Below are 72,089 nucleotides of genomic sequence, written 5' to 3'. Positions count from 1 at the left end.
GTTCTAAGATAACCCCTCTGAGGATTCGCTATGGATGCTTTAGAACATTGATCTGTGTGCATTTCTGACCCAATCTGCTCTGCACTTTTTGGACTAAAACGTGTGGGCTATATCTATCTATAAACTGTGCCCTTCTCCAAATGTTGTGATGCTGTTCTCAACTCCAAAAGACAAAAACATCAAAATGTGTTTAGAAGGAATACAATTTTGAAGCAACTACATGGATAAAAATGTATCTTGAAATTATGTTTATAGTTATTTATCTAATTACATATTTCAATGAGAAAACTATGCAATTCTTTTAAAGAAAATTAACACAAAAAGGGGATAGAAGAAACTGATGGATGAGCATCTGTAGAAGAGCTAAAACTGGGAAAAGGCTAATGCAGCCATTCCTTGGTCCCACTGAGGGACCTGTAAAGTGTGCTTCAGAGTGTGCTTCAAGGCAAACACATTGTTGCTGGCATCTGACTGTCTTGAGAGACAATCAAGTGCACCTCCAGAGGTGAAGTCAAACCACTATGTTATCAGCAATGATAACCTCCTCAGGCAACAAGCCTGGGCAGTGTGTCTGGGCTACTGTCCAGATACCAAGACCGCCTCTTGGCCTCGTTGATGTGGTCCAAAGGAAAGTAGACTACTGTGATGGAAAAGTTTGTTTTTGCTGGGCAGGTTGGGTCAACAATAATCGTTACGATTGGCATGCGTATTTAGCTTATGAAAAGGGGAAAGTACACAGGGGATTTATGAATCATGTCATAAGGAAATAATTATATAAAACATGGACAAAATATAAGGATCTCCTAGAACCGAAAACACCATGGCGGGCATCACCTCTAGAAGCAATTACAATAAAAAAGAAAAAAAATATGGAATTAGAATGGGCCACATATAAAGATCTGATTAGGGGAAAAGACAATAAATTGGTAATTAAAGATTATGAGGAAATTAAAGAACACCTTACAGGTTGGATCCAATACCATCAATTGCATGAAGTGTTCAGGACCGATAAGAAAAAAGGTTCCTCAAACGATCCTTCATTATTAGAAAAAGTGTTATTACAAAACAAAACCAAGGTAATATAAAAAATGAATGATACATTATTGGAGTGGGAGGTCAAAGACGAACAAGTCAAGGAGGTAATGATCAAGTGAGCTTTAGATATTGGGGAAACCATTAACTTAACAGCATGGGAAGAACTATGGAGAAAGAACTGGAAATTTACAGCCTATGAAGTATTGAGGGAAAACCTAATGGTACTTAACACCTACCAAAATAGCTAAAATGTATAAGACAAAAACAAATATGTGCTGGAGGTGTGGTAAAACAGAGGGGACACTTACGGTATACATGTTTGGTGGACCTGTGAAAAAATCAAAAGCTTCTGGAACACAGTGTTTGATGAGCTTAAAAAAAATGTTTAAGTACAACTTTATGAAAAATACAGAAGCTTTTCTACTAGGGATAACGGACACAGGTATAGCAAGAGATGATCAGTAAATATTCCTCTATGCCACAGGGATCCTAATAGCTAAAAACTGGAAAAAAGAAACTGTGCCAACAAAAAAAGGAATGGCAAGATAAACTGTTAGAGCAGGGGTCAGCAACCTTTTTCAGCCGTGGGCTGGTGCACCGTCTTTCAGACCCGGGGGGGGGGGCGGCGGACTATATATATATATATATATATATATATATATATATATATATGGAATGAACGAATTCCTATGCCCCACAAATAAGCCAGAGATGCAATTTAAATAAAAGCACACATTCTACTCACGCAAAAACACTAGGCAGGCCCCACAAATAACCCAGAGATGTATTTTAAATAAAAGGACACATTCTACTCATGTAAAAACACGCTGATTCCCGAACCGTCCGCAGGCCGGATTGAGAAGGTGATTGGGCCGGATCTGGCCCACGGGCCTTAGGTTGCCTGTCCCTGTGTTAGAGTATATTGAACTGGCTAGATTAACAGAGGCAATTAGAGATCACACTAGACAAGAGTTTCAAAAAGCATGGGGAAAATGCAGAGAATACATCACAAAAAGTTGCCCTAAAATACATACCTGGATTTGTTTCGATAAATGTCTGCAGTAGACTTTGTGGATATTTCAGTTGTAATTAGAAAAATCTTAATTATTATTCATAAAGGAAACAGTTTATAAGAAGTAAATAAGGAGGCCAAATTATCCTGTATCTGGCCTCCTTATTTACTTATATTTTATTTGGTTGTTTGTACTGTATGTTATCTCCTTCATGGATCACTGCCTTGTCGTGGTGAAGGGGCTTGAATAACTCCAAGAAGCTATGAGCTATGCCATGCAGGGCCACTCAAGACGGACAGGTCGTAGCTGAGAGTTTAGACTAAATGTGATCCACCTGGAGAAGGAACTGGCAAACCACTCCAGTATTTTGCCAAGAAAACTCCATGGACAAAGACAACAGGCATACTCTACCAACATGAGTTTGACCAAACAGCAGGAGGCAGTGGAAGACAGGAGTGCCTGGTGTGCTCTGGTCCATGGGGTCACGAAGAGTCGTACACGACTAAACGACTAAACAACAACAACAACAAGTGTATGTTATGCTCACTGTATGTTATGTTCACGTTTAATGAGGGTGGATTTGTGTATTGGGGGAGGGGGGGTGTTATGTTGTAAATAAAATTCCAATAAACAAGTGCTTTCTTTTTCTTTTTCCCTGCCAGCAAATGGTTAACGAACGGCAGCTAATGATTGGATGGGGTTCCAGGAGGGGAGTTGAAAAGGAGAGTATTTGGAGAAACAGGTTTTTTTAGGTTGGGATAGAGGCTGGGACAATAGGTTGGGAGATAGGGAAAGAGATAGGGAATGAGAGGAGAGAGAGTTGGTTCTGGGTAGAAACATTCGCTCTGAAGAATATATCACAAGCTAGAGAAAGGAGTGTGAAGGGTGGTGTGTGGTGTCCTGTAAGAGTAATAGGCCAGGAATTAACTGGGAGGCTGAGCCAGGAGAAGTAGAAGCTGTGAGAATACAGTCTACTTAGGACTCATTCCAGTCAGGAGGGGAGAGATTCTTCTACAAAAAGAGAAGACTCCCAAACCAGGTAAGAGGGGTGTGTTGGGTCTGTACTTGGAGTACCTTGGGAGTAGGGTTGTCTAAGGGGTGTGTAACTGACAGGAAGTACCACCTTGTTTAAGAACCAAAGAATTAAGCAGTAACAGCTGTGCAACAACTGAGAAAGTACTGAAGTGAAATAACATTATTATCAGTGAAGACGACAGGTCAGACTAAAAGACAGCAGCACTCTGCAGTTTAATTTCCATCGTTAAAATGAAAAGTCAGCTATACAGGGCATCACAAATGAGGCACCAATAAAGCCATTCTGCCAAACAACATCCTTTTAACTGTCACACATCCTAAAGAAACATAATCGTTCACATTTCTTTGATGTAAGTGTGGGAGTCTATTAATACCTCATTTTTCATAGCTATTTCTCCGCAAGTATAACTGTACATATTTCAGAAAGGGAAAAAAAACAACCATATTGGCAATATTACAGTACCTTACACAGCTTCTAATGGAGGAGCAAGTGTCCATCCAAAAGGTGGAGCAGCTCCAGCTGGGTCTGCAAATGACATCACCCTATCACACACCATGTTCATCGCAAGCAAAGCTAGTTCATAATAACCAATCTGTTTGGCACCTGAGACGTGAGACCCCCAAAGGGCCTCTCCCTGGGAGTAAACTATATATTTGTTCATTTAGAAAAGTACTTGTGTACCACCATATCATAAAATATTAGAGCAGCTTACCATGCTCAACTGCAAAACACTGTTTAATAATGCAAATAGAAATTGTTGTTGTTTAGTCGTTTAGTCGTGTCTGACTCTTCGTGACTCCATGGACCAGAGCATGTCAGGCACTCCTGTCTTCCACTGCCTCCCACAACTTGGTCAGACTCGTGTTGGTGGCTTCGAGAACACTGTCCAACCATCTCGTCCTGGAAAGGACTTAACAGAAGCAGAAGACATCAAGAAGAGGTGGCAAGAATACACAGAGGAATTATACCAGAAAGATATGGAGAGAAACAGAAATTGACAAATTTGCCCATCTCTACAGCAGCAAATCTGGGCGACGGAGATGTTTTTTATATTTAAAGCACTATTATATCACTTTTTCCATCATGGCTTCGTCCAAAGAGTCCCTTCTTTGGAGAACAACATTTTCCAGAGTGGTTTAATAATCTCACTTTCATGGAACTGGTCAAAGACAGAATTGTGTATTAGTGGTTTTCAACCAGTGTGCTGTGGCACCCTGGTGTGCCTTGAATGATGGTCAGAGGTGTTGCAGGCAACACTGGCCTCTGTCCCTCTTTCCTTCCCTCTCTCCTCTGATGCCATCCCATGTCTCTGCCTCCCAAAGGCTTGCACACCTGTTTATTGCAGCAGCCCTGGCTATAAGCTCTGCAGGCAAATGGTGCCTCTGGGAAGGACCTCTTTTGGGGGAGGTTGTGGGGGGCAGCTCAGAGACCAGGGCGGCAGGAGCAGCTGCCTGAAGGACTCCTAAGGAGAGAGAAGAGGAGGCTGAGGGAACACTCCACAAGGGGATGGTCTTCGAAGAAGGGTGAGAGGCTGCCAGCTCTGCAGGCAAGGGGTGACATAACTGGGCTCCTGAGCATCACAGGGGTGTCACAGAAAAAATGTAGTTGGTTAAGGGAACTGTGGACTCAAAAAAGGTTGAAAACCTCTGGTCTGCATGATATGCATAACAGACTACATTATATTATTTCATTTAACGGTCATTTAGAATTATTTTCACATTCTTCCTTGACAAGTATCCGACAACCCAAGTCACATAGGAGGTATTATTTAATACCTACTAACTTTTTAGTCAAGGGAGTTCTGTTCATAGAGAGATAAAGCATACAGAACAGTACTGTCAATAACAGAATATAAGCTTGCATCCTAACATATTTTAATTCAATATCACAAAAACCACTCCTGTACACTTGTACAGTTTCTCATTTTCCTCTATGTTTCTTGTTGACTAGACCAATAAACTTTGGTTTTCTCCCTCTCTGACAAGTTTTCAAACAAAGAAATCTCTAAGGAGAGTCACAAGTAATTCCAAATACTGTTTCAGTTTTATTTCAGAGCAAACTTAGATTGTGGTTTTCCTTTAGGTCACGCATGAAAGATTCAGACAAAGAGAGCTCTTGAGCCTCTTGTAGCATTATTGAAACCAAGGGTTATTCTCCAAAGTCTGCCATGAATTTGATAGGTCACCTTGGGCAGATCACTGTCTCTCAGCCTGATATCCTGATCTGCTGATGTGCAACACAGGGCTATTAAGACTGACCTACCTTTTAGGGTTGCTATAAGGATAATAAAAATAACAATAACTTAATTTAATTAATAATAGTTTAATTTGTACCCCACCCATCTGACTGAATGTGATGTGTGTGCACATTATTGCATTTCTGTTCACTTCTTTTTTTAAATTTTAAATACCAGCTTTTCTGAGGCCCCCCTTTTTTGAACATAAGGTGATATTCAATGCTAGTCATACCCAGAATAGATCCATAGAAATCATGTAATTTAAATCCATCACTTTCACTGGGTCTGAAAGGACATAATTGGTTATCATCCTTAGCAAATATTAGTCACATTTATGGTACATTATGAGCATGATATTAAGAAATAAAGCACTATCAAAACAAATTGATGTCAGGGAGGGGGTTAAACATGTACTTACAGATCTCTGACTGAACACATTGAGACTTAACAATGTTTACTTGTGGCTGGATTGGGCCCTAATTTATTTATTTGGATTGTAACCCATAAATCCACTCCATAGCATTGCCAGAATAATGTGTAATTAAAGAAATACATTTACATGTGTATCTTTAAACATATTGTCTCCCAATGTTCCTAATTTTAAAATTGAATTTTAACATTGTATTTAATCTGCATTTTAATTTATTTATTTTTAAATGCTTGCTTTGATATCCTTGTTGTTAGCCGCCCTGAGCCCGGTCTTAATAATAATAATAATAATAATAATAATAATAATGTGAACATATCTGAATTATTTTCCCTCCCCCTCTAAATAGTACTTTATAAACCTATTCTAATACTTTTTTTTTTTCAAAAAAGGAATAACTGCATCAGAATGTTCAGGAAATACATTTCTGCTTATAAAAAAAGTCTCACTGAATGCAATGGAAAATTTCATAGATTTCTGCTGCTCCGTCTGGTGTCACAGTGTTATAACACATTTGTAACATTTTATTTTTATTAATGTAGCTAAGTCACAGGATGAGCGACTGCATAGACCTGATTGAGCCAGCTCAGCCAGAGATCTGCTTATGCCAAATGTTGTTCATTCCAGTGGATCTTGGGTTTGGATTGCTCCATTCGTTTTGTCCTTGTTTTTCCTTCTTAAAAGTAATTTAAATATTTCACATATAGGATGTTGACAATCATTCCATGCCATGAAATATATTTCATATGAAATCTTAAGGGGAGGTGACGGTGGGGCTCCAATCCAAAAGTTATTTGTACAGATATATTTTAAATTGCTGGTTTAAAATCTACATTTTCTTCCATAGTATATTTTGAAACTTCCAGTACCAAATGGCGGAGCATATTCTTTTTTATTTGTTCTTGTGTATTTTTACTGATAATGTATGAAATGCCTGTGGCATTTTCTCTTACACTGAAAAAGAAAACAACATGGCTGTTTGTGTTCATTAATACTGGTACATACAGCCGTGAGCAAGTTAGACAGATCATGCTTTATCTATTACATATGGAGGACAAATAATGCTTCAGAATGTGCTGTCCTTTCTTAAAAGGGGGCAATGGTGCAAACTGTGCATTTTAACGAAATAGTTCTGAGACTTGTCACGAGCAACAGCTTGCGGTGGGTAGGCAAAGATGTTGCGAATTGGCTCATTTATTCACATCCTAACTGCACTCCAAAATAATAGGGAGGGAGAGAAGTATGGGTATTTTAGAAACAAGTACTGAAGAACCTCTTACCAACTGTATAAATATTATTCATGCATTTTATTCTTTCACCCAAAGGCCATAACAACAAGAACTGAAAACAAACAGAACCATTTGCAAACCCCATAGAGCCGGTGCTCATTTTGGGCTGCATCTAACTAAAGCACATTCAGAGAAATCCATCGAAATCAATAGCCTTAGGTTAGTTAAACCAAGGAAGAAATTGGGTAGCAGAGCTGGTGCAATGAATGGGCCCAGATCACATGAGGGCAGTGGGAGCAGTTTGAGATCCAACGGACCCTGTCCCAGCTAAGCCATGTAATTCCCTGCCCCTGGAACCCTATACAGTGGAACCTCGGTTTATGAACACCTCGGTTTATGAATTTTCGGTTTACGAACGCCGTGGACCCATCTGGAACGGATTAATTCACTTTCCATTACTTTCAATGGGAAAGTTCGCTTCAGTTTATGAACGCTTCAGTTTATGAACAGACTTCCGGAACCAATTACACCCATGCTTCGGGTTAAGTACGCCTCGGGTTGAGTACTCTGCGGACCCATCTGGAATGGATTAATCCACTTTCCATTACTTTCAATTGGAAAGTTCACTTCAGTTTATGAACGCTTCAGTTTAAGTACTCCGCGGATCGTCTGGAACAGATTAATCCACTTTCCATTACTTTCAATGGGAAAGTTTGCTTCAGTTTATGAACGCTTCAGTTTATGAACAGACTTCCAAAACCAATTGTGTGCATAAACCGAGGTACCACTGTATAACTGATTCATATATTTGTGTGTGAAGACCCCCCAAGACCTCCCAAAGAAAGACACAGTTGACACCAATATTAGTTTAAGGTTATTGGCATAATTTTGGCCACAACATTATTGATTACAGAATGTGAGTGGTTTGCTTAGGCATTGGTTCGACTAGCTGCACCTACACCTCCGGCAGAGCAGCACTGTCAACTGGACACTGGCAGAAGTCAGTAAGGGTAAACATACTGGGGGGAGCATTGGTCCTACCACAGACGCAACCTCACCCCAAAATGCTCCCATGTGCTCTGGCATGGCCCTAACCCCTGGAGGGGATCAGACAAAAGCATGGCAAGCCGAGCACCTGGATTCCTTTAATGGAATAACCTATCACACACTGGGAGGGGCAGGTGTGACAACCTCCCCTCCACCACACCTTGAACCAATGCCTAACCGCCAAACCTTACAAAGTTGCGACGATTTGCTACGTGGCAGACGAAACCCAAGTGGCACCAGCCAATCAGCCAAATGGGAAAATTCCTTCCGGACCCCTGCCCCAACAGCAGATGATCCACGACAGCATAGCAAGGTCATAACAAGACCCTAAATATGGGTGGGTGATCCGATGCACAAGGCGCTAAGAGGAAGCTCGACACAATGTGCAGCGGCATAAATAGGTCCCCCGACTGCAAATTCTCTCAACCCCATTGGCCAAAATTACCCCAGCAACCGAGGGACCCAATCGGGTTGTTGTGGCTATCCAAACGATCCCACCCACACAAACGGGGAAGTCAGTCTTAGTGATCTCACCGTAACACGTGCCCTCCGTGATGAGGACACAATTTGGCAGGTGGGCTCTGCACCAGTGACACAACGGTCAACAAGAGGGCAGCAGGGCTGGGCAGAGAGATATCTCTGCTGAATTAAATCCCCCCTCAAGTCTGCCATAAAGGGGTATGAAATGTTCTGTTAATACATTCACATTCCTGCTTTCTTCCACAGAACTCAACGTCACATGCATTGGTTTCCAGGCAGACAATGCTATTTTTTTCTAGAAAAAAGGTGCTGGAACTCATCATGAATGCCTCCCTTGTTCTCTTAGAATGGCAATGGCATCCACCTGAGAGGTGCAGGAATTGAGTTCCAGTGAGTTCTGGCTGGGCAGAAAAGACCTCCCTAGCTTTTCTCTTGTGCCATCAGACCATGCCTTCAGACCATATACTCGGATACGAATGGACATCTAACGAAATGGATTAGGACTGGGAAGCCTAATCAAAAAGGAATTCAAAGGAGAAATGCTCAAATACTTGAAGACATGAAACCATCACTATGACAACACACAGCATTCGTTTTGACAACCTTGTATGTGGTATTATCCCTATCACAGCAAATCCGGCCACTGATGATTATGGACAACGGAGGGAATGATTTCACATTTTAATGCACACCTACAAAATGATTTGCACCTCTACAAGTCACAGGGTTCCTGAAAATTTGCTGATACCTCCCTCTCATGTATAGTGTTGTGCTGTTTGGGCTATATACCAAGGTAGCTCTAACAAAGGAATGAGGAAAATGATAATGTAAAATTACTACAGAAACTCAAATGATACAACTAAGGAAGTAGTAGGACATACATTGACAACATCCTGAGAAAACAAAAGAGATTCCTCCCCCAATAGAAAACTGGACATTTGCCAGTATCAGAGATTAATTATAGGGACTGGATAAAAGTAATTAGGAAGTATAATTAGAAATAACTCTCAAGTGTTAATTAAATGATACACTAAAAGGCTTCTAGTGACTTTATTTAAATGGAAAACAGAATCAAAACATTGGCGTCTCAAACCCCATTCGGCATAACTAGCTGCAATATCACCGAGAAATGCTGATTATGAAACAATTCTGTTATTTAAAAGAAGTTCCCACTCAGATTCATGACCACAAAGTAAGGACACTTCTTGGAAACTAAGTAACTTGTTCCATCAACACAAGGATTCAAGCCTGTGGAATAGGACATTCCTCCCTCTTTTCCCACTCTGCACCCCCTTAATCTGTTCTGGGGGTTCCCCAAACCTTGCAGAACAGATTTGGGGAGTATGTGGGCTGTGTATAAAGGAAATTTCATCATTCAAGCGTAAGTCCTTGTGCTGACAGAACATGTTAGTTGGATACTGCCCTTACTTTTGCATGGCCCGTTACTGAACAGCACTGTAAAGTATATTGTTACAAAAGCTGGACGCCCACCTCTCTGCCAAGTGGTAGCAAGAGTCCATGGGGTTCCTCACCCAGGGTCTGTGTTCCTTTGGAGAATTGAGATGTAGCAGAGACTGCTGTAGCTTTAAGAAATATGATTTATTCACCTGCTTATACCTTCAGTCTGCAGGGAGGGAGTCCAGATCTTACAGCAGTCATTCCCAAACTTTGGCCCTCCAGATGTTTTGAACTACAATCCCCATCATTCCTGACCAGTGGCCCTCTTAGGTAGAGATCATGGGAGTTGTAGGCAAAAACATCTGGAGGGCCGGAGTTTGGGGATGCCTGTCTTACAGCATGGTCATTTCAAGAGGAGCTTGTCCCCTATAGCAGTGCCAAAGCAAATACAATACCTTGTTATGCAGATGCAATAGTTACAACATATAGAGCGCAACAGGCTGAGTGGTAATGTTAGTAACAAATTTATTTACTAGTTACTTCCTAGAATCAAGTCCAGGATGTATACCATAAACAATCAACCCTTAAGCAAGGTATATAGCCTATTTAATTAAATCCAAGGCAGATATATTCCTTCCTTTCTTCATTCATTCATTCATTCATTCTTGTTTTAGTTCATATATTACACAGTCCTCGAATGTGGTTAAGGAAAGGTCCCCGGAATATCATGGACAATACAGCTGATGAGGAAACCTTGTTCTACCCTCTACCCTACACAGCTGCTTGAGCCAGCCTGCCTGTGTCTGCTACCTATGCTAGCCAACCTCATCAGCTGTATTATCCATGACATTCCGAGGACCTTTCCTTAACCACATTCGAGGACTGTGTAATATATAAACTAAAACAAGAATGTATGAAGAAAGGAAGAAATATATCTGCATTGGATTTAATTAAATAGGTTTGTATACCTTGCTTAAGGATTCTTTATGGTGTACATCCTGGACTTGATTCGTATGATAGGAAGTAACCAGTAAATAAATTTGTTACTAACATTACCACTCAGCCCGTTGCACCCCATGGCAGTGCGGCAAAGCCTTCATCTAGCCTGCCCAAAATGTTTCCCACTCATTCTTCCCAGAACACCTTGCTCATAAACTCTCATTTCCTGTCATCTCAAAACCAAATGCCAGCACCTTGGCAACATCCTTCTCCCCAGACCAAAGGATCCCTCTCCAATGGTCCATCAACACCTTTTGTCATGTTAACAGATTTACCAGGCATCCCCCAACTTCGGCCCTCCAGATGTTTTGGACTACAATTCCCATCTTCCTCGACCACTGGGTCCTGTTAGCTAGGGATCATGGGAGTTGTAGGCCAAAACATCTGGAAGGCCGCAGTTTGGGGATGCCTGAGATTTACTCTTCACTAAGCCAGCCCAGGGATTCCCTGTCTGGCACAGCTCTGCGGCTTGTACTTTCATCCATTTCCCAATCAACCAAAATCCTACCACTTATTAATTTTTATGCTGGTTTGTTTTGGGGGGGGGGGCTTCCATACGTCCACGATTCCAAGAACGGATTTAATGTCCAGGGGCAATTTGGATTGTCTGGGAAGTTGTTGAGCCCCAAAACTTTCTGTGTCCAGATTTTTACTTCTTGAAATGCGGCAACCCTACTTGATTGAGCCTTTGTTCCTGCCACTGCAAGCTTTGCTCATTGTGATAGATTCTGCACTACTGGGGGTCATGCCATATCCTGCTTACAGACTCATCTGTCACGGGTTTTATTAGCTGGTGTCCATATGATGTCTCTCTCTTTATGGCTGTCAAAGTTCTGCAGGTCAAAAATTTACTGTCTACTTCAAGGGGACTTGATTTATTAATCACAGAACAGTTAAGGCTGTGCTGCCTTCATCTCTTCAGTCTTTACAGATGCCTGCAGATGTACCACAGAGGTGAAATGTTGCTGCTCGCTCAAGTAGGTCCAATGAATTTAGTTGAAGCGTGTTATCGGTAGCCTGAAACACTTGGCTGTTGCACAGCAAACATTATGGAAAAGCTGTTCCTTGGGTAGAAACAGATCTAAGGATGAAGATGGTTCAGGGTGTCCAAAACAAATGTATTAGCAGTAGGAATGCTTGAGAAATGTGATCTTTGCCAATTCTGATAAACTGACTTGATCCGCACCTCCCAAATTAATTATATGTACATGTTAATTTATTTATGTTTACTCAGTTTTACCCTTTCCAGATGTTCCAATACATATCTTCACTTAAAACTCTACTAAAAATGCATGTTTTGAGATATTTAGAAATGTGTATTTGATTAACGCAGAAACCAGATGGATCAAACTTCTGGGTGGACATGTAAGAGGCCAAAATAGACTGATTCACCCATCCTTAGTCTTGCTACTTGATGATGGTGATGATGATGATGATGATGATGATGATGATGATAATAATAATAATAATCATAATAATTTATTATTTGTACCCTGCCCGTCTGACTGGGTTTCCCCAGCCACTCTAGGCAGCTTCCAACAGAATATTAAAATAATCTATTAAATATTAAAAGCTTCCCTAAACAGGGCTGCCTTCAGATGAGATAAAGACTGGCAAATAATGAAGAAGCTTCCTGAAGAGTTTCCCAGAATCAGCTTGCATCCAATAAACTATGAGTGGAAGAAGAGAAAGTGTTAGCCTTGCCATTACAGCAAGTCATTTTAGGGGGTGAAAATTAATTTTTGCAAATTTCTTCAGTGAGGGGTCTTAAAAATATGTTTTGGGGTGTGAGGATAATAAAATAATACTGATATATATTATAACTGCAAGTTCTTGGCAATCATTTTTTAATAATTTTAATGCAAATTTACTCACATTTTTTATCAAGACAAGTTTAAAATTATTGGAAATTCCACAAAATGGGCATTTTTAAAGTGCAGTTATTTACCAAGTAAAACTAAATTATATTGATTTAACAAAAAATATCGTTTGAATCCCTAAGTCATGATACAACTTGCTAGCCCCACTCATTGAAATTCAAAAGCCGGAAAATTAAACACACCCAACTATATCCTTGCTTAGTTGTTAGAGCATGAGATGCTTAATCTCAGGGTTCGAGGACCATGTTGGGCAAAAGATTCCTCCACTGCAGGGGCTGGACTAGATTACCCTCAGGGACCCTTCTGAATCTATGATTCTATGCTTCCCTTGGCAGGTACCTTCCAGGTGTTGCTGGATTACAACAAATATCACCCAGCAACATCTACAGGGCACCAGCCTGGGGAAAGCTGTGCTATCAGGGGTCAGCAAACTTTTTCAGCAGGGGGCCGGTCTACTGTCCCTCAGACCTTGTGGGGGGGCAGACTATATTTTGGAAAAAAATGAATGAATTCCTATGCCCCACAAATAACCCAGAGATGCATTTTAAATAACAGGACACATTCTACTCATGTAAAAAACATGCTGATTCCCGAACCGTCCGTGGGCCGGATTTAGAAAGCGATTGGGCCGCATCCGGCCCCCGGGCCTTAGTTTGGGAACCCCTGTGCTATACTGTACTGTGCACTCTTGTGAGAGCCATCAGAAAAGCAGTGTCACAATGTATTAGGAAATACATTTCAGCTTAATAAAAAGTGAATATGGGTCTTCTAATCTCCATCTCCCACCTAAAGAAGCTTTTTGGGGGGGAGAAATGCTCTTACATAAACAATAATAATTGCAGTTGCGTTGCAAACATGAAATGATTGTTTTCTCCTGCTCTGGCTTCAAGTTACCAGAAAGGAGATTCCAACAAAACATCAGGAAGAACTTTCTGATAGTTAAAGCTGTCCGACAGTGGAAGGGTCTCCCTTGAGAGGTGGTGGACTCTCCTTCCTTAGAAGTTTGTAAGCAGAGGTTGGACAACCATCTGTCATGGATGCTTTAGCTGAGATTCCTGCATTGAAGGGGGTTGGACTCAATGACCCTTGGGGTCCCTTCCAACTCTACAATTCTATGATTCTGATATATAAGACACTTTCTGCACTATACATTTATTTATTTATTTTTATAATAAATTTTTATTATTTTTCACAAATTTCTTTACATCAACATGAAAGTTTTACCTTTGTACATTATACAGCTCTAACAAGCTTTGACTTCCCTCCTCCCTTAAGTAGGTACCATAATTCACTTTACTCGCGCATTTTAGAATTTTATCATTTCCCAAAAATAAGTGAGAACTCAGTAACAGGGATTATATCTATATTACATCAACATTGTAGGGTCTAGTTTATACCCGCCAGAGTCTTTAAATTCTTATAATTCTCATAGTCCAAAAATCTACTCCATTCTTCTCTGAATTTTGTGTCCTCCTGGTCTCGAATTCTGCATGTCAGCTCTAAATATTCCAGCATCTTCACTCGCCATTCCACAATTGTAGGTAGTTCCGTCGCTTTCCATCTCTGGGCTATTAATACTCTCGCTGCCACTGTGGCATACATGAACAGTCTTTCATCTGCTTTTCAGATTTCATTTCCCATCAGCCCTAGCAAAAAGGCCTCAGGTTTTTTTTGGGAACGTATACTTAAATAGTTTTTTTTTTAGTTCATTGTAAAGTAGTTCCCAAAAACTTTTGACTTTGTCACACGTCCACCACATGTGGTAGAAATCGCCACCTGCTACCTTACATTTCCAGTACGCTTTGTCCTTCTTTCTATACATTCTCGCCAGTTTTACTGGCGTCATATACCAGCGATATGTCATCTTCATTACGTTCTCTTTTTAGGACTGTGCATGCTGTGAATTTAAGGTTTTCCTTCCATAATTTTGTCCGGTCTTCAAACTCAATATTGTCTGCACTATATATTTAAAGCAGTATCATGCCACTTGAAGCAGTCATGGTTTTCCCCAAAGAACCCTGAGAATTGTAGTTTGTTATTGGTTCTGAGAGTCGTTTGGAATCTCCTATTCCCCTCACAGAGCTACAGTTCAGAGAGTTCCCTGGGAAGAAGGTGCTCTGGCCCTCTTATTCCCACCAGGCCTAGTCAGAATGGCCAGGTGCCACTGATGATGGGAGCTGTAACCCAACCACTTGGGACCCTCGTACCTGCAGGACCGCCTCTCCTGGTATGCTCCGCGGAGGACCTTAAGGTCCACAAACAACAATATTCTGGAGATCCCGAGCCATAAGGTGGCTAGATTGGCCTCTCCTAGGGCCAGGGCCTTTTCAGTATTGGCCCCAACTCGGTGGAACGCTCTTTCACAGGAGACCAGGGCCCTGCGGAATTTGTCATCTTTCCGCAGGGCCTGCAAGACAGAGCTGTTCTGCCTGGCCTTTGGGTCAGACTTAGTCTGACTCCTGTGTTTTCCTCCCTCATTTATGGACTACTTAAAATGAGGCTGCATTTTAAATTTTAATATTGTATTTTAATCTGTATTTTAATTAATTGTTTTTTTATGTTTTATTGTAATTTTATTGGTGTTAGCCGCCCTGAGCCCAGTTTTGACTGGGGAGGGTGGGGTATAAATAAAAATTTATTATTATTATTATTATTATTATTTATTAACATCTTGAGAGCCACCGATTCCCTGCTTCTGCTCCTGTAAGTACAATGCAAAGGGTTCCCAATTCCATGAGGTGACATTTTTCGAACTCTACCATTTTTCAAATGGTAGGCACACAGTATGTTAAAATATTTGCTGGAGGAATTAAATAATAGGGAACGTGCCTGGCATGCAGCCAGGGTATTCTTGTAAGGTATCAACATTATCACTCAAACCAAGGTGTTACTTTTGTGTTTTTGATCTTTTCAAGTACTTGGCACCAGCAGCAGCGTTGATTGCAAAAATGAACTGGCTGGCACAGCCAACCTATAACTGTGTTCTCTTTTCATTTGACAGAAAAGGCACTTAGAATGTTTATCCTGTGCTGTACAGGATGCAGAAAAATTGATGGGTTTCTTTTTTTCAAAAAAGAAAAGAAAAAAGAACTTGATTTCATGCCAGAAAAGTAGGGAATCAGAATTTACACTGCTGCTCTGAAGGGAAGAAGAGAGGCTAGAGCACTGTACATTCCTTATCACAGATGGAATAGAAATGCATACTGTATTCCCAGAAAAGAAAAGACAAAAATAATAGGGCGTTTTTTGCCTGAAATCATGTCTACTCTAAATACTGTGAATTAAACATGCTGCTGCAGTACAATGGTTAAGAGCACGAGTTATGATCCGCCAAGTTCTTTCTTCACAGCTCAGCTTAGCTGTCAGCTTGCTCAGCTTTTAGGGTTGCCAGCCATCTGGCCAGTTTTTTAGTGGCCTGCCAAGATTTTCTCATTCCCCACTGGCTCATGGTCCTAGCAATACAAAAGCCGGTTAAAGGACACCCCTTTCCACCCCACTGACAGATTGTGAATGCCTGAAGAACACTGTCCATTAGACTGCAAAAATCAGTATCCAGACAGTGCTTTCTGAGTGCTAATCATGTGTTACGCAGGGTGGGAGGGGACCTGGGCAACATCCAAACATTCCGGTTTGATGATGAGAAGAGGAATCATATGGACATGAGTCTGAGAAAAGGCAGACAGAGAGACAGAGGGAGGTGATTTTGCAAGTCTCACCAATCTTGGTTTTGCTTCCATTCTACCAGAACATTTACCTTGAAATTTCAGCCGAGGTGAAATCAGTGTCCGTCTCAAACCCGATGTCCCTCCAAGGGATGCTGACTCTCTGGACAAGATGCTGTTTCCATGTTGAAAGCTGGTTATATTTCATTTCACTTTTAATTTGTATACCACTTTTCTATATTTCTATATACAAGGCAGTTTACAGCAGCAGCAACAACAACAAAAACATATACCTTATAATAATCTGATAATAATCTGATCCAATAAAAAGCATCATAATAAAACATAACTTTAAAATAATCATCTTATATTAAATAAAGTAATATTCAATAATCTATTATAATAGAATAGTACACAATGCAATTAACTCGCAAGACACCAGCAAATAATAATTAAACAGAAATTCACTCTTAACAATTGCAATAAATAATGACTAACTATGATCAATAAAAATAGCTGCAAGTCACAATTAGAAGAGGGGATCCAGTCATGGAATAGTGAAGCCAAGGAGAGCTCTTCAAGAATTGATATTCCTCGTAATATACACTCAGAACTACAGCCTGATTCATAGTAATGTTTTGTGACATGGGTGCTGCCAAGGAGTTAGGGCCACATTACACATCTAGCATGCACAAAAGCTGCTCATCTAGATCTCATAAGTCCATTTAAATCCATGTCTTCCACTATTGCCAATCAACAACCACAATGAAGGGTTAGAGCCGGCATGAGAATTGACATAGGAATAATTATGACATTACTCACATACATTCTCATAGTGATGCTGGCCTAGGGTAGGATATGAAGGCACAGGTGGCCTCTGCCTTGCTGAAACTCAGCAGGTCTATATTTTGTCCATGCCTGGATCAGTAAAAGAGAGGTCATACTTACCAGCTACTCATTTTCAAGGTGTCACATTCTTAACACGCAAAATCACTCAGCTTCAGTCTCTGATACCAGCTTCTTGGGCGCATATGGAACTCATGGTAGCATATGTAGTTTCACACACTCCCAATTTATCCCCACCACCCTATCAAGTAAGGTAAAGCTAAAGGACCCCTGGACGGTTATGTCCAGTCAAAGGCAACTATGGGGTAGTGGGGCTCATTTCACTTTCAGGCCGAAGGAGCCGGCATTTGTCCACAGACAGCTTTCCGGGTCAAGTGGGCAGCATGACTTAACCACTTATGGCGCAATGGAACACTGTGATGGAAACCAGAGCACACAGGAACACTGTTTACCTTCCCACCACAGAGGTACCTATTTATCTACTTGCACTGGTATGCTTTCAAACTGCTAGGTTGGCAGAAGCTGAAACAGAGTAACGGGAGCTCACTGTGTCATGGGGATTTGAACCGCTGACCTTCCAATAGGCAAGCCCAAGAGGCTCAGTGATACAGACCACAGCACCATCTGCTCCCCTTTCATGTAGGGTAGGCTGAGGAAAAGTGACCAGTTTAGGCATCAGCAGGCTGGTAGGGCAATGTGGGTGAGCTTGTTTGCCCTCCTGGTTTCCCAAGCCTTTCACTGGTGCTCACTGGAGAGAAAGATAAGAGGGGCAAGGTGTGGAAAGCTCGACGAATGCAGACCCTTCAAGTGTCTCTGGTTTCCCGTAACATTCAGAGATTTATAAAAGCCATCCCCGTTTCTGATTTCACCCTGGAATGTCCTGCTTTTCCTTAGGACATCTCTATTTTCATTGGAGAAATGTTGAAGTTTCTGTTCCAGTTTCTGATTTGATTCCAAAATCTCCCACTTTTCCTTGGGACGTCCTTATTTCCACTGGAGAAATTTTCATTGGAGGGTATGGAGTTATGTGTCCCCTGAGCCAAGGAGATAAGTAACTATACAATTTTTAGAAGAGACCCAAAAGCAGCCCTGTATAGGGAAGGGAGATTATATATATATATATATATATATATATATATATATATATATATATATATATATATATATGTTTAATGTTTTATATATGTTGGAAGCCACCCAGAGTGGCTGGGGCAACCCAGTCAGATGGACTGGGTATAAATAATAAATTTATTATTACTCTTATTATTGAACAGGACACCCCCTATTTTCCAAGTGAAATCTTGGAGGTTATGCACAGTTTCCCCATCCCTGTGACAGATATTCCTGGCCCAAATATACAACTAACTAACTAGGCTTGACCCAGCGTTGGTTCCTGGAAGGCGATGTAATGACTCAGCTGGGTGCTTCATCCCACACCACCTGACAGAGAGCAAGTATTCTGATATTGCTCCCCCGGGCTATAATTAGAGGGCTGAAAATACACAATGGATGTTCAGTGATTTGTCAGCAGTGCCTCAAGGCTTCTTTGCAGCCTCTGGACAAAACCCATGGCAAACACATTAGGGAGAGACAATTAAAAATACAAAAGACAGTGATCTACTTACAGGCTGAAAGAACAAGACGCTGTAACTGCTTTGCTGAATCCAGACCTCCAGCTCTTCATTATCCTTCTGTAAAATGCAGGCCTGTATGAAATATCCGCTGACTGATGAGTCTTCCCCTGACAGCCTCAGCACCTGAAGCTCTCTTTGAAGTAAGAGGCAATGAAGTTGCTGAAGGCCAACCAGGATTTAGATTTGAACATTCTCTTGAAGCAGCAAAGGTTCCACAAAATATACATAAATTCCTCCGAATTCTTTGCTCTTTACTGCGGCACACTGCAATAAAACTATTCAGCGATAAAACTATTCAGCAGTTTTTGAAACTGTTGGTTAGGGGAACGGAAATCCAGTAAACAATATCACCTTCAGAACAATGTGGATCATTTGGCATGTTAGACCTTGAATGTTTTCAAAAAATGAAATAGGTAAATGCTTCCTGAGACAGTTTTGAAATGTCTTATTAACTCTGGTGCTTGTAAATGGAATAGTGCAGTAGTTTGCTAAAAATGAAAAAAATCTTCAGCTTCCTATGAAGTAAAGCATACTAGAACTTCCATCTGCTAAAAGGGCAGATGATATAGTAGTAACATTATTTGAAATGCAAAATGTATTTGATGCATCCGAACAAACACATGTTAGAGGTGCATAGTTTATTCTGTGTGGGTTTCTTTCTTTTTTTCTTTCTTTCTTTCCTTCTTTCAACAACAGAAAAAAATATCGCAAGAGATTAAAGTTGAAATATAAGAAAAATAGAAAGCTAAGATGATGTCAGTATCTGACCAAATCTTCACTGGCTGAAGGAATGAGTTGGCTGAGTATTGAAAAGTCTGTTTTTGCGACAACATATATTTCTTGCAAAAGAATTTTCCGATATGGTTTTGAAAAGTTTCTATTTCAGACTCCTAATATTCTGTAAGCTCGATTCAATTAGTGTACCATAAAGATGCATATTCAAGTTTAAGAAAGAAATTCATTTACTCCCTCCTGTGTTCTTTTAAATGAAAGGGTTATAAAGTTGCACTGCCTTTTTCTGTTGCAGTTTTTTTATGATATTCCTTAACATTTCTCATGCGGAAATTATTAACAAAAGGCATACTTGTGCTACAATTAGGCTCAAAGAATGTAAATTTTATCCTGATTTTCTGCTGTCAGCTGCAAAGCAGGCACTCTGGCAGTTTTATCTGGACCAACTTCGAGCTACAGGCAGGGAATGTGAGCGTTTGAAGCCCTCTAAGACGCCTCTTTATATAGGAAAAACCTCCTTTTCTCTTTTGTTCATGCTTCTCCCCATCCCCCCAAAATAAAATCTCACATTTCAAAATAGCTTTTTCAGCTTCTGTTTCTGGGAACAGTGCTTTCTCTATACATTAGCTGTGAAGTGTAGAAGTAACACAAGTTTCTACATAGGCTAGAGGGCACTGATAAATGAATTGGCTTTGTCCTTGTGATTTCCCAGAATAGGACATATTTCTTTTTCCTTTTTTCCTGAGGGGGTGGGGTTTCAGATTGTACTAACAGATTGGTCTGCACATTCAGCTGATTTCCTAATTACTTGCATGAAATCACTGTAAAAAAAATAAATTAAAAATCAGGCTCCAAAACCACCTACTATGTGAAGATTACATGATGCTGATCTCTTTTCCTTTGTGGCATTAGAACTGCTTTGATGTGGTCCGGTGCCGTTCCAGAAATGCAGTACGAGTATTTGCATGGCCAGGGAGAATGAGGTCATTAATTTCTCCAGTACTGCCAGCAATGTCATGTAGCATGGGAGTAGACCACAACAAACAGGCCCCAGGCTGCAAATAACATATTTGAACTGGCTATTTCCAATTGGATAACAGCCTTTACCAAAGGTGTCATGGGCTTTGAAGATGCTTGAACTCAGGGCAAAAGGGAGAAACGTGGTATGAGGAAGGCATGCTTGGCAAACCCTCACCGTGATCAACTCCCACCTCGAAACCTATGTCCCAACTGTGGAAGGACGTGTACATACAGAATTGGCCTCCACAGTCAATTGCGGACTCACTGTTAAGACCGTGTTCACGGAAGACAATCTTACTCAGCTACGAGTGATAGGAAGAGGAGGAGGAGGAGGAGGTGTGAACTGGCCTCCAGAAGAATGATAGGCTCAAGATCTCATGACAAGAATCAGCAGAACCTCCTGTCATTCAGAAATCACTCCTCTAGTTTCCATTTTGTAAAGGTTCTTGGAAGGTTAGAGCCAGAGAAGACCGAGTGGCCTCAGGTGAGTTCTCACTCTTGCCTTGGAATACAGATTTACCTGATGTCACTACTCAGCTTCCCTGCTTCCAGCCTATTGTTGTTCAGTCGTTTAGTCGTGTCCGACTCTTCGTGACCCCATGGACCATAGCACGCCAGGCACTCCTGTCTTCCACTGCCTCAGCAGCTTTGTCAAACTCATGTTCGTAGCTTCAAGAACACTGTCCAACCATCTCGTCCTCTGCCGTCCCCTTCAACTAGTGCCCTCAATCTTTCACAACATCAGGGTCTTTTCCAGGGAGTCTTCTCTTCTCATGAGGTGGCCAAAGTATTGTAGCCTCAGCTTCAGGATCTGTCCTTCCAGTGAGCACTCAGGGCTGATTTCCTTAAGAATAGATAGGTTTGATCTTCTTGCAGTCCATGGGACTCTCAAGAGTCTCCTCCAGCACCATAATTCAAAAGCATCAATTCTTCGGCGATCAGCCTTCTTTATGGTCCAGCTCTCACTTCCATACATCACTACTGGGAAAACCATAGCTTTAACTATACGGACCTTTGTCAGCAAGGTGATGTCTCTGCTTTTTAAGATGCTGTTTGGGCTTGTCATTGCTTTTCTCCAAAGAAGCAGGCGTCTTTTAATTTCGTGACTGCTGTCACCATCTGCAGTGATCATGGAGCCCAAGAAAGTAAAATCTCTGACTGCCTCCATTTCTTCCCCTTCTATTTGCCAGGAGGTGATGGGACCAGTGGCCATGATCTTAGTTTTTTTGATGTTGAGCTTCAGACCATATTTTGTGCTCTCCTCTTTCACCCTAATTAAAAGCCTATTAATGGTCTTTATAAGAAGAAAACTGGAAGGTGTTGTTCATCAGCTCTCATTAGATGTCTCTGGCTGTGTCACAACCCTGCTGGTCTTTCTGCTGCTCCTTGCTTTGTTCTGCTTTAGCCCTCCCTGAACCTACAACTATCCTGTGTACAACCTCTTCCAGTTCTCTGCATGTTTACCGGTTGCTTCCTCCTTTATCTCGGCAAGGTGCTGGCATCCGGCTTTGCTCCGGACATAGACATAAGGCTTTGCAGTGCATGCCAGAGTTCACAGTTACAGCTACCAAGATTAAAGGATTGCTGGAATAATAAACGACTGTATGTGTTTCAGACATCTCCCCCTGAACTCCCAGAGACCTGGCTGTGTAGTAGGCATTTGGAGTGATCTCTCACTGTGCGTTCTGAGAGTGGAATTGTGACAGCAGCCATTATTTGTTGTGGAGGAAAAACCAGAGGTATTAATTACTGCTGCTCCTGCACACGATGAAGTCTAAGTGGGTTTGTTAGGGATTTGCTTCGGAGAGGGCCAGGAATTTGGGAATGAAATTGGTTGGCGTTTAATGTAATTGGAAGAGACAGTTTCCAGGCTAAACATACCCTGCTCCTTCAACTGTTCCCCATAAGACTTGGCTTCTAGACCCTTGATCATCTTAGTTGCCCTCCTCTGCGCATGTTTTTTTTTTAAAAAATAATAATAATTCTGGTGCATTCCCATGGGTTGAATCCAACAAAGTTATTCCATGAGTGGAGCAGTTTCATGACCATGCAATGGAATTTCACTCCCTCTTGCCCCTGCACAATCCCCATATCATCTCCAAATCTGGAACAACCAGAGCAGCTTTGGAAATTTGTATGGGATTGGAAGTGGGAGGAGAGCAAGAGTAAGCTCTGTTACATGACCAGACTTGGCTTCCCTGGCTTCCCTGAAAAATCTCCAGATGTTTCATTGCTGGTAGAACCTCTTAATTCACTTTGGACATCACTTTAGTTGAAATCCAGTAATCACCTTAGCATTTGTGCAAGACAATGTTCCAAACTGATAGGTGTGTGTGTGTGTGAAATATTTACTAGTTTTGTTTTAAGCTTTCTGATTTTAGCACAGATTGCTTTACATTTTCCGATTCCCGAATGCCAAACAAACATTTATCATTAAACAGATATGTGTCCTTTTACAGAGCAGTACAAATGTCTGACTTCTTTGATTACTTGGCAAGATTCCACTGTCATTTCTCAGGTCACATACTGTATGAATAACAGCAAAATAAGTTTCCACTCACTGTTTTGCTTGTTAGAGATGCAAAATGTTTCCTTCTTTGCATAAGTCTTGTTTACAGACAAAAGAATTATGTTTCTCGCTGCCCTGAAATTATTGGGTTTTAAGCAGGTAATGAATTCTCTCAAACCACTTTTTGCAGGTAATTAACAAGCTGGATAATCTGCCAGAAACAGGCTTTAGTACCTCTGGGTGCCAGTAAATAGCAGGCATTTCTAATCCTGTGCTACAACTGCAAATAATGAATACAAAAATTAGTATGCAGATCTCACCACTATGCATTTAATGATTTGCGAACAACAAGTCACTATACAAGGGCAAAGGATTATGCATTACTTATAGGCAAAATGGAGTTTTAAGAGGTGGTGATGGAAACACAATAAGAGATAATCTATCTTTCAATATCTTTCGAAACTAGATAACTTTGGGTGGGTGGGCTAAGATGGATCAAATCAGCAGGTCACTAGACACACATGCCCTATCCAGAGATGAATAGGTACATCAAAGCGTGCAAGCAGTTCCCACATGAGGATATTTTCCAAACCATCGTCTCTTCTCCCAATCAGTCTCCTCCAAATGCAGTAGTAGTTTTTTTTTAACTTTTAGAAGAAGAAAGCACATATTTTGGACTCCATGATCTCTTGAGGGTCATGTGACTTGCACAGGAGCACAGGTGGGAAGATGCGCATCCCAGTTGTGGAACTCAAGACGACACATTTCAGCAATAACAACTATGAGGAAGGGCAAGAATTGTAACTGGAAAAAGGGTAGAGGATTGTACAGCTTGAACCAGGAACCCCACAGTTTGAGGCAAGTTTCCCCAGCCACTCTGGGCGGCTTCCAACAAAATATTAAAATACAATAACCTGTTAAACATTAAAAGCTTCCCTACTCAGGGATGCCTTCAGATGTCTTCTAAAAGTCTGGTATTTGTTTTTCTCTTTGACATCCACAGGGCGGGTGCCACTACTGAGAAGGCCCTCTGCCTGGTTCCCTGTAACTTGGCTTCTCACAGCGAGGGAACTGCTAGAAGGCCCTTGGCGCTGGACCTCAGTGTCCGGGCAGAACTATGGGGGTGGAGACGCTCCTTCAGGTATACTGGACCGAGGCCGTTTAGGGCGTTAAAGGTCAGCACCAACACTTTGAATTGTGCTCAGAAACGTACTAGGAGCCAATGTAGATCTTTCAAGACCAGTGTTATGTGGTCTCGGCGGCTGCTCCCAGTCACCAGTCTAGCTGCCGCATTCTGGATTCTCTACTATTCTGGATACTATAGAGCTGAAGCATTATATGTTTTTATTGCTGTGACATTTTTCGTTATACGCAAATAAATCAACAAATAACATTTAGGAAAGGGACTATATAGATAGCAAGGACTATGTTCATTTTCATGGGGAGCCTCTCATGCTGATATATAAAAATGCAAAGGAAAATACTATTAAAAACTCAAAGGTGTAAACTTGGGCTGGATCTACACGGACCTTTTAGATGTTATTAGAATGTCAAATCAGGAAATGTTCTATTTTGCTTTCTCCCCACTTTCTCCCCGGTTTCTGGTTGCTCTGCAGCACCCTCTGATGTCACATTTTAATAACATTGAGAGCAGAACGCCATGTGGCTATACGGTTATCAGAACCATTCCTTAACTCTTTCTTAGCGTTAAAAACCATGAGTGTAGATCCGGACCCGGAGAAGGGTGGAGAAACTGGATCAGCTGCAGTACAATTGGGCAGCACCTGCAGAAGGTGCGGTGCTAAGCCAAATATCCCCTCTTCATTTTTGTGGGGCCATTGGTTCCCCGCAAACATGTGTGGGAAGCAGTTCTGCAACTTTCAGGGAAAGGCAAATTCTAAGGATTTTTTGTGGGCGCTTAACAATAAAGACAAGGCAGCAGAGTTTTGTCTTTTTATAAAGTGTAAACTGAGGCCACTATTCTTCCTAATACCCAGTGGGAATGACACCCAGGGTGGGGGGGAGGAAAGGTTGCCCGCTTTGCCCAGTGGAGGCAGCCATTATTTTCCCCAAGAATATCCCAAGGAATCACACTGTCATGAATTAGGGTAATTCCTTCTCTTCACAAAACAACAATGGAAACATTTGGGATGGCACTAATAGTTATATCGCTTCCTTCTAGATACTGCATACAATTTGAATGCATGGAAGCATAAAGATGGGTAGAGAGACACTTCCTTCCACTGTATAAAAAGATTTGATAAAACAGTTTTCTCAGTTTGAATATGTGTAGCTTCCAGATCCAAATTCGTAAAACATTGGATTCTGGAAAGTCCATCCCATGTTGTGAAATCGAATCCTAGGCACATCGAAATCATTTGCCAAATGATTCTGGTAAGTTTTCAGCTCAATCTCTAGGAATTCATCAAAATTTTGTTATCACTAGATTTTGGCAGCCCCTCTTCAAAAAGATGAGATTTTAAAACAGCAATTGTGGTGATTTAATATGCAACATCAGTCTTTCTTACCTGATAGCACTTAATTACCCTTGCATGATTATCTGTCCTCTTCTTTTTAATTATCACACTCTCACAAACACTGCTGTGTTATTTTCCCTCTAATTAGTTTTATTTGAAAAAAGCTAATGACGTGCTCCTTGTTTTCTTACTCTGAGCATGCAATTACTACTGATCCACAGAGAACTGAGACAGATACTAGAGTGGCTAATGATCATGTCAGAAAAATATCTGGTCTGTGGATTCTAAATGATCATGCAAATTATTGGGTGGCCTGCCATTGAGTTTCTTTTGCAAGTCTTTGACTATAATGAAACCGACACCCCTCAGACCTTTGTGGAGTCTTTAAGCCATAAGCTCAGGGGTGATTTAGCAAAATAGCCCTTTTCTTGTTCGCTCTGCTTCCTTTCTCTTCATTTGTGTATCTCATCATGATATCATTCCTTTGGGCTGCCCTGCTATAATTAGAACCGGAACAAGTTTCAATTAACCCTTTAACTACATGACACGTTTATTCTTCATTATCATTGTGCCCAAACTCTCAAATGGCTTTCCATTTTATTACGGTATGCACTATGTCTAAATATCTAAAATGAACCAAATCAAGATGTCACTTCATACAGGCATAAATCTATATGAAATGCTGGTAGCAAATGGACTCCCCTCTCATGTGCAATTCATAAAAAAGCCTATTAAAGGTAAAGGGACCCCTGACCATTAGGTCCAGTCATGACCGACTCTGGGGTTGTGGCACTCATCTCGCATTATTGGCCAAGGGAGCCGGCATACAGCTTCCAGGTCATGTGGCCAGCATGACTAAGCCACTTCTGGCAAACCAAAGCAGCGCATGGAAATGCCATTTACCTTCCTGCTTTGGAGCGGTACCTATTTATCTACTTGAACTTTGACGTGCTTTCGAACTGCTAGGTGGGCAGGAGCTGGGACCGAACAGTGGGAGCTCACCCTGATCCGGGGATTTGAACTGCTGACCTTCCGATCGGCAAGCCCTAGGCTCAGTGGTTTAGACCACAGTGCCACCCGCGTCCCTTTCTTAAACTTTAACTTTCTTAAACACCCACGACCTTCTGATCAGCAAGCCTTTTAACACATGCCTAATAGGCAGGTGGCACTGTGGGTTAAACCACAGAGCCCAGGGCTTGCTGTGGCTTAAACCACAGAGGCTAGGGCTTGCTGATCAGAAGGTCAGCAGTTTGAATCCCCACGATGGGGTGAGCTTCCGTTGCTCGGTCCCAGCTCCTACCAACATAGCAGTTTGAAAGCACGTCGAAATGCAAGTAGATAAATAGGTACCACTACAAAGCAGGAAGGTAAACGGTGTTTCCATGTGTTGCTCTGGTTCTCCAGAAGCGGCTTTGTCATGGTGGCCACATGACCTGGAAGCTGTACTCCGGCTCCCTCGGCCTATAGTGTGACATGAGCGCCACAACCCCAGAGTCGGTCATGACTGGACCTAATGGTCAGCGGTCCCTTTACCCATATGTGTGTGTGTGCAGCGGTCCCTTTACCTATGTGTGTGTGTGTGTGTGTGTGTGTGTGTGTGTGTGTGTGTGTGTGTGTATATATATATATATATATATATATATATATATATATATATGCGCTAATCTATTCAGGAGCATCCTGGAAATAGTTTTAAGCATGGCAGGAAAAGGAATGAAAGCACTGAGGATGTAGTGAGTGTGGAAAGTGGTAGCAGAAAGTAAGGATTGATCCACCTATGCAAAAACTCCAAAGCAAATTGTTTGCAACCCTGAATATATCTCTATATAAGGTAAACCCAAATTCACATTAAGAATGGCATTTGAAGGGAATATAATGTGGACTCTGCAAATCAAATGGGTATGCAAAAAACTGCAAACACACAGTAAATGACACATCTATACATAGTGCAAATAATCTATTCCTAAAATTAATTTTTGTTACATTTCCCCATTTATTTCCTGCAGAGTGAGAGGATTCAAGAGTGAGTGTGTGATCATCTCTGCAGACACATTAGCCATCTATACATAATGCAAGAAATCCCTTCTAAACTTTAATTTTCTTTCTTTCTTTTTGAAAACTCAGGACACTGATTGACTGACTGATACACTCTTAATTTCCATATAAAAATCTGAGACTTTGATGGATACTTTCATTATACAGCCGAAAAGAGAGCTTGCTTGCTTGCTGATGTAGCACAACCAGTGCTGTAATTTGCAAAAAAAATAAAATAGGATGTCAAGGCATCATGGTTGGGAGGGAGATATTTCCAGGTAGATTCTGCCATTTATTCCAATCCACTATCTATATGCAAATGGGGGGAAAGTATATTAAACAACCAGATAGATCACAAATAAATTGTGATCCAGTCTGAACATTTACCAGAGTGTAATTGAATTCCTGGGGTAGATGGGACCCCAGTGTGGTGTAGTGGTTAAGAGCAGTAGACTCGTAATCTAGTGAACCGGGTTTGTGTCTCCGCTCCTCCACATGCAGCTGCTGGCTGACCTTGAGCTAGTCACACTTCTTTGAAGTCTCAGCCCCACTCACCTCACAGAGTGTTTGTTGTGGGGGAGGAAGGGAAAGGAGAATGTTAGCTGCTTTGGGACTCTTTCGGGGAGTGTAAAGCGGGATATCAAATCCAAACTCCTCCTCCTCCTCCTCCTCCTCCTCCTCCTCCTCCTCCTCCTCCAGGAACTGGCACTCTAATGGTATCAACATGTTGTAACCATCCAGCACCCAATAGAACTCACCTTTTCATGGTGGCCAAAGTTATCAGAAGCTGGTCAAGGTCCAACAGACCAATGACACACTGCCCCATCTAGTTTTCCAATCAGAGTTGTTTATGTCCATGAAGAAAGGACTGCCAATGAATGTCATCTAAACCATTTTAGTGTTTACAGGGCTGGCTCATGACATTTTTCTTCCTGAGACAAAGAAAACAAGATGCCCCCCCCTCCCATGATAGGTACAAAATTATGAGGGGTGTAAAATTTCAACACCTGGTATTATTTCAGTATCTGTCAGGGACTGGGCAGAGGAGATATGGTGGAGACCGTTTCCCCATCCTGACCCCTCCAGGGAGGAGGAAGAGGAAGACAGTATAGATTGACAATAGTGGTTTGAGGAAGATCACAGCTTAGACTTAGAGGCAGATGAGGGGGAAAGTAAAGTTGGGAAATAATGGGAGAGAAGGAGGCCAGACTGGAATGGCAGCTGACTGACACAGTGTCTTTAGAAAGTATTCCAGACCCTCCATCTCTCAGAACCCGGTGGGCCTTAAAAGTAGGAGAGCAAAGATCTCAAAGGCAGAGGGCACGTAACAGGACCTGTAGAAGTGACGGGTGAGGAAGTGAGAGAGACAGGAGGTAGAGATTCACTTGGGACGCCATTATCAAAGAGGCTGGATTCTATGGCTACTCTTTGTAATATTCAAATAAAAAAAGGGCCGTAAGAAACTTTTCCTTGTCTTTATTCTTTTCTGGGCAGCCAGACTGGAGCTGCTGACAGCACCCTGACAGTACTGCTGTGCATTTCCATTGCTGGACTCCACTGAAAACAGCTTCTCTATGTGAACCAGGAAGTGACAACAGAATGACTCTTCTTTTCTTATCTCTGCAGCTGTGATCTTCTGGGTGGTGAGGATACCATTAGGCAGTTGAATGCACATGTGTAATCCATCCATTTCCCTCCCACACACCCCTCTGCCTTGCACTAGGGTTGCCAGACTCAATAGAGGACAGGACTTCTGCGCCTTTAATTGCCATGCTCTCTTTTGAGTCTGGAAACCTTAAAGAGAAACCAGCAGACCCTTTGTTTAATTTCCAAGCAAAGGGTCTGCTGGTTTCTCTTTAAGGTTTCCAGACTCAAAAGAGAGCAGGGCAATTAAAGGCACAGAAGCCCTGTCCTCTATTGAGTCTGGCAACCCTAACTCACGCTGATGCTGCACCATTGCTGCAACTATCCTTGAAGTAGCTGCCTCAATCTGCTTGCTTTTATTTCTTTCCTTCCTATTTGACGCAGATCACATTCATTCCCTTACCAGCTTCTGTTTAGCACACACAGATTTAAGCTAATCACCCAGTATGAGTGAGGCAGAAAGGAGGCTCACTTTTCAAGTTAAAAGCATGAATGACTTTTTTTTAAAGAAAAAAGAAAAAAAGTTAACAGCTGTTAACTAAGGACCTGTTTTGGCTTCAACAAAATACATTGAATAACCTTCGTCTACTCTGCAAGTCACTTTGGAACTGCAGGTGCAAGAGACAAAGCAGCCGAATCTGGGGTGAATTCAACAGCTGGGTCCCATCAAAAGCAGCCAGTATCACCTTTTCCATTCAAATATTTCTAGCCAAGAAGTTACACCTGGCTAGCTACATCCCTGTTTGCTTCCAGCTGAGTACTAGCAGTGAAAGAGGGTGGGAAAGAGGTTTCTTGAGCCCTGGGGCTATCGTCTCCTTTGGCACATACACAGCTGTGTATGTGGGAGGATACATCATGCACAATGACAGCTCATCTTCAGACATATTTCATCATGAGCCAGAGAAATTGATTTTAATGGCCTCTAGGAAGCCTGTGTGTGTGTGTGTGTGTGTGTGTGTGTGTGTGTGATGACAAAGTACTTCTGTTTACTGCCTTTGTAATGTCCGTGTTATTTGGGGGAGGGAAGTGCATTTGCCGTTCTGAAAGATTCAAGATGTTCCGATTACTTGAATTTTTGTGTGTGCTAGTAATTAGGAAGCAATTTCCCTCTGAAAAGTGTTTTCTGTTAATCCAAGTAGCAGCAGGTAGTGCATAAATTGGGACCGTAGTGCAGCTTTACTCATACAAAGCCATACTGGGACAGCAGTTGAGGGATATAGAAAAGAAGAGGAAACACACTGATATTACTATTGAACATCCCTCCCCGTTTATCCATTATTTTTCTTTTCTTAAAAAAATAGAATAAATATGTTGCTATTGCTGTACTACCCACAAGCATTTTTTTTTTTAAAAGCTATATATGCTTCATTGGCTCATGTCTTCTCATATAACACACTGATTTTTTCTCCAATATACCCATGAAAGCAAATTCTCCAAAGTTGCTAACTTTAATGGAATCGCTCAGAAGAGAAGCTGCAGGGAAGTGGATCAAACGATTTTGGGATGAATTTTGCTGTTGTGGAAGATTCTTACTAGCTTTATGTTACTTTGGCTGAATGTATTTTTTAAACAAACAAACGAATAAAAATTAAGCAATGAGCCAACGAAATATAAGCAGCTTAGTTGAATTGCTCCCATAGACATAAATATACCAAAAGATGTCCAGATACGTATGAAATTAAGTAAGAACATGACAGATGAATCTGCATTATTATGTTGATAATGCTAAATAAAGGCCAAGTCTCAATAAAGTTGTTTTTTTGTCTACTTTAATACACATGTGTCCAACAGAGTCTTGACTCCTGACCACTTTCTGTGTCACTCACACTGTGGTGGGGTTTTGCCATACATGCCAAAATCTACACTTTCGACATGGGTTGCCATACATTCAGACACTGTTTCTGACTGCTGAATCCCAGCAATATCTGGGAAATTTCGGACATATGGCAACGCTACACATATCCCTAGAAAGTCCTCTGTTTCTGATCTGCCACAAGTTTCTTGGGCTTTGTGCACAGAGAGGTTGATACGAGTCCTCTTGCTTGCATTTTTTCAGCCAGTTCTCCCCACATTTACCAGAATTAAGTCCTGAGTTCCGATGAAGTTTGTGTAGGATTGCAGCTGTACTCATTGCTGCTGCATTCCATATTCTTGGCAATGACAATTACATGCATTCGGCATTGATCTCCTTCCCCCACACCCCAGCAGTCCACAGTACTTCATTTATCAGAGATGTAAGAACGGAACAATATTCTGTCCAGTATTTCTCATACTTTTCATCAAGATAATCTGATTATTCATATTATTTTAGAATAATGGTTACAGGTAGGTAGCCGTGTTGGTCTGGGTCGAAGTAAAATAAAAAAATTCCTTCAGTAGCACCTTAAAGACCAACTAAGTTTTTATTTTGGTATGAGCTTTCGTGTGCATGCACACTTCTTCAGATACAGTGAAATAGGAGTCCCCAGGCACTTATGTAGAGAAGGGGTGGGGAGGGGTGGGGATGGGGAGGGGAGGGGGGATCACTCAGAAGGGTGGTGGAAGTGGGTGATTGACTGACTGATAGCTGTTGATGACCGAAAACGACTGCAAATGGTTTTGCATGAAAAAGCAAGGGTTGAGATGGCTGAAGATCGCTTATCATGTATAATGAGATAAGAATCCGATATCTCTGTTCAAACCAGGTCCCTCCATGGTTTTGAGCTTGGTGATAAGTTGTAATTCAGCAACTTCTCTTTCCAGTCTATTTCTGAAATTCTTTTGTAGTAAGACAGCTACTTTGAGATCTTGTATAGAATGTCCTGGGAGATTGAAGTGTTCTCCTACTGGTTTTTCTGTCTTCTGGTTCCTGATGTCAGATTTATGTCCATTTATCCTTTGGCGTAGGGTTTGGCCTGTTTGTCCAATATAGAGAGCTGAAGGGCACTGTTGGCATTTGATGGCATACACAATGTTAGAAGATGAGCAATTAAATAGTCCTGAGATGGTATGTTGGATGTTGTTGGGGCCAGTAATGATGTTGTCCGGGTGTATGTGGCAGCAAAGTTGGCATCTGGGTTTATTGCAGGCTCTGGTACCAGTGTCCATGTTAAGTCTGGTGGTTGTATTATTGTGGGTGAGGAGTTGTTTAAGATTGGGTGGCTGTCTGTAGGCAATGAAAGGTCTTCCTCCCAGTAGCTGTCTTACTGCAAAAGAATTTCAGAAATAGACTGGAAAGAGAAGTTGCTGAATTACAACTTATCACCAAGCTCAAAACCATGGAGGGACCTGGTTTGAACAGAGATCTCGGATTCTTATCTCATTATACATGATAAGCGATCTTCAGCCATCTCAACCCTTGCTTTTTCATGCAAAACCATTTGCAGTCGTTTTCGGTCATCAACAGCTATCAGTCAGTCAATCACCCACTTCCACCACCCTTCTGAGTGATCCCCCCTCCCCTCCCCATCCCCACCCCTCCCCACCCCTTCTCTACATAAGTGCCTGGGGACTTCTATTTCACTGTATCTGAAGAAGTGTGCATGCACACGAAAGCTCATACCAAAATAAAAACTTAGTTGGTCTTTAAGGTGCTACTGAAGGAATTTTTTTATTTAAAATAATGGTGTCACCGAGAGTGCTGTAGCCCGGTATGCCCCTTTATTTCTTCTTATAACCTTTTCTCTAGCAGCTGCAGATTTGCAGCTTATGGGTGCAGCATGAATGGTCCATGCTGGACAAAAGTGTTGGGTGAAATTAGGTCACAATTTCATTGATTATACAGCAGATGTGGTTGGCACAGCAGTAGAGTGAGGATCAGATCATCATTCCAATCTGCCTTTGCTCAGTGGCTGGGAGGCACTCTCGGTGGTTTCCCTGCACTGGACCCCACCTACCTCTGTAAGCAAACAGAGGCCAGAACATAGGTTGCCAAGCCAGGCATCACCGGCCATTTTAAACCAGTGCATACTATCTGGGCAAAAGAGGTCCACACAGCCATACCAAGCTACTCTGGGAAACCACAAAGCATGCTATGGCTTTGCTAATTCTCCACCAAGCTACTTTGCAGGTGTCTGGATATAACTGTTGAGAGGAGAATTCTTTTCAGCCAAGCTTGTGGGGCAAAATGGTCCCGATTCACCATACAACTGAGACTGTTACTCCCTCAACCGACTGACTCATGAGATCCTGTGAGATAGTATGAGGGGGGGGGGATGAGAAGCAGGAAGGGCAAAATATCTACCCACTTTTCTCCGGAACCACTTGCCAATATGTGAGTGTTTGCATGCACTTAGATGTCACACCTATGGCAGGTAAAAACCTGAATTTGTGTAAAAAAACATAGCATCCTCAAGTGGACATGAAAGGAATAGACACCATTGTGTAGCAATACGGCCATAATCCCACCCACTCCTCCTCCTCCTAACTCACCACGTAGCCCACCAAGATCCAGGCCGCCTACCGAGATCCAGGCCACCCTGGGACCAGCCCTCCCCAGAGGCCCCGCAGCTCACAGAGATCCAGACAGCCCACCAAGATCCAGGCCGGCCACCGAGATCCAGGCCGCCCCGGGAGGCAGGCCGGGTCCCACAGGCCTCGCTGCCCACCGAGATCCAGGCCACCCCGGGAGCCAGGCCAGGTCATGCAGACCACGCCTCCGACTGAGATCCAGGCCACCCCAGGAGCCAGTCCCAGTCCCATCACCAGGCCATGCCCCAAAACCACCTCCACCATTGGAGAAATGGGAGACCCTCCCCAACATTGCCTACAGGTATCCCCCTACTCCCTACCCCACCGGGATCCACCAGGGGACCCCCAAAGATCCTCCCCAAATGACGAATTCTTAATATGGGGGGAAACAGACAGGGGTCGGGGGATGGGTCACATCCTCCCCCTGGTCTGGGAAACTGACTAAGCCATGGCAATGTGTGGCCAGGTACAGCTAGTGATTTATATGTTTTTATTTGTAAGGTGCCTTTAGTGTGATTTTAACCCAGAGAAGGAGGAAAGAAATGTTGCTGTGGTATCTAAAATATACATGCAGAGGTACCAAAACTCAACAACCTCTCTATCAGCAATTGCCTGTAATAATTCTGTCTCAGGGATGCAGGACCTCTGGTCTTCCAGATGTTGTTGGACTCCAAATCCCATCAGCCACTTCCAGAGGGGCTAGTTTTGGGGATGATGGGAGTTGTACTCCAACAACATCCTGAGAGCCACAGGTTCTAATCCCTGCTCTATCTGATCAGAAGTTGGCTTTTGTGGAGTTATAATTACAAAATATTTTCCTAGATTATATCCAAGACCTAATGTAAATATGATGCTAGACAAGCAAAGAATAGCATACACATGGACAAATGCTTGCTTAAACCTGATTGCTGCACTTGCTTGTGAACAGGATCTACATTGCTAGGTTTTCTCACCTAATAGTTAAAGGTTTAAATGAGATGCTGGGTATATGCAACATGCCATGGGGAAATTGTTCTTGATACATGTGCAAGGCTAGGGCTGGGGAAAGCAAATTCCTACAGGGCCATAAAGGTTACCTACTTTTTTTGTGTGTAGTTGGGTCACCCTCACCTATTCCACAGAGGTTAACATGTGGGAGGGGGCACTGAAGAAAAAGCAAGCTTTTAAATAAAAACAATAAATAGGGCAACAGCAAGGCTTGCCAGCAGACCACAAAAAGCCTGCAGCTCTGTCAAGAAGACAAGCGTGACTCACAAAAGTCACCCAGTGAACCTTTTCACGGCATGGGAATCAGCGTTAGAATATTATTGTTGGGGTACGGAGGGTTCTCCAGAGTTCTTGGACCTGTCAGTCTCCTGCAGCATGGCCAATGGCCAGCGATATGGTTGAGTAGACTGTGGTCTGCCAAGTTCTGCAAGAAAACCGGTTGTCTTACCCTATCTGTGCACCCCGGCACAACAAATAAGGGCTAGTAAAATAGTTGGCAGCTCTGCTCAATATTCCACAGTTGCAATGCTAGGCCAAAATATGTCCTCTAAAGCAGGCATGTCCAACAGGTAGATCATGATCTACCAGCAGATCACTGGACATCTCTGGTAGATCACTGGCTCCCCCCAAAGAAGCTCAACAACTTTGCCCCCCCTAAAAATAGCTCACAATTTTAGCCCTGCTTTCCTTCTCCCTAAAAAAAGCTCAGCAACTGTGACCTGTATCCCAAAAAACAAGGCCTTCCTTACTTAGAAAAAAGCTTAGCAACTTTGACCTGAACCCCCCAAAAGGGGGTAGATCACTGCCAGTTTTTAACTCTGTGAGTAGATCGCAGTCTCTTGGAGATTGGCCACCCCTGCTCTAAAGAGAAGACCATGATCAATATCAGCACTATCAGCACTGTTCTCTATGCCTGCTGATTTGCGCTAGCTGGGCAAGGCTGGGAAAAAATAGAAATTTAGCTGGCAACATCTCCGTTTCAGTGGAGAGCACTACAACATATTGGTTATAAAATAAAAACACATATGAAAGCTTTAGCTCATGTTTTATAATCTTGTAAAATAAAAATCTAAAAAAAGACGAGGCAAGGAAATAGCTTGGGAGATAGTGTATCAGTAGTTTAAGATTTTCATATCATTTTAATGGCAGGCTCCGTCTAAGTTACACAGCATGCCAAGTTATTTTACATTCAGAAGCACTATCATTTACAGTTTAGTGCAAGCACCCATGGGGGCACAGCTAACATTTCAATATTCACTGAATAATTAGCCAAAATTGCCTTTTGATGCAATTCAGGGGGATAAACGATTCCCTTAAAAGTAGACAATAGATTGCCAGGCTGCTTGAGTTTAAGTAGCCTCATTAATTTACTAATATTAGGGAGCATATGGGCTGTTCCTCTGAATGGAACACGGGACTATATTATACAAGTGGTTTGGGGCATACGGTATTTCGGGATATTGGCAAAAGAAAAAAGAGGGGTAGATATCTAGAGCGAGGTTTGATGAACTTTTCCTTAATTTCAAACTATCTGGAAAATGGGCTTTCTCGTTGCTACGTTGCAAAATAACTATAAAATGGCTACACATCAGGAAATATGCAGCTTGGATCCATTAGGCAAAATTCATTTTTATTTGTATGATATGTATGCCTATATAAAATTGCCTCATAAACTTGAACTTGGAGTTATAATGCACTCAAGAGAGGGATGGTATAATCTAAGGTCTACGTAAGAGCTGGGACATGTGCTGTGGGATTTTTGAGTGCTTCTTCATACTATAACAATTCCATCACAATCTTGAATCGCTTCCAGATTACCTTTTTTTTTTAAGCCTTCATCCAGATTTGTTTGCACAAACTTTGTAAATCCTTAGTCAACGTTGCCTGTTTATTAATTTGGGACGAACTGGGCTTCACCATCTAATACCTCCAAATCATCTTTAATTGCACCACCTGAATTTGTCATTTTGTGAATGCTGCTATTTTGGGGTGGGATTCAATCTGGAAGTGCTCTTGGCCTCAAAAGTGGTCTTCTTTTTTTGGCATTGGATGGGAGCTCAGTTTGAGAAAAAAGAAGCCCATAGCACCACTTGGCTGCAGAGAAATAATTAATAAATGTGGCTTGTTCCCATGCTTGCTCAGGACATGGATTGCTATCTGCCTAAAACCTTTTTCTCCATGTTCATGAACTTGAATGACTATTGACATTACTTTAGAACTAAGGGAAATTCTTTCCACTGCAGCCTTCTTCCAGAAGACAAGATGCTATATGTCCGCCAGAAATGGCCCAGAAACTAGCCCATCTTATCAAAACGCAGTGTGGGTCATGTTAGAGACTTTGGTCTAGGTCATGGTAAAGTAAAGGTAAAGGGACCCCTGACCATTAGGTCCAGTCGTGACCGACTCTGGGGTTGCGCGCTCATCTCGCATTATTGGCCAAGGGAGCCGGCGTATAGCTTCCAGGTCATGTGGCCAGCATGACAAAGCCGCTTCTGGCAAACCAGAGCAGCACATGGAAACGCTGTTTACCTTCCCACTGTAGCGGTTCCTATTTATCTACTTGCATTTTGACGTGCTTTCGAACTGCTAGGTTGGCAGGAGCTGGGACCAAGCAAGCCCTAGGCTCAGTGGTTTAACCACAGCACCACCTAGGTCATGGAGTACCTTTGTATTATACTCAGATGGGAGCAACAGAGATGAGGCCAGAGCTTTTCTGTTGGGGGGGGGCAGGTTTTATTGATAAAGAAAAATAAGATACACATTGTAAGGAAGTGACCAAAAAACAATGAGAAGTGAGTTTAAAATTTGAAACTGCATATGCTCAGGGTGTTTTCTTTTTATGAAGGTTGCCAAAATGTTGTTGTTTTTGCTTGTGGTTTGCTGAGAGTTGCGAACCTGCACATACTCAGAATAGTTTTGGTGCCCCATGAAATAACACAGTTGTTAGTCTTTAAGATGCCTCAAGATGTATTTTCTGGTACCTTATTTTATATTTTCTTTTGGGGGAGAAGGGTTTTTTGGTGGAACTGCACCAGAGCTCCTAACAACCTTAATCTCACCTTAATAAATGGGGATAACTAGTCCTGCAATCCGGTCACTCATCCTCTCCTTACCAATTAACCTTTCCAGAAAAGATGAGCAGCATAAGGGCAAAATGGAGGCGTGCTGGTGTTTCCTGGTAACAGGCTGCAATTCTATGCACAAGTGTAAGCACACTGAATTTAGTTCGATTTTTGAGCAGACACATATAAGATTAGGCTCTTTAGATCCTTTCTGAAAACTTCTGTATCTTGAATCACACAAAGGCTTCTCTACACAATCATGGCCTGGGTATAATGCCAATGGAGAACTCATGTGTGCACCTGTGATGCTCAACAACGTGTATGGCTCAGCCCTACGCAGTATGCGGCAATATTTTCAGGAGAGCAAAACTCCTGAATTGGTTCAGATGCTAAATTAAATGGCACAAAACCTTGGCAATGAATTATTTCCTCCATTGACTATGCAATTTATTATTAGTTATCCCATGTTATATTCAGCATTCCAGCATTCACACATCATTCTGATAAGAATTACATGGGCAAATTGACATGAGCAATACAACTTGTGCTGGTGCTGGCATTTCAGGAGGTGATTTGTTCACTGCTTCCTGTAATCTGAATAGACTCACATGAAATCAAGTTAGCTTACACACACACACACACACACACACACAGAGAGAGAGAGAGAGAGAGAGAGAGAGAGAGAGAGAGAGAGAGAGAGAGAAGATGGAGGAGTGGGCAGAGGGGTATGTATAGTCCAGAGCAGAATGAGACTTTGATGGTACATTTGCAGTCGTAAGTACTATCTAAAATTGGAAATAAATTGTTGACTGTACTTGATTTCTGCAGAAAAAACAAAGACGAGAGCTATCAAAGGTCCACGGCTGTTTGGTGTAATGTCACTGTAAGTAGCCAAGAGAGTTTACGTCAGAAAAAGTTAAGTATAAAGGAAACAGCAATTATGTCTGATAAGCTGTAGCTAAAATTGGAAATAAATTACCGACAGGCATAAATCCAAATGGAAGTACACCACAGGGAACAGAAAGCAGGCTAAAACCTGTACAGGAACAAAGTCTACTAGTATCATTTGACAATATATTTCTTAACAAATCAAAAATGAGGTGAGGATAAACTCAAGTAAGTGCACATTAAGCAATTAAAGTGGTGACTTAACAACTGTTGCCAGGAACTTGCAACTTGAAATTCTACACACACAATAAATGGCTACCATTTTGTCCCATCCCCCCCCCCCCGGAGTGCCACAAAGACAAATGGTTCCTCATCTCCGTTCTAAGCTTGCTATGGGTTGAGAGATGGTGAAGCTCAGTGTTCGAAGCTGAGATGTGAAAGGTAGGAGCTAAATGGCACCTTAAACCTAGGTTATGGGTGCAGCATTGGAATGTCTAGGAATACTTTTTTTTTAATAACAAAAATACAAAGCTGAAAATGAATGAACTGCAGCTAAAATATTATGTTCATTTTTTCACATGGTCTAGTCCTTCTCCTGGCCGCCACCCCCCAAATATTCTTAAAGAGGGTCTCTTCTCCAGTCTTCAGAGAGTAGCTGGAAATGTGGAGGCAGAAAAAGCTCGCCCTTTCCTTCCACTCTGCAGATTTAATCTGAAATCTTAGGCGCAATACTGCACCCAGAGCTCAGAAACTGCTTGTGCTGATGAAATTCCCTGTCGCAAAATGCACCTAGAACAATGGGAACAACACACACACAGTGACAAAGTGAGGCATGTTGGTCCTCAACTTCCGACACATCTCTGAAAAACAATGGAGGCCAGGTCCATGACACATCATCAACCTGTTGGCCACTTTGAGTGGCCTGCAGCACCCTGTAGATCAGGCATGTCAAACCTGCGGCCCTCCAGATGTTTTGGCCTACAACTCCCATGATCCCTAGCTAGCAGGACCAGTGGTTGGGGAAGATGGGAATTGTAGTCCAAAACATCTGGAGGGCCGCAAGTTTGACATGCCTGCTGTAGATGTTTATCCAGAGATTTTGAGCCTGACCAGTGTCTTTGATCTTTAATACAAAAAAGGAAACAGGAACCAGAAGTCCCTCAAACTCAACATTCGCAAAACTGCCCATGCTGTAGAGTGCAATCCAAAACCCTTGCCATCAGTGGGAAGGCTTGATGGGTACAGGGCAGAAGGTGGGGAGGGGGCAGGAAAATTGACCAACCCTGCCTGTGCCCCATTCCCCCAAACACCCTATTTTAGGGTTTTCTGCTGGCTTTCACCATTTGGGTAGGAGCACTGAGGTGTTTCTTACTGGCAGGAATCTCCCTCTAACAGAGGTCAGCAGAGCCAGACAGGGATAAACAGAGATACCTTTGCCTCATCCAATTCCGTCTGTCTAGCCAAGCCTTCTCTAGTGGATTGGGAATTTGACTTACTCTGCCTTTAATGAATTTATTTATTAAAATGTCATCCTGCTGCAAAGTGCATGGAAACATTTACTCCCATGTGTGTTCAACTAGAGGACTGGCATAACCCTTTGAACATGTCTGTTTCTCATTCCCATTTTTTTCTAAAAATAAAATGCACCACGAGCCACAGTATAAACTGTGTTTACTTAGGAGCAAATGCACTTGTATTGCTTCAAAGTAAACAAGGCAATTCTGAATCTCTGCAGTCATCTGTTTGCCAACCTGACTGCCTTGGAGTGCATTGCAATTTGCAAACTTGTCTCCTTGGTCTCCTGCAGACAGGAGCAGCTACAGGGAACACAGTCACACTGTATTGCCTAGGCAACCAGGCAAAGCTAGGTTTCCCATTCACCCTTCTTTCCCAAGCTGTTAGCTACACCTCAAGCAATCCTTGTTTGCCAGGGTTAAAGTAGTGAAGCAGTCCATCAATTGATGCAGGGAACAATGGTGGGTGTTCACTGAAATGTTTCTTCTCAAAGAAGTACTGGGTTAATTTAATGCACATTGGCTGAATTGTCATTTCTCACCAGCAGATTTCAACTGCTTCAGACCTGAGACCCACCTTTAATGCAATCCAGTAGAAGGCGGACACTTCCTCTTGTCCCACCACTTCCGCCCAGGAAAACTTGCTCCTTCCTATTTCCGAAACTGTTCCTTCAACTTTTTCCTCTCTCATTGCTGGGTTTCTGGACAGCTAAAGCCTCCTAATTCTCAGCCATGGACTGTCAACAGTTTGTCATGGAGACAGACTTTATCAGCAGCCCCTGACTGCGTGCTCTGCAGGTGATTCTCCTTTAGCAGCTGATCAATTAAGGCTCTGACTTTTACCGTTGCTTTATTTCCCCCTGCAAATCACTGCTGTGCTTTCCAGCCTTCTGTGTTCGGATGTTCTGATTGATTACAGGACTGCTGTTATTTGCTCCATCTTGGCTCAATCACACCAGCCCATAGGCGACATGATCTGTTTCCCAAGACCTATTTCACATGCACCCCACTTCCCTAGGTCATAAGACATTCTCAGGGCAGTGCAGCACAATTGCTATGCATGGCATTGTGCTAGTTTCCTTTGGATGAGAGAGCATCGGAGACTTGTGGTGCCATTGGAATAGTGCCTTTATTTCAAATAATCCAAGACAACATATTGGAAGCAGATAGACACTTGTTCAGTAGGTTCCCAGAGGACAGAGCTAGTACCAAGGGTCAGCAGGGTTGAGCATCTGTTGATGCACACACCCTAGGAGGGAACCCATTAACAAGAGTCCTGCTGGACTCTTGCTCTTCACTATTGCAGCCTGTGATCTCCTGGGTACCTGTTCCAGTGTACCACTGTAGGCAGGACTGCGGCTTTGGGTACCAGCCAAGGTGCCCAAAGGCTAGGATAAAAGAAGGAAGATTGAACAAGTAGCCAGCCCATGCATCATTTCTCTGTGGCTACCTCAGCAAATATTACAGAGATGTAGAGCAGAAAGGAGTACAGCTCTAGTTCTCCTGCCATGCAAAGTGGTTTTTTCACCTAGCTGAGTGCACACATCAACCCCATATTGTACAGAATCCAAATAGTGCCATTGAATCTTCGCAATAAAATTTGTTGACCATTATTAAAGTCCTCTCACTAAGTAAACTGTGTCTTAAAAAAAAATCAAGGGTGCATTAACGGGTGTGTAGCATTTACCCATCTCATTTATGTATGCAGTGTGTGTGTGTGTGTGTGTGTGTGTGTGTGTGTGTGTGTGTGTATTCACACACTGGTGGAATTTTTAAATACCCATTTTTTCTGAAACTAAACCAAACTTTTTTTAAAAAAAAAATATAGCCTTGTTCCTTTTCACCTGTAATTGCAGAGCTTGTGCAACATGGTTTAGCCCCAAGCAAAATTTTATGATCAGGTTATAAACCTGGAAAACTAGAGATTTATAAGGGAAATTGCAATTCAATGTTACTTTTGTGACTGCATGGCCATAATTTAGGATCCTGTTCTTTCCCGTTGTAATAACTATTTATCCCTTAGGGGAAGGGGTTATGTTTTTTAAACCTCTTCTCCAGACAATTGTGAATTGTGAATGCCAGTGAATTATAATACCCTTTCTCTGCTCTTTCGTAGGCGGCTGCTGCTGCTGCTGCTGCTGCTGCTGCTGCTGCTGCTGCTGCAAGCTTTCGGATTCCAAAATTTGGAGTGACTAAATAATAAAATGCGCTGGAAACTACTGAGATGGCTAGATTGAAGTGGTGTCATGTTGCTCACCTAACCATGAATGTGGACTCTTAGCTTCAGAGAAGTTTATCATGAAGCTAGGCTTGACCTCAAACAGAAGTGATAATTCTTTGACAGAAAGGTGCATCTCTGCTCACCATATCCATGTGATCAATTCCTGTTTCTATAAGGAGAGATAGTGCTAATAGCTACTGAAATATGAAGAATTCATCTGCTTGAATTGGTGTGTGATTTCCTTGGATTCCTACAGAGATAATCTAGTAGGCATCAATGGCTACTACTCATAGCAATTATATTATTTTCAGGATGAGAGGTAGTATTCTGGGGGTCATGAGAAGAATAATTCTACTGCACTTCTGCCTTACTTGTGGGCTTCTCCTGGACATCTGGTGAACCTCTGTGAAAGCAATACCCTGGACTAGATACAGGGGTGGTTTGTATTCCCAAGACCTATGTGGGTGAGCAGGGTGGAGTTGGCCTCAGTCAGCCATTCCCACCTGGATACTTGGTGCAGCACCAGAGCAGAATTGACAGGTGGGTGGGTTGAAGTTTGCTGTGGTTTATAGAAACGCCATCCCTCTCTCCCGGTTTCCTATCCACTTGAGTTGAGATCTAGAGGGTCTGCACCTGATGTTCAGCAATTGAGACAGATTAGGAATTCTGCTGGTTTTCCACCCTGTTTGCGACCGAAGCAAAACTTTTTCGGTGCTAGGCAAAAACCTTCCTTATCCAGGCTTTCGGCCCATACAGTGGTACCTCGACTTCCAAATGCCTCGACTTCCGAAGGTTTCGACTTCCGAAGTCCACTAACCCCGAAGCATTTTCACCGTGCGCACGGTCTGCACATGCGCAGAAGCGATGTGCACGGTCTGTGCATGTGCAAAGTGCAAAATCACGCTTTGCGCATGCGCAAAATGGACACCTCGACTTCTGAAGGTTTCCACTTCCGAAGAGCGCCGCAGAACGGATCGCCTTCGTAAGTCAAGGTACCACTGTAATTGAAAGTGGTTTTTAAAATAGTAGTAGTAGTAGTAGCACCAGCAGCAGCAGCAGCAACAACAACAACAATTTCATTACATATATGCTACCCATCTGGCTAGGTGGCTCCCAACAAAATATTAAAATCACAACAAAGCATCAGCCATTTAAAACTTCCCTGATGCCTTCAGATGGCTTCTGGAATTCAAAGAGTTGTTTATCTGCTTGACATCTGATGGGAGGGCATTCCATAGGGCTGTATCTGTGGCCTCTTTTAGGGGGGGGGCTGGATCTATGAAGACCTGTCTTTTATCTATACAAGATGTATGGGGGTTGTGTGTGTACTTAGTTTTTTATTGATTGTGATTCTTGTAATTGGCTTTAGTATTTTTACTGTGTCTGTAAGTCACCTCGAGTCATTTCTATGAGTCATGCAACATAACGATATCATATAATAATATATAATATAATAATAATAATATATTATATAATAATATACAATTGGGGATTTTCTAGGTGACAATATGTGATGTGCACAATTGATCAGTTTGAGTTGGTGTTGCTGGAGTAGATGCTTTCCACATTCACTTCTCCATTTATGAAATGGGAATTTTAGTGACTGTTTCGCCCTAAAGAATCCTGTGCTTCTTCACAAGTGAAGAAAGTATGACAACAGAAGATCACCTCCAAGTAAGCTGCAACTGGGAACAGAGAGCCAAAGAGCAGCAGGAGGTGAACCAAGGCAATAACATAACTGAGATGCTTCACTGCCCACTGTTCTATTCCTCTGGTTATTGGCATGGAAATCTGCTTTATAATGACACCTTTGTCACAATGTAGTAGTGCCCTTCAGGAGAATATGCCACAGAGATTCTGTTATTGGTTGGATTCCTTTGTTCTGTTATCTATCTATCTATCTATCTATCTAGGTGGTGCTGTGGTCTAAACCACTGAGCCTCTTGGGCTTGCCGTTCAGAAGGTCGGTGGTTCGAATCCCCGCAACGTAGTGACCTCCCGTTGCTCTGTCCCAGCTCCTGCCAACCTAGCAATTCGAAAGCATGCAAGTGCAAGTAGATAAATAGGTACCGCTCTGTCGGGAAGGTAAATGGCATTTCCATGCACTCTGGCTTACATCTCGGTGTCCCGTTGTGCCAGAAGTGAGAGGGTGATATATAAATACTTTCATAAATAAATAAATAAGAAATGGGCACAATGTGTCACTTGCTTCAAAGTCTAGCAGGAAGTAAAATCTTAGAACTGGACCAGAAATTTCAGAGCAAGGCTAGAGGGTTGGTTAAGTTGGTTGATGTCCAGGAGATCTATACTTCCCTTTTTTACAAGGACAAAAGGTAGCTTTGGAATTAAGGTTACAATATAGTTTTCCAGACAGCAATGTGTTTTATTGCAGGGGTGGGGGGTAGGAGAAGAAGCAGCAAGTGAACAATGATGTTTGCATATATATTTAGACTCTACCCGCAAGCTTTTGTCCTCTATGGTTTTCAGTGATTTTTCAGTGATATTCTGTCGAATGCTGGAGTTAAAGTGCTTTCTGAAGCAGCATAATAAGAACATATGTTTTCTATACAGAGAAAAACACATACACTCCAAATATATTTGGAAATACATTATTATCAGTCAACAGTGTTCTGCCTTTTTATGCCATCAACTTAGCTTTTATGTGATGTTACCAAGCAACAGAAGTTATCTATTTTGCTGTTATTATACACAATACTTTGGTGTTTCAATGAAATCAGATATCAAATGAGTAGGATGAAATTTTCCCCATGAACCATGTATCACCAATGGATAAAAGCAGTAGAAATAAATCAGACGTATGCTAGACTCCCCTATAGGTTGTAAATTTCAATAACTACTGTTCTGCCTATGTTGTGTAAGGAACTGTTCTCTCCTCTTTCTCTTTCTGATACTGCAACAAACCTTATCAAGACTCTATCAGACAGTGGACATAATTAAAGCTATATTTGTGATATGTCTCTGAGGTCCAAAGGGAATTTATTGCGGTAAACCCCAACTGTTTTTTTTTTAAAAACGTTCTGCTGTCAAGATCCGAGGAACCCGCAAAAATTGCTCTTTCAAAAGTAATTTCTTTTTGTTATCTAATAATTTAAAATCTGAATCCCATAAGACACTGAACACTACTCTTTCATTTTATCTCCCAACTTTTCCCTGGGGAAGTGTTGGAGCCAAACTAGATAGGGTGAATTGGCAGATTATTGAAACATAATTTTGAGATGATGTACAGATGATTTAGTCAAACAGCATATCTCTATTCTGGAAATAAGGTGGTTTCAAGTGGTCAGTTGTTAAGAAAAGAACACCAGATTCTTAAAAGTTTCAGCAAACTGCTTTTCAAAAAGAATGCTTTTCACCCTCCCTTCACATTAGTGATTTTTGCTACTAATAGAACAATTTTGCTGTCAGGTTAGAATATGTCATCTCAGAGATGATAGCAACATCTCCTTTGATGTCGAAGAGTAAAGAAAAAGAAAATCCAGGTATAATTTGTACCCCATGACTGTTTTAGTAGCATAAAATACTGCCTTTCAATGGTCTGCCTTCAGATGATCTTTTTTTACATTTATTTGTTTGCTGGGGAAGTCATGGGAAGTCTGGGAATATTCTGGGAACACATCCTGGCTGCACTCTCATTTAATGCACATTAACATTAGGCAAAGGAAGGCAACTGCCTGAGGTGGCAGATGCTAAAAGACATGAACAAGTGTGGGAAACCCTTGACACTCCAGATGTTAATGAACCACAATGCCCATCAACCCCAACAAGTATGACCAATGGCCAGAGATTATGGAGAGCCTTGGGTTCCCCTCACCTTGTCCTAAACCCGTGTTTCCCAAACTGGGGTCTCCAGCTGTTTTTGGACTGCATTTCACATCATCCCTTAAAACCAACTTTAATTTTTTAACCAATTTGAAACATAGTTTCAAACCTTGGGAAGGTTACGGGGAGATAGGCTCATGTTTTCGTGCATGGTGGAGTTGCACAATGGTATACTCCTTTAATGGTGTTTCACACTATTTCCAAAATTATGCAGCAATCCCTTCCACCCAATTCAGCTCTTGCCTAGTTATCATCAGACTCAAATTGAAACAATAACCTTAAATGCAGAGACTTAGAACCCCCCCCCCCATTATCAGCAGCTCAATTAACAATAGGCCAATACTGGAAACAACATATAAAAATCCCCATTGACACCTGGGTAAATAATATCTGAAATGCCTTACTTGCCATAGAAAGGTAATTAAAGGCACTTCAAAGGCAGACACTTTTGGCGAGACTTGGCTTCCAATCTTTTCCTTTATAAATGAGACAGAAGACACTTTTATTCCAACAACATCACAAGAATCTCTGTGGAGAGGATACTTGAATTGACAATGCATAAATAAACGTATTGCTTGTTTACTGTGTACCGCATGTGAAGCTTAATGAGAATGTACCACTGGGCGGGTCACTATAGTTATATGTCATTTTTGTTTTTACATGAAAACCAATACAATTATTAGTGGGGAGAAACATAATTTCTAACTGCTACTGCAAAATGGCAATAGCACAGGCATTCTCATGAGCTACCTTGCCCACAATGTCCCACTCTGGTACAATGTAATGCCCCTCCCAGGAGGGTAGAGACTGGCAGTTCTGCCACCGCTAATGCAGCAAAACACTTTTTAAAAAGGGGGGGAAAGAAAAGGCAGGGGGAAGAGAGGTGGAGAGTCTGCTGGCAGAAACTCTAATTAATATCGCCTCCATCTTTTCCTTTCTTTGTTCAACACCTGTCTCACTCATGGTCTCTGCATGCATAAAAATCAAGTATACTCACGAAACCTTGGGGAAAGTGAAACCTTTTTCTTATTTAGTAAGAAAATTCGGAGTTCTCAGAATGTAGCTGTGAGGGTAAGAATGGATATGCATTGCTGAAAGGAATGGATACAAATGTGGTACACAGTCTACAATGGCCTCCTAATTTATGATGTTTTTTGGTTTGTTTAAAAAGCAAAACGAGCAAACTACCTAAATGGGCACGCTAGGCGCAACAGGAAGGAGATTGCACTTGCTTATTTGTCATGCATCTTATTAGAAGTTCCAAAAGAGATGAAATGGAAATGTCCCCCGTTTTGTTTCACATGCAGATTGTGGCATAGTTAATCACAGGATCAGATGGATGTCCTTTCAAAGATGCGAGTGTAAGGGCAAATTGATTCATGGCTCATGTTATGCAATGTCAGCATCTATTGTTATCTTTTTCCCTTTGTCCATGTCATTCCTATTAATAGCCTAAGTGGCACTCTGCACTTGCAGCTTTCTCCTTCCTTGTCAGTCACATCAGAAGTTGCTTTGCGCAGGTAATTTCTCTACTGTGGATTTCAACATAATACATCTGTGATTAGTTGAAATTGGCAGCTCCAGCTCTCTCTCTCCCCTTAAATACTCACATTGATTAAATATTCTTTCAGCTTTGACATTGTCAAGTTGCATTGGCCAAATTCAGGAACATGGCAAAGAAGTTGTCCCTTTTGCCTGTGTTTCTTCTGTTTCTGCTTGTACATTTTATTTTAATTTCCATTCCAGCAATTCAGGCAATTGCGTAAGAAAGAAAATTCTGTTGCGGCATGCAGAAGGCAAGATTAAACATTGACTCACTCAGCTGCTTAACAAAAAAGGGGGGGAAAGCACATAGTAATAGAAATACCATCTACGTTGATTTAGAGTGTTAGTCTCTCAGCTTTGTTCTCTCTAAAGTGCCTAGGGGATTATATCCTTGTGAATTATATTGCAGCTGACCCAGTGTCAATGATCAAAACAGCATCCCTACAAACAAATAGAGCTGATTTGATTTGCAGATGACATCCATGTGCTCCTTGCCTTTGACAAATATATGAGCCGGAACACATATGCTGGTATGTAAATGTTAGATTCATATATTTCTGAATTACCTTGCTATGGCCCAGGGTGTCAGACAACTCCAAAGAAAATGGAAAAGGAAGCAGAAATGACTGTGTTCTCCTGTGGTCAGAAATGGAAACCGGTCCTGCATTCTTCACATGGTATTCTCCTCCTCCGTCTCCACAGGAGCAGACTCCTCCTTCCCAGACTAGGCCTTGGACACTGGTGCCCAGTTCTCCCCAGCCCCTGCCGCCTTCATCATAGCCACCTCACAGGCCAGGCGAGCCCTCACCTCTCAGCCAGCCAAGGGATGAAGCACAAGTGGGTGACCAAGGAAAAGGAGGCACCATCCAGAAGGCCCAGCCCAGGCATAGCTTAACTCCTCGTGGCTCCAAAAGGTGGCAGAAGTTCAGCAGTGAGCCTTTTTTTTTTAGAGGGGACACCTTGTTGCACCCCTGTCACAATTTTGCTCCTGGGGCCACCATCCCCTGCCCCCTACACCTCTGGGCATGTGGAATTATTGGGTCTGGAGAGTGGGTCAAGTGCTGTTGCATTCCAGTACTAAGACAAGCCTAGGGTCCAATATATCCAACGGATTTGGGGCCAGCTCAGCTCCACCTATTCCTCATCATCAGAACGCCTTATTTGGAGGTTTTCTATGGGCTTCTGCTGCTGCTGGGGATGCAGGTGGTGCTGTTGTCTAAACCACTGAGCCCCTTGGGCTTGCCAATCAGAAGGTCAGCGGTTCGAATGCCCATGACAGGGTGAGCTCCCATTGCTCTGTCCCAGTTCAAAAGCACACCAGTGCAAGTAGATAAATAGGTACTGCTGCGGCAGGAAGGTAAACGGTGTTCCCATGCACTCTGGCACTAGTCACAGTGTTCCATGTGCCAGAAGCGGTTTAGTCATGCTGGCCACACGACCTGGAAAGCTGTCTGTGGACAAACGCTGGCTCCCTTGGCCTGAAAGCAAGATGAGCACCGCGACCCCATAGTCACCTTTGACTGGACTTAACCACCCAGGGGTCCTTTTCTTTTTCTACCTTACTGGGGATCCTACCATGTTTGGCAGCAGGTGGGAGTGAGGCATGGCCTGGAAAGCTGAGCAGATGGACACATGCCCCAGACCAGCATAAGGATGTTGTTGTTGTTGTTGTTGTTGTTTTGTTGTTTTGCATTGTTCTGGATCATCACCAACATCACCACCAGATCATCACTTTTTTTCTGTCAGAGCTCTTCTTTTTCTCCTCCTCCTCCTCCTTCATCACATGCGACTTCCAAACTCATAGTCGTTATACATTTATACTTTGGATCCTTTCTTTTTGATAGCTTTTGATACTGGTCAACGTTCCAGTCAGCGCCGTCTTAAGCGCCCCTGTCGCCATGGTGCGCCGGATCTCTCCGGCGCCCTTCCGCCCCGTTTCCCAGCGCGGTGGGCAGGTGGGCTCCGCGTGCAGCTGCGCAGTGGACCGGCGGACCGGCCGGCCAGCGGGCGGGCGTAGCTCGTGGTGCCCTCCTGGCGGGCCGGCGCCATGGTGCCCTGCGCCACCAGGGGTCTATGACGAGCCGGCCCTGATTCCAGTTCTTCCAAAATGAACAACAACAACAACAAACAGACCCTTAGCAGAAAACGCAACGCTCAGGTTGAATGAATATTTACTCTCAAGACTTCAGTTACATGGAGGACAAGGGAGATAATGCAGAGGCATTAGCATAATTGGAAATGAGGTGCTCAGGGGCACCGCACAGAAATGACGATCTGAGTATGCTATTTAAAAGAACAATTAATATAGCCAAATTTACTATTAATGGCTATTTTTTCAAGTTATTGTACCGTTAACCTTTTCCAATGTAATCGTTTTCTCAGTATCAAATTGAACTCAATTTGTGTTGAAGGGGATAATAAAATCTAAAAATAAAATAAAAATCAAGCAAATGAATGAGAGTCTGCTATTACATTGGGTCTATATTTAAAAAGGATGTCTGAGGGTTTCCAGGGTTTTAAGAGTCAGAAATATTTGTACTTGCACCTGATAATTTGGTCAAATTTACAATGGGGGCGATGCTTCAGGGAGGGGGATATTTATAACAACTGAAGTAGCCGTGTAGCAGGTTAAGTGGCTCCCTCAATTTGGGGAAATGTCTACTTAATTAACCTGAGCTGCTCCTATTAATTAGCGAAATTTTCTATGATCATTCCATTGCCACAAAGGGTAAGGAGATAATTCCTCACTATCCATGGCAGAAAGAGCTGGGCTTAACTAAAATAAATGGCAGAGGTGGTTTTAAGAACCCGCACCTAACCCAGCAAACCTACCAGTGTTCTTCAACCTTGGGTTCCCAGGAGTTTATATATTTATTTTGCATTTCTATGAACCATTTCCTAGCCTGAGGTTGTCAAAGTTGTGAATGATAAGATAAAAGTAAGGCCATGCTCTGGCTGAAACGCTGTGAGTCTTGTTTTCCGATGATCTAATATTCTATCCCACAATAGTCCCAGTAAGATAAGATGGAACCCAATGATCTCTCTGCCATCAGCAGCATAATAATACAGCTCAAAATAACTTGGGGTCAATTGATTTTGGGGAAATAGTAGTCAGAACACAGGACTGTATTTATGCAGGCTGCAATCCCATACTCATTTACCTGGGAGTAAGCCCCAATGAGCTTAGTAGGATTTACTGCTGAATACATAGGATCATTGATATTGTTCCACTGCTAAATGGGACTTTTATGAATTGATGCCCCAATTTTGTGTGTGTGTGTGTGTGTGTGTGTTTTCTTCCTCCCAAGAAAGTCTTCGCATTCTCATTTCTGCAGAAGTTTACAAAGTAATTCCAAGAGCGCCAATTGTTACATTAGAGAAGAGTTGTTTTTGTAAATAAATGTATCATGGTATTCATTCATACTTCTAAGACTGTGTTTGAAGCCAGATGAACTTGATGAGGTGTTGTTGTTAAAAAAAAAAAAATTAAGGTAGCAGTACTTAGGATACACTACACATCTTTTTGATTCCCCTATTAACTAAGAAGCCTGGCATTTGATGTGTACTTTAATCTTATGTTTTCAAAACTGTCATCTGCATACCACAAATAGCCTGTGAAGCTATTTGGAGTGTTTTGCAGCTGGCCTTCCACAGGAACTGGTGTCACATTTTGGGAGAGGAATGATTCTCCATCTGTCTGTTCATATGTTCCTATAGGGTTTGTTCATTTGTTCTTGCAAGGGATAAAAGAGAGGGAGGGAGAGACTTTAAAATGCCATTTTGGAATGATAGTAGGCAGATATTTCATAAATGACAGTTGGGGGAAATGTATGTCTACAAACATTTTTATAATTGACTGTTGATCCAAAAGATTTATAAATTACGATTTTGTAGTGAGTATCCGAATATAGCACAACTGTCTCTAACCACAGTCCTAAACCTGTCTTACACACACACAACTTTAAAATACAGTGGTACCTCGGTTTACGAACTTAATCTGTTCCAGAAGTCCGTTCTTAAACCGAAACCGTTCTTAAACCGAGGTGCACTTTCCTGCCGCCGGTGCCCTTCCACCGTTCGTAGACCGAGGTAAAGTTTGCAAACCGGGACACTACTTCCAGTTTTGTGGAGTTCGTAAACTGAATATAGTTCATAAACAAGGCTGTTCTTAAACTGAGGTACCACTGTACAGATTTAAATGTATATCTCTCGTGATACACAGGGGCAACTAATAGCAGGGAGGGCTTTAGGCACTGTTGTATCAGCAGAATAATAAGTAAATAGGGGCCTTATCAATGTAGAAAAGGTCCTATTCAGAAATGTTCTCTTCCTCTCTTCTTCCTGTACATCTACTAAATCTGTTCTGGTAACTCCCAAAGCAGATTTGGGGATGGTTCAGGAAGGATGCATGTGAGGGAGGAGAGGGTGGGAAAGTCCCACAGCACTACTTATAATCCTTGAGCTAGGCATAGCTGCCAAGTTATCCCTTTTTTTAAGGGATTTTCCCTTATGCTGAATAGGCTTCCTCGCGAGAAAAGGGAAAACTTGGCAGCTATGGAGCTAGGGCAGCTACTGAGATGAATACCACCCTATGAGAGTCCTTTTGATTCATGCCTAACTTCAGTGTGCAAAAGGAAGCTCTCTGCCAACCATTGCAAGTGATGTCATTGCCATTTAAAAATTCCATAAGAGTTTTGCTGTCTCACTGAAGGTGGTATGTCTAGATAAACTTCGGTCATTCTGACTGATAATGTGCTGCACCTGATTGTGAATTATCTTTTATTCCTACAGAGATTTGCATTCATTATAATTGCAGAATGCCAAAAGATTAAATTCTGAATCTCTTCCAGTGACATGTACATTTGATAGCATTATGCATTTGTGTTTTAATGGTCTTGGGAAGCTTAAATTGTATTAAAGTTTTATTAACCAAGGATTTTCTCTGTGTAATTGAATAACTCCAAACACTCAAAGCTTACATGAATTAATGAAGATTAAAACCATACAATAAGTAACAAAGTGAGACTTAAATTTCACAGCAAGTATATGTAAGTTGAAATAAAGTTTGAAGAAAAGCAATGCTGACAGGTCACAGTTAGCTATTTAAAATTACTTTATGCATATATATATATATATATATATATATATATATATATATACACACACTACCATCATCTAAGTACTGTATTTCCATAATGGCTTTTGGAGGGAGAAATGACATTCTTACTATATAGTTATTCCAATCTATAAATGTTTATGTGCCCATTCCATGTAGTATGAGCAAGCATTATTTGATATAGAAGAAGGCTTATTTTCAGGCCATTACATGAATCCTAGTTCCACAGATTCTAGTAAAATCACATTATGGGCCTTGAACAATTACAAACTGAGCTTTCTACATTATTCCAGCCGGTTGTGAAGCTTTGGATAGCATTTGGAGAGGATGGTTTTATGATACAAATTGGTGAGCTCTTGTAAAGAAAGAATAAGTATGCAGTTAGATTGCACAGTTTGGTAGAACGTATAAAGTGCTTAACTTTTATTATTCCAGGTGAAGACTATACAATTTTGGGCATAAAAATTAAGGCTGCAACACAAACCCTCTTTGCACTAGGATGGGATGGGTGTGGACTGAGTGGAGTTGATCCTGCACCCAGCCCTGCCAGCATGATGTGAGGGATTCCCCGTTTCCCACCCCTCACTTCTTTAACAACAGAGGCTCTCCCTGTGCTTCTATATAAACGGGAGTAAACCTCCAGTGTCCAAATTGGACTTGTCTCCAGGGTGCCTCAGGGCTCTGCTTTTGAAACCTATTGGGGTCTCCCTCCCATGGATCCCTACTGCTACAATTTGCCTCTCCCTTAGGCAACTATGTGGCTCCCTTGGCTTCACTAACCAGCCCTTTGTATGACAGGAGAAAAAAGCAAACAGTTTCCTCTTCCACAGGGAAGCTTTGTTCTCGCCTCTTAGTCACACCTCTGAAGGTACTAAGACACTGCCCGAGTCCACGAACGTTTAGGCACATTTAACTTTATTATTTAACTTGAAAACATGGATTTCTCTGGTTCTTAAAAGTGCATATCTTCTTTTCATATAATACAGACTTGTTAATACATCTCCTGCATCTTGATAATAATGGTTATAACCTTTCTTCCCATCCACCCAAACCTAGACCTAAAGTCCAGACCTAAAGGAACACTTGAGTCAAAATGAAAACAAAACGAAAACTGGATTAGCATAATAGAGTGAGCATGATTTTCCTCCCCACTATATATGTTGATTGTACTCACTTTTTTGTCTAGTATGGAAAATAATTCCAGACATGGTCAGAGGCACTTCGTATTTCTTTTTCCCCAGATGGATCCTCAGGTGGTCTCTGGCATGAAATAAAACTGTTGTTAGCCCTGGAACACCTAAACGCATACTCCTTAACATTTATCTGATGAAATAGGGATAGCTTTCGACATATATAAAAACATAATACAACATGAAACATTAAAAGAAACTTCCCTACACAGGGCTGCCTTCAGGTGTCTTCTAAAGGTTGTATAGTTACTTATCTCCTTGGCTAGGGGGGGGGGTCATATAACTCCATACCCTCGAACATTTCTCCAATGGATATAGGGACATCCTAAGGAAAAACGGAACATTCCAGGATCAAATCATAAACTGGGGCGGCTTCTGTAAATCCGGAACTGTCCCTAGAAAATAGGGACACTTGGAGGGTCTCAAACAGCCCTTATAAGGGTATTACCTTCGCCACTTCCTGTGCTTGGTTAGGCTCAACTGTAAGTAGACCAAAGACAAACAAGGCAATAAATCAAGGGTAGATCTCTTTGCTTTAAGCTGCATTTAAGTAATGAGGGAACCAAGTTCACAGGGTATGCTATAAACCTCATGTTCCAGAACCTGTAAATACCTACATTTGGTTCCCTGCTAGGCATCTGCAATAAACTTTTTTTTGGTTTAGTTTTTTGGTGTCTCTCTAAGAGCAATGGGCTCCACTGTGTCAGTTATGCTCCTTGGGAGTTGCTATGCTCTATAAAGTCATCACTGCTGTGATACATTTGCAACAGATTTGCATTCTAAAAACCTCTTAGGAATGCTGATTAAATGCATACAGATGGCAATGTGGAATGATTGTCTAACATTTTACAGGATGTCACCTGCTTCTTCAACATTTTAGTTACATTCTTGATTGGACTACTCACTTAAAAAAAAAAATATCACGTTTAATGAAATGTGAAATAGTCTGATGGCAGTAAAATGCTTCTTCCACCAGAACATTAGGGGCAAATTTTAACAAACAAGTAGCAATGTTTGTTTGTTAAGGGTTTAATGGCACGAGGCCAGATAGGTTTGTTGTTGTTGTTTTGTAAGGAAGAGCTAGAACTATATTTAATAAAATGTAAATAACTATAATAGATTTGAAACTTGGAAAAGTAGAAAAGGATGTACATGAAATGAAAAGGAATGTTTTCTTTCCCGGAACTTGTAATGGAACTCAGAATGCCCTTTGTAGAAATTTTGGCCTCTGAGATACCTGAAACCGGTAGATTTGATGGTTCCATTTTGCTTTATCACTAATAATTGATTAACACTGTGTGTCATCTTTTTAAAAATGCTATGTAGGCCAGTTGTCCTAATCACATCCTATGGCAATGAGTTCAGTAACATAAGGAGCAGTCCTTTGCACAAGAAGCTGGGATGAAGCCATTTACACCAGATTCAAAACCCATTCAGCAGTAGGGCAGCGGTGGCTACTCTGCCTAAGCCCAGCAGAGCGAAAACAAGCTTTTAAAATAGTGGTTTACACCAAGGTTTCAGGTCACATGACCCCCTGGCCCTGACACTTGCCATGCCCCCAGAATGCCCCCTTTTGGGGACTTGCATTGGCATTGACTCAGGCAGCTACAGCCCTGCTTGAGCAAATTTTGCCGGCATATTTATGGATCAGCTTACCTCAGTTGAGCCAGGAATCAGAGAACTGCATCAGACATCTGTTACATCCTAAGACAGATCTTGCCATGGGATTGCCCCTTAAATTATGCATTGTGTGGCCTCATAATTCAATGAATTCCTTCACCTAATTAGGCATTGTGTGAAGGCATACTTTCTTAAGTCTATTGTGGATCTACCACTACAGTCATACCTCGGTTTAATTACACCTCAATTTGAGTATTTTCAGTTTAAGTACTCCGTGGACCTGTCTGGAATGGTTTGATCCACTTCCTATTACTTTCAATGGGAAAGTTCGCTTCAGGTTTAGTATGCTTCAGGTTAAGTACGGACTTCTGAAACTAATTACACTCATACCTCGGGTTAAGTACGCTTCAGGTTGAGTACTCCGTGGACCCGTCTGGAACAGATTAATCCACTTTCCATTACTTTCAATGGGAAAGTTCGCTTCAGGTTAAGTACAGACTTCTGGAACCAATTGTGTTTGTAAACCGAGGTACCACTGTATTCATTTTCATTTGGTTATCCTAGGTTGACCTTTAAAGCCCTAAATTGCCTCGGACCAGTATACCCGAAGGCGCGTATCCACCCCCATCATTCTGCCCGGACACTGAGGTCCAGCACCGAGGGCCTTCTGGCAGTTCCCTCATTGCGAGAAGCCAAGTTGCAGGGAACCAGGCAGAGGGCCTTCTCAGTAGTGGCGCCCATCCTGTGGAACGCCCTCCCATCAGATGTCAAAGAGAAAAACAGCTACCAGATTTTTAGAAGACATCTGAAGGCAGCCCTGTTTAGGGAGGCTTTTAACATTTAACAAATTGTTGTATTTTATTTTTCTGTTGGATGCTGCCCAGAGTGGCTGGGGAAACCCAGCCAGATTGGTGGCATATAAATAAATAAATAAATAAATAAATAAATAAATAAATAAATATTATTATTATTATTATTATTATTATTATTATTATTATTATTGGTTCTGCCTCAGTGTTATAAGGGAGAGTGAGCATTGTCCCATTCTCTACCAATTATTGCTTGACGATATTTTTTACTTGTTTTCACTGGCCCATTGCCAATCATTTTTATGCTTCCAAAAATATGGTGTTCCTATCCGAAGAACCCACTGTTCACATGTTGTGGCATGTTGAATTAATCTGGAAGGAAAGATTTGCAACAATGTTGTCCTTTCCAGTACTTTTCTCAATGGGCAGGGCAGGGAACATTTCTGCAAGCAGCACAGTAATTCATTGCATTTAACTTTACATTTACAACACTAACTTCACAGTAGGTGGCATTCGTATTCTTGAAAATAAGGGGTTGGAGATCATCTTTTCGGTTACATACAACCCACAGACATGACCCATAATACTTCGGAAGCAGCAGATTGGGCAGAATTGTGATTGTAGAGAATGGTTTTGAAATCCATCTGCAGTGTATTTTTTTTTTTTTTTTACAATAAATATTTTTTAAAGACTTCCGAGAGGTGCTCTTTGTCTTTCCTCCATTCCTCCTTTTTGAGATTGGCAGGAGGTAGTCATACAACAACCAATGTTCATCACTAAAGAAATCTTTCTTTATTGAGAAGTTGCAAGACTTGTCAGTGATTAATGTTGTGCCACTATGTCGTCTCACTGGAGTTTTGTAAGGTGAGCTATAAAATCTAATATGGTATAAGAATCAATAAACTAACTATGTAGCAATATACTTACCAGGCTGGGAGGCTTCTATCTGATTGCTAATTAATTGCCTGCAGGGCAATAGACCAATGCTTGCTAAAACACATTCGACTGAAACGCTTGAAGATATCAGAGACTGCCGAGCAGGAATACAAATAATAAATAAAAGTAAGCATGTCAGCATAAAAAACTTATCACTAAGTTTGTGCTTTTAAAACATGACAACCTACTATAGTCGGCAGAACATAAACTCTGCACTTGTGAGTGATCCTCATGCTTTAGTATAAAAGAGGCCTTCTCTTATTCAATTCAATATTCCATAAAGCAAGTCTCTGCACTTCAAATTTCCATTTAGTTCATTAGGCTTTAGTTGCATAAGGAGTAAAAACGACTGTTGCGTTCTGCCCAAGTTTAATGATTTCATAGCCTAAATTTGCAATTGTCTTCTCTCTCTCCCTCTCTCTCTCTTTCTCACTCTCAGCTGGATGTAAATTATTCAGTAGGAACTTGAGGATGGAGCAAAGATAACATTTGCCATAGAGATGCTCCAGAAAACATGTTGACTGATCACACTTTGCACACCAGAGCTTTGGAAAACACATCATGCGAACAGAGACTATCAAATTATAAGTCTCTGTACTCAGACTTCATGGAGTTTGCCCAAGGAAATGCACGAAACCCAATGATGGAATAAATTAAAAGGGAAGATGTAGAAACATGCTACAAAATCTACTATTTGTGTTAGAAGATGTTTCACTATATTTATTTGCATTGGGATTTCAGAGCTGCCAGGCCTTTGTAACTACCAAATCCTTGCTATTTGATTTTTCCATTTAAATTTTCTTTAAGTTGAGGTTACTGGTATTTCAGAACTGTCATTTGGGGTGGTAAATGAGGAAATGAGACATGGAGGAGACAGAAGCACAGGTAGGGAGAGGGAGAGGGAACGACAAGATAACCAACAGAGGAATGAGAAGGGGGGGGGGAGATGTGCAAAATGGGGAGTTGGGGGAGTAAAGAAGTGGGTCCCAAAATGGAGCAATGAGCAGAGGAAGGGAAATGAGAACAAGAACCAAGGAGCTTTGGGGGTCATTGCATAATTTCATCAGTCCGAGCAATATGGGGATATAGGTTCCCAGTTGTCACACCCTCTAAATGTGAAGTGTCAATAGGACTAGATGCAAAATGAGGTCACAGAGAAATGAAGAGATATCAGCCTCCCTTGGGGGGGGGGTGGATATCTAAAGCTTCTAAAAATGTAATTAAAAACAAACCAACTTTAAGGAGCCCCCCCCCAACTAAGCATGCTTAGCAGTTGTGTCAGCTGGAAAAGACTAATGAAAAAATGGGTGGGGAAGGCTTTCCTGTTTAACCTGGCTGTTTAACCTGGCTGGTACCCTAATCTCTTCTGTTAGGGTGTGATGGAACATTCAGACTCTTTGTGGCAGGTCACCTTGTCTACACCTACTACACAACTAATTGAAGATGGAGAAAACAGAACATTCAATGGTGAATTTCAGTATTCCACTGTAAGATCCCCACATTAAAAAATGTAATGTAAACCTATGGAATAGTGTTGCTTTCATTGACAGACTAAATTTAGCTGTCCTTGGCTGGCTTTGTTTTGGTAGTTTAAAATGTATTCTGTGAATGAGCCAATAACAGGGGAATATGTCATTATGTCTCCCTCAGAATGGGTAGAAACTGATATGAAGTGAGTCCTCAAAGGGAGCAAGAGAGGTTCACTGTCACCAATGAGAAAATCAAAATAATGTTATAAAAGCTGACTTGAAAATGTCTTAACTGGTTCAAAAATGGTGCCATGTGTTACTTAATGGAATCACCGTGCTTTCTACTGCAGGAATGACTAGAAACTCCCAGCATGATGTTGTTGTTGTTGCTGTTATTACAGTTCCTTAGAAATTCTCATGCATATAATGGACCAGTTGCTGTTGCTGTCTATAACTGTAAAATCTGAAGGCTTTTAAAACTCCTCTTTGCTAATCAACTATTGTCTACGGGAAAGCATTGAAACAACCTTGGGGCAAATCCTAGCTCTCTAACAGCTGGAGTAGGGAGAGGAGGTTAAATGATCAAGTTAGACTGTGTAATTAGTGATTCTTCCAACTGGAAGTGTCTAGCAAAGAAGCATTCGTCATTTTTGTTCTCTTATCAATCATTACCAGTTTTTATCAAAGGGAATGAGCTAATCATTCTACATTTATTTTATAAGTCCTCATGTCTTTGGGGAGTGTGCCTAGATAAGAATTTAATTCCACATGGGAAGGAAAAGAAGGAAAGGTGAAGCACGCCTTGCTTCTTCATAGTCTTGTGTTTTTGCATGTAAAGACCCCCAAAACCACCACCTCCAAATAAAAACACAATAGACACAGATTTTTTAAAAAGGTTTTTGGCATAAATTTGGCCATAACTTTATTGATTACAGCATGTGAGTGGTTGCTTAGGCATTGGTTCCAGACTACCTGAACCTGCACGGTGGCAGGAACAGGACTGACACAGGGCACCACCAGAGGTCAGTAAGGGAAAGCATCCTGGGGAGCGAAAAGCTGGCTTCGATCTCACAGCTCACCCCAGATGCTCCCAGGGGCTCTGGCGTGGCCCTAGCCCCTTGACAGGGTTCAGACAAGGCCAGCCCCTGGATTCCTTTAATGGAATTCCCTAGCAGCAGCAATGGAGAGGCAGGCACAGCCAACCATGTCCCCTCTTCAAAACATTGAACCAAATGCCTAACCGCCAACCTTACAAAGTTGTGACAATTTGCTACACGGTAGGCAAAAACCAAGTGCCAATCAGCCAAATGGCAAAATTCCTACCGGGTCCTGCTCCAAAATGGACAACCCCTAGACAGGCATAGCAAGGCCAAAAGAACAACCCAAATATAGGAGGGCAGGTGATCCACTGCACGTCGCAAGAAAGAGAAACTCTCCAGTGATGTGCAGCAGCTTAAATAGCCCCTCGGCAGCCAATAGCCATCCCAACCAGCCAAATTTCTGTCCCAGCAACAGAGAGACAACCAATGGGGCATTAAGGCAATCCAAACGGTCCCGCCCCGCAACAGGGAGGCAGTTTCTAGTGATCTCACAGCAACACCATGATGGAGGACACAACTTTTCAGGTGGTGGGTATTACGCCAAATCAGCTTGAGATAATTACTACAATTAGGGCAGTTTCTAAAGCTTGGAAGTTATACATAACCAAAACAATAATAGTGGCCAAATGTTCTTTTACTTCAGTTCTGGCAGCCACTTTCCTTCTGTGGAATGGTGGGTTAAAGCGGGTGGGAACTGCTGAGACAAAAAAGCCCCTCTCTTCTGCCCTGGTCACCACAAGCTATAAGGGCTGCAGATATACCACTCCTCACCCCCCTCTGCTCCAGTTATGATGGCTCTTAAGTTAATGCATTTGCAAACAACAGCAATGGATGTTTGCAAAGCAACAGCAGGGATGAAAGAAAAAGGGGGAAACAAGCAAACTCCAAGCATACCTACAGATATAGCGCATTAAGAAAGGGACATAACCTTATCGTGATTATTTATTGTATTTGATATTTCAAGCCATTCTGCAATATTAGATTATTCTTTAGGGTCGTCGTCCCCGTTATTGTAAGTGAAATTCAGTGACAATACTTAAAGTCTACACACTTTTCCAGTACAAATCATTCCAAGGTTTATTATATTAAAAAAATTAAAATGCCTTTAGTTCAGTTGGTAGAACATGAGACTCTTAATCTTGGCGTTGTAGGTTTGAGCCCCACATTGCATTGCAGGTGGTTGGACTAGATTACTCTTGTGGTCCCTTCCAACACTACAATTCTATGATTCTATGATGTTTCTGGCAGTGACAAACACCTTTGGAAAAAAGATACATTCATATTTCAAATAAACGTTCATGTTTACTTTTGAACAAATAAAAAATGCTGCCCATTTCAAATGTTAAGACTTTCTTCATAGTTTTTGGATTTCAGTGGGTCTCCTCTGAATATGGCTTGTTTGAAAAGAACCCTAATTATTTATAATAAAATAAAATGGGGAAGAAACTTGTCTCCCTCTCAGTTTTATCTATGTATGGAGAGGGAATTTGGATGATTATTTCCTTTTTGCGACCTTCGTATCTCATGTCAAGCAATATTGATTCTTACTATATTTAAGTGGGCTCTGTGCATTTTTGTTATGAGGATTCAACCAAGATTCTTACAGCAGCAGAGGTTATTTCTATTTTTATGCATTACAAATAAATGTTGGCTGAGGAATCCTTTTCTGAAAGAAATGCTTTCAGGATGATTAAGTTTAGTAATAACCTGCATGCTTGCAGCATGACAAACACAGCTTATATAAAGGTGTTGTGAAGAGTGCTTTCTTCATGTACCAATGTTATATTTCTGTTAAAAAAGGGCTGAGTCCCAACTGTTCCAGCTCCTCGTGTAAGTAATTTACGTGGGAAGGAATCAGGGTTGCTAGCAAACTCCAACCCAAATCAACATTTTCACCTGATTGTACAGGTGGTCTTTGTTGATCTCTTTCTTTGTTGATCTCTTTCCCACTTGATATGACGCTAGTCATGGATTTGAACTGAGTCCTTAGAGTTCCTGAGGCATTGTGAATGGCAGTATCTCTGGATAGCTTCGACTCCAACTCCCATCAGTCCTAGCCAACACAATGGTCAACAAGGAGCACCATATATTTGCCATCCTTGGGGTCCTTGTGGCCAGAAACGTTCAGTTTGTGGCAGTGAAATGGGAAATTGGAACTGGGCATTGCTGAATGCTCACTGTACAACTGGGGATTCTAGGAAATGTGAGAACTAATCTCTCCATGGGAATACTTCGGAGGTGATGCCTCCTCTTTTTGCCATTAGGAGCAGAATGGTCTGGATTAAGATTGCATGTTAAGGAGAGGCCAGGAGTAGTCTCAGGTTGAACTGTTGTCACTGTCATTATAGCTTACTATATGTTGAGATTTTTTTAAAAATATATATATAAATAAATATGGCAGAGCATTCAAATGTGTAGCTCTACCCCAGTCACTAGCTAGGGATAGAAGAATCTGACCATTTTACTTCTCTCAGCTTTTCATTTTTTCAAAACAGTGGAAAGTATATTTTTTTTAAAAAGTATTTTTTTATTAAAGATTTCTTGAATTACAAAGGTGTGTGCAGTGTCTCTCATATTTTTACATGTATCATTTTTGCAAATCAGATTCATTTGTTAAGACACTAAGAAGAAAGAGGGAAAATGAGGTAGATAGGGGGTGGGAGGGTGGATAGGGGTGGGATTTGGTGACGATGTTTCTGTTTTGCTTAATATATGTAGGGCTTGATGTCACCTTTGTTTGTGTAGGTTCTCCTTTATTCACTTGTGTTCTTTTAGTAGTGAGAGAGATTGGGGTTGGCCAAGGGTGTGGTTGTTAATTTGTGATTGGCTATGATGGTCTTTGTTTTCATGTGCGAATGGGGTGGGTGGGTGTTTTGGGTCAGGTTAGCCATACTGAATTGTATGCTGGCAGTAAGTTTTTGTCATTATCTTGTTGGGCTGTGTGTGATAAAGGGGAACCATACCAGGGTGAAGGCATCCTCTTCTATTTGTCCCTGTGTCAGTTTCAGTTGTTGGTTAGTTTTTCTAGTAATGCTGTTTCCCATACTATTTGGTACCATTGGTCCATTGGTTATGACATTTCTGGTTGCTGAAACTAGGTGGGTTATGAGGTCTTAGTGGTATAAATGGGCATTATTACCATACTTCCAGCTTACTTCCAAATAGAAATGAATAAACTTGCACTGCATGTTCCAGGAATGTCTCATCTCCCTTTTCATGTCTATATTTAAAATGTTAGCCAATCAGGGCAGTGACCAGCCTTTAGATTTTGTTACTCTGCTAAGTACCATCTGGGTAAACTGCTGGTATGGCATGCTTCTTTGCTTGCTTAGATATTAAGCAATTGTATACTCTTTTCTAATGTTCAGTTTGCTTGTCATATTTTATTGGGGAAGGGGTGGCAAAAGCCTCTGGTGAGGATGCTGGTGGGGTTGATGGAGGATAAACACTGTTGGGTAAGGGATTAGCTAACATTTATAGCTATTCCCAGTAGTGATGTATGGAAGTGAGAGCTGGACCATAAAGAAGGCTGATCGCCGAAGAATTGATGCTTTTGAATTATGGTGCTGGAGGAGACTCTTGAGAGTCCCATGGACTGCAAGAAGATCAAACCTATCCATTCTGAAGGAAAGCAGCCCTGAGTGCTCACTGGAAGGACAGATCGTGAAGCTGAGGCTCCAATACTTTGGCTACCTCATGAGAAGAGAAGACTCCCTGGAAAAGACCCTGATGTTGAGAAAGATTGAGGGCACTAGGAGAAGGGGGCGACAGAGGACGAGATGGTTGGACAGTGTTCTCGAAGCTACGAACATGAGTTTGACCAAACTGCGGGAGGCAGTGGAAGACAGGAGTGCCTGGCGTGCTATGGTCCATGGGGTCACGAAGAGTCGGACACGACTAAACGACTAAACAACAACAATATTTATATTTACAAGGTTGGTGAGGGTGGTATAGCCACCTTTAATTTAAATATGCACCCAAAATACTAATTTTACAATGCCTGTTTACTAAGGTTCATTTTTGTTGGTTTGTGGTGAATAAATATTATGCCATAAACACAGAGAAAATAAGCAGAGGTTAGATGATATTTGCATTAAAATAACCTTAAAAATTATTCTTGTTATATGGGGGGAAATATTGTGATAACTGGGATAAGTATTATATTGTAGAATATTTTAATGCTTTAAAAATACAGAATGGTACTATTTTTTCAAAACTTGTTTGAGCATTGCTGCTCCATAAACTTTTAAAAATGTGTATTTTAAACAGAAAAAAAAGTTTAAGAGCAACATTGTGCATAAGAATTCACTTCTGGAAAAGCAATCCCCAACAAAGCAAATGTGTCTTTGTTTATCTTTCCATTACTTTAAGGAAAGTTACAGCAAAATGTGCTTTTAAAACAAATGGAAATGCTTTCCGAATGTTTATTACTCTGATGCTACATTGGAGCTGAATCAATAACCAAACCTTCTGCTCCTTGCAGAGAACTAAATGATAGTAGAAATTGCAAATTGAAAACAATATATAGCCTCACTGGCGATATCTTGAAGTAACTATCTTGACATGTCGAAAAGTTCAAGGGACTAGAAACTATTCTTTCTCCTTCTAAATAAATCAGGGCCTAGGGTAAAAAGCAACACAGAAAGTAAAAACCTAAAGAATAGGCATTAGGACAATTCTGGTTAAAAGCAATAGATTTTAAGAACTCATTATAGTCCACTGAGGATCAGGTTTAAATATGTGTACTAGTCTACAGAAAATCAGGACTTATCTATCCTGAAGTGGCAACTGCTTAAATTATTTCAACTTCCCAGTTGTTTACTTATTCAATTGATTAGAGGCTGTAATCAACTGAAGGAAGAAGGAAGAACCACCAGGAAAATATGTGACTTTTACTTTTCTTGTTTAGATGGGGCCTGCCATTTTTGGCAGCACAGGATAATTTTAAAATAGCTATCCAGGAAGGAAATTCTCGACACTCAAGTAGGTGCCTTCTCCAACCTGTTGACATGCATTCAAGGAAAAATATGCCATTTGGCCATGAATGGCTCCAGAGGGAGAGAAACTTTAGTTTGAGGAAGCCAAGAGATGGCAAAGACCATTATGACGGGGAAATGCAATTTAATCCATGTTGTATATACTGTTATCAAGATCATAACATATGGTGTGAGTGAAAGCTGGAATTGCAAATAGGGTAGCAGGAGATATTGTGGAGAAAGGTCTGATATTGTATATCATTCAAGGCACCCCAGGGTGCTACAGCTCACTGGTTGAAAACCACTGCCTTAGGTTTGCTACCCTGTGTCACCTTAGAAGCCACGAGGGTAAAACGCTTCCATAAATTGGGATCAGAAATGAGTGGATCTGGATCTGGTTATAAAACCTTCCAAACAGTGCAATTCACTTTACTTTCCAACACATATTTGTTGCCAAAAACACACATATAAGCTTTTAACAAATAATTATGCAGATCTTGTCCCCTGTAAAAAAGAAACAAAAATTATGCATTCAGCATCCAGAAACATCTTGCCAATACCTTTCAAAGCATTCAAACAAAATATGGCCACTGGTGTGATAGCTGATCCATAACTGAAAGCTTTGTGAGACATGATGTTTAGGACATATTGCATGGCAATAATTCCCCTCTGCAGTTTGTTATTACTCTCCATTCTTGGCAGGGATGTCCCAAAGGCTACAGGTTGCCCATTGTCTCTTTTCGAATTTCTCCGTTGAACTCTCTTCTCTGCAGGCTTCCAGCCTATTCCACTGCTTGTTTTGCATGCATGAAAGGTTGCTGGGCAAGACCACACGTTTGAGGTTGGTTCTCTTTCTCTTTTCCAGCCGAGAAAAGTCAGGTTCAATGCTTATTTCGACAACTGGATGACAGCGGAATTCTCGAGGCTGGGTTGAGACAAGATTGAAGTGTCGGTTGGCAGACTGAGAAAGCTGTGAGGAATAGAGGTACACATAATTAATTGTTTAAGTAATTCAGTTTTACAGACTTGGTCCCGCTATAAATGGTCCAACTCTACCTGATGGGAAGACTTAAAAACAATTCCTTCAGATTTAGAGCTGTCAGCCCTCATTCATGACTTCATTACCTTAAAGCCTATACTAAATGCATTCTGTCGTGCCCTCTGACGCTTCTGGAGTCTGCAACTATTACGCCAGTACTCAGGGCCGGCCCTAAGGCAAGGCTGGGTGGTGCAATGTGCCAGGGCGCCGGGCCGCCAGGGGGCGCTGCGCTGTGGTGAGGCAACAGCAGAAACAGCAGCAGCCGCCTCTTGTGCCAGCGAGGTGCCTGAGGGAGGGAAGGGTGAGCTCCCGTTGGCACCACGGCAGCAGCGCCAGAATGAAAAGTGGCGTCGGCGGCGTCTCCCTCCCTCCCATCTCGCTAACTCTTCTCCTGCTGCCTCAGCATGAGCATGCGAGGAGCAGCCCCTCGCGACAGCCAGTAGTAGGAGAGGGTGGCAGCAGCAGCAGCAGCTCCTTGAGGCACCTCGGGCTGAGGGGAGTCCTCCCGCCTCACCACCGGGATGTTGGCACACAGCCTGCTCAATAGTGTCTTATCCTGCTCATCCTCGCCAGCGCCCGGTGCCTTGCCCTCCTTCCCGCCAAAGAACCTCTCCAAGCTGCTGCTGCCGCCTCCGCCTCCTCCTCCCCATCCCAACTGCCATCTTCCAGCCCCCGCGGCGGAAGCGGCTTCTGTCTTTGTTTCCCTCCCTCCCCAATGGCACCCTCCGCCCCAGGCTAAATTTTGGGAAGGGAGGGGGCACCGGAGGGACCTTTGCACCACGGGGCTGGATGTGGTTAAGACAGGCCTGCCGATACTCATGGACTCTGGGAAACGTTGGCTTAAAAAAAAAAGTTTCCAAGCACATTGGGATGTTATTGCTTCATAAATCACTACTTGCCCAAACATAGGTTAAGAGTTTTCATGAGCCCCTTTGTCTAGATTCTAGTAATTCAACAGCAACCTAAGATATGCATTGCCCCCAAAGGGATTATTTGTTTCTCAAAATGGTACATATTTGTTCTAATGTTGCTTATAACTCTTTTTCGCTTTTGTGTGTGGAGGTGTGGAGGACACCCTAGTCTTGAATGGGGTAACTGTGCCCCTGAAGGACCAGGTGCGCAGCCTAGGAATCATTTTGGACTCACAGCTGTCCATGGAGGCACAGGTTAATTCTGTGACCAGGGCTGCTGTCTATCAGCTCCATCTGGTATGCAGGCTGAGACCCTACTTGCCCACGGACTGTCTCACCAGAGTGGTGCATGCTCTGGTTATCTCCCGCTTGGACTACTGCAATGCGCTCTACGTGGGGCTATCTTTGAAGGTAACCCGGAAATTACAATTAATCCAGAATGCGGCAGCTAGACTAGTGACTGGGAGTGGCCGCCGGGACCACATAACACCGGTCCTGAGAGATCTACATTGGCTCCCAGTACATTTACGAGCACAATTCAAAGTGTTGGTACTGACCTTTAAAGCCCTAAACGGCCTCGGTCCTGTATACCTGAAGGAGCGTCTCCACACCCACCATTCAGCCCGGACATTGAGAACCAGCACTGAGGGCCTTCTGGCGGTTCCCTCATTGCAAGAAGTGAGGTTACAGGGAACCAGACAGAGGGCCTTCTCGGTAGTGGCACCCGTCCTGTGGAACGCCCTCCCAGCAGATGTCAAGGCAATAAGTAACTATTTTACTTTTAGAAGACAACTGAAGGTGGCCCTGTTTAGGGAAGTTTTTAATGTTTAATGCTGTGCTGTTTTAATATTCAGTTGGATGCCGCCCAGAGTGGCTGGGGAAACCCAGCCAGATGGGCGGGGTATAAATATATTATTATTATTATTATTATTATTATTATTATTATTATTATTATTATATTGTGATTAGGAGGTTTTTTAAAATGTTTATAGACCAGGGGTGAGGAACCTATATCACCCAAAGTATTGATGCCCTCCAATTTGCATCAGCCTCAGCCACTATGCCAAGTGGTCAGGAATGATGGGATATATAGTCAAATATCTGTAGTGTCAAAGCTTCTCCCTCCCCACTACAGAGCCTGATCTTCCTTATCCCATGGCCACCTCCACAATATCCCAATATCTCACCCAACTGGACTTTTTTTGCACCACAAGAGAAGCAATCCAGTTCAAAATGCCTATCATTGTGTAAATATATTGCCACCAAACCTGGCACAAGGGTTCCCTACATGAGTTGGTTGATAGCCATTGTGCATAAATGTATAGTAGGCAGTGACCACCAAGGATGCCAGGAAGAATGGTGGCCATATAGGGTAAGCATGTATGTAGTGCATGAGGACCCACAGACTCTAGGGGCCCCACTAAACCCATCAGAAATCTCAAATCAAGTAAGATAATATCGTTGTATGCTACAGTTACATTATTTTTTTGTGGTTTTTTTGTTTTCCTTCCCACTAATATTCTACTATAACTTGATATGCCAATTAATCCTATATGTAAAGATTCATTTACAAGTTATATACATTCTGAGATTTGTTCTTGATGTCCTGTTGCATTTCTTCTTCTGATGATAATGTTTTACCTCTAGTCATAAGGTATGCAATTGGACACTGGTGTATAGCAGACTAAATTGGGGCGGGGGGAGGGGAGATATTTCGCACAACGGCCCACAGCAAAGTATGGTTGCCAACGTGTGGGAAAGCATTGATTTGCACCCCATCTGTTTCTTTTACAAAGTGTGAAGACTATGCACAGTTTGTTTTCAAATGTCAATTTAATCAGATGAAATCTCACTATTATCATCCCTTCTCTCTAATTGTTCTGCTTATAGAAGGAGGGGTGGCAAGGCAACTGGGGCAGGGTCTTTTGCTACCAGCCACAGTTATTTGTGTGGAGTCACTGGGCAGCCTAAAGAAATAAGGATTGCTTTATCCCTAAACTGGCAGGTTCATATCATTTCCAGAATTGATGCCATTTGGAGGTGTTGATAGATTTGCTATTTTGTTCCCAATCTCATAAGCTTTCATTTCTCAGATAGAGAGAGAAAGAGAAAACAATTGCTTTACCTCACTTTCATTGTTGGCACACAGAATCAAAGTATTCCTCACCTAAGAAACCAGCTAATACGACCTGATACTTAAAGATAGCATGACTATTACATATTAGGAATAGGATGTCAAACCCATAGGATAATTTTAAGTAGTCCATCAAACAATGTGTGTGTGGTGGGGGACTGAAGTAATTATGATGATAATGATAATGATGATAGTGATTTATTTATTTATTTATTTATTTATTTATTTATACCCCACCCATCTGGCTGGGTTTCCCCTGCCACTCTGGGCTGCTCCCAACAGAATATTAAAAACACGACAAAACATTAAAAACTTCCCTAAAGAGGGCTGCCTTCAGATGTCTTCTAAAAGTCAGATAGTTGTTTATTTCCTTGACATCTGATGGGAGGGCATTCCACAGGTCGGGTGCCACTACCGAGAAGGCCCTCTGCCTGGTTCCTGGCAGGTTAATAATGTAGGATTAGGAACCAATACTTTTGTTCAGGGTTTTTGCTGCTGAAACTCACCAGAACTCTGTTTTGGCACCTCTCAGGTGGGCAACATTGCCATCATAAGTGAGTTCATGGTGAGTTCAGGCACCTCTTTTTCTAGAAAAATAGCACTGTTTTTGTTTTCTTTTAATTTCCTATTGTTCCCTTGTACGCAAAATACACAACATCCTCCATGTTACAGAAGGCAATAGATGACTGTAGTTCAAGAGGCTTGTAGTGTGCTTGCTAGTACTTAACTGTCTGGCATACAGAGTGCTTTATGAACCATCGTGAAAAATGACCCCCAGCACCGACTCAAATATATCATGCGCACTGCGGAAAATAATTAGGAGTATAATATGGTATGAAGTTAAACTCTGTGTGCGCACACACAAAAGGATTCCTCTTATCTAATTGGGTTGTGTCTAGTTACATGCCTTTAATCATAATCTGGATGGGCCGTTAGCTCAGTGGTTTATTTTGCTGTTAAAACACATTTTGACTAAGTGGCAATAATAGACTGCAGGAATGATAAGAATGCTTTTTAGGAAGTGGGGAAGAGCCAAAAGAAGAGTAATTGGAGGGGAAATTCTTCATGACAAAATTATGCCATAAAGTTCACTCTGGCTGTGGTGCTGAATTTTAAAAGCTATTTTATTCTAAAAGGGGAGGCAAAACATACATACATACAAACAAATAAAATCTCTGGAATGAGCAATTCAGAGGATCTATAGCACTCGAGGCACGAGTTGGGATTTATAAATGCACATGTCAATCAGTCACTGTTCTCAGTCTTTCCTCAAAGTCACTTGTAGCTCCTGGGTTTTGGCATTCGCAAGTTTCTCCCTCAATACTAACACTGCCTCTATCTTTGTGCAATTTGTAAATTAAAAGATTATCATCTTCAAAGTTTATCCTATATATCCAGCCAACTCCTGGGTGACTTTCTAAAAGTTTTCTTTCCCACAAAGTTCCAGAACTTTTAGGTAGTTCAGTCAGAAAACAAGCTTTTGCTCAGTAATCTGTCTGCAAATAAGCCATGCTAGAGACTATTCAGAATTTTTTTTATTCCCCCCTCTTCACACCTCTCTCAATTATATATTTTTTCATATTTGGGAGGAAGAAATCTGTCCGCATGTCATATTCAGTGATATTCATAAGCAGTACAAAGCCCTAAGGAAATAAAACTCAGATCTGGGGTCACCCAAAGACATTGACTGGCAGATAAAAAAGTGAAAGGGGAAGACTTCTTCAATTAGTTTATAATTAACTGACAGAATTCCTTACCACAAGATGCACTGATCATCCCTATGACTTTCCTTTTAAGGTTTAGATAAATTTATGGTTTGTTAACAATTATTAATCTTTTTAGCTAAATCAAGCCTCTCTTCGAGTGCAGAATATATCAGAATACTAGTTGATGAAGTCAATGAGGGCTGTTGCATTAAAGACCTTTTTGTAAGCTGCTAGAACTATCTCATGGAGTTAGAATCCAAACAAGGAAAGCACTTCTAGATGGAGAATTTTGAGAGGTCATTTGTGCACAGACTAAGCTAATGTGCTATGGGAAACGCTGGTGGCTGTGTGGTCAGTTGCAAGTAATAATGCTCCTACTGTGATTTTTCAGCCAGGTAATTCTGCACAACATTGACTCTGTTCAGCAATTCATCTCCCCGCCCCGCCCCCCAATTACTGACAACCAGAATAAGTACACCTTTGCTGGTTCGGTCTCATTGGGTAACTTCTCAATTTCTAGCAACTCTGTGTCTCCAGTTCACAACAAAGATATACTAGAGGATTAATATAAAAATGAGCATAGCATTGTCAGATGTTCAGTGCTCAAAATCAAAGCGGTATTTTCAAAAGGATTTGAGAATTCAAACGGGCATCAAAACATACTGAATTTTGTAAAATGCAGAGCATACAAAAGCTCTCCCATTGTGAGACAGAATAGGAAGGATTTTTTTCCCCAGTGTACAGAGAGAAAACTGAAAGGACTTTAACATGATCAGCTCAGATCGCAACACAGAACACAGGCTGAGATGTGTTTCTAGGTCCCTTTCCCATTGGAATGATATTATTTCAAGCACTTCCCCCACCCCACCCCAACAGAGGAGAGAACTCTTGAGATTCCTTAATGACCTGTGCAGAAACGTCAGAAGATTCAACTTCAATAGCTTCTTTCCCTCTTTGTAAAAGTTTTGCACGGTAATCCTACTGCATCTCTCTGTAATTTGCTCTTTTGAAGCCCAATTTAATTCCCATTATAGCCAATGGGAAGCATTCCATCAGTGCTAATGAACTTTATTCCCAAGTAGTAGCATTCTGTTTCACTATCTCTCTGCCAAGAAATGAGACTTACACAGACTAAAAACAATATTTGCTCATTTTAAAGATGCCACAGAGAGAAAGATTTGGGATTGAAAGGAAGATGACTGGCCCGCTGTCAACATTATACAGATAGCACAAGAGCTT

The sequence above is a fragment of the Zootoca vivipara genome, chromosome 4 (assembly GCF_963506605.1).
Source record: "Zootoca vivipara chromosome 4, rZooViv1.1, whole genome shotgun sequence".
NCBI classification, from domain to species: domain Eukaryota; kingdom Metazoa; phylum Chordata; class Lepidosauria; order Squamata; family Lacertidae; genus Zootoca; species Zootoca vivipara.
This window is presented reverse-complemented; position numbering follows the sequence as displayed.